The 72,089-nt window shown below is 35.7% G+C and overlaps 3 protein-coding genes across 12 annotated transcripts; 2 read left to right on the forward strand and 1 right to left on the reverse strand.

The window, feature by feature from the left end:
• The first annotated feature begins 539 nt into the window (after window positions 1-539).
• On the forward strand, window positions 540-13,049 carry PDCD2 (programmed cell death 2). The gene is made up of 6 exons (XM_074309261.1): window positions 540-924; window positions 5,614-5,856; window positions 6,675-6,827; window positions 10,951-11,054; window positions 12,132-12,245; window positions 12,667-13,049. The coding sequence occupies exons 1-6, from the start codon at window positions 618-620 to the stop codon at window positions 12,823-12,825; spliced, it is 1,080 nt and encodes a 359-aa protein (XP_074165362.1). The 5' UTR covers window positions 540-617; the 3' UTR covers window positions 12,826-13,049.
• A 9,117-nt stretch (window positions 13,050-22,166) lies between these two features.
• On the reverse strand, window positions 22,167-40,682 carry TBP (TATA-box binding protein). 10 transcript variants are annotated; one of them, XM_074309265.1, is made up of 10 exons: window positions 40,567-40,675; window positions 38,465-38,655; window positions 36,087-36,190; window positions 33,960-34,171; window positions 32,377-32,723; window positions 31,558-31,645; window positions 30,051-30,142; window positions 25,566-25,733; window positions 24,286-24,380; window positions 22,167-22,862 (listed from the first exon to the last, which is right to left on the reverse strand). In XM_074309265.1, the coding sequence occupies exons 4-10, from the start codon at window positions 34,011-34,013 to the stop codon at window positions 22,783-22,785; spliced, it is 924 nt and encodes a 307-aa protein (XP_074165366.1). In that variant the 5' UTR covers window positions 34,014-34,171; window positions 36,087-36,190; window positions 38,465-38,655; window positions 40,567-40,675; the 3' UTR covers window positions 22,167-22,782. The 10 variants fall into 10 exon arrangements, with proteins under 10 accessions (XP_074165366.1, XP_074165373.1, XP_074165367.1 ...); XM_074309272.1 differs by having other exon boundaries at window positions 33,960-34,154; window positions 40,567-40,658; XM_074309266.1 differs by lacking the exon at window positions 40,567-40,675 and adding an exon at window positions 39,113-39,216.
• A 6,784-nt stretch (window positions 40,683-47,466) lies between these two features.
• On the forward strand, window positions 47,467-59,977 carry PSMB1 (proteasome 20S subunit beta 1). Its single transcript, XM_074309273.1, has 6 exons — window positions 47,467-48,586; window positions 52,632-52,739; window positions 54,073-54,154; window positions 57,474-57,603; window positions 59,178-59,284; window positions 59,672-59,977. Exons 1-6 carry the CDS (start codon window positions 48,465-48,467, stop codon window positions 59,855-59,857), a joined length of 735 nt encoding a protein of 244 aa, XP_074165374.1. The 5' UTR covers window positions 47,467-48,464; the 3' UTR covers window positions 59,858-59,977.
• Window positions 59,978-72,089: the final 12,112 nt, after the last annotated feature.

Genomic DNA, 72,089 nt, shown 5'->3' on the forward strand with positions numbered 1-72,089 from the left:
TGACACTTACTAGCTGTGTGACCCTGGACGAGTCACTTAACCCTGTTTGCCTCAGTTTCCTCATCTGTAAAATGGCCTTTGCCAAGAAAGTCACAAATGACAAGAAAGTCATGACTCAAACGACTAAATAACGAGTGGTGAAATGGACAGAGGAGTGGACCTGGAGTCCGGAAGGCCTTAGTTTAAATATGGCCTAGACACTTACTATGATTCTGAACAATAAGTATTAGATAAACCTCTTCCTCAGTCGTAGTGAAGACAAAATAAGAAAAAACTAAAGCATGTTGTAAACTTTGAAGCAGCATATTACTAACTAGCTACTATTATTTGCAAACTTTAAAATGTTACATAAATACCAATTATTATTTCTCAATTACCTCATTCTCCAATTCCCACCCCCAACAGAACACGCCCTAAAGAAGCCCAAAAGAGCAGAGCCGACTGATTGTACCCGGGAACCTCTGGTCCAGCAGGCTGAGCGTTCGGCGTGCGACGGCCTCGGTTCCCCAAAGCACGCTTCCGGTCCAGGCCGGGCTATTTCCGTTACTCTGTAGCTAAAAGAACGTGTTAACTTGTCTCTCGGGTCTTCTGCTGCTGTCGCTGCAGGAGGAGTTATCATGGCCTTGGCCGTACCCCCGGCCCCGGCCCCCGCCCCGGCCCCGACAGTGGAGCTGGGCTTCGCCGTGGAAGCGCCGGGCTGGCGCCTGCGGAGCGAGCAGTTCCCCAGCAAGGTGGGCGGGCGCCCGGCGTGGCTGTCCGAGTGCGACCTTCCGGGCCCCGCCGAGCTTGCCTGCCCGCTGTGCAGCCGGCCGCTCGTCTTCCTGCTGCAGCTGTACGCGCCGCTTCCGGACCGTGCGGACGCCTTTCATCGCAGCCTCTTCGTCTTCTGCTGCCGGGAGCCTCCGTGCTGCGCCGCGCTCCGAGGTCAGGGCCCGCTCCGCCTTCCCGCTCCGCCTCCGTCGGCCTCTCCTTTCTGGCGGGCTGACCCGCACTAGGCTAGTCCAGGCCGCCTTCGTTAACTGCGCCTGCTGAGAGCCGAGGCCTCCGTAGCCGTGGTCGGGAATCCAATTAGGATTGGAAACAACTCTAGGAGGTGGGTGCCGTTATTATTCCAGTTTTTCGGGTGAGAAAACGGAGGCAAACAGGATTAAGTGACTTGCCCAGGGTCACACAGCTAAGTAAGGGTCTGAAGCCAGACTTGAACTCGGTCTTCTTGACTCCAGGAGTGAGCCACCTTCCAGAGAAGGAGGAGTGGGAAAAGAGGGGAGCAGGGAATTGTCCAGAAGTCTCTCTCAGTCTCTGTCTCTCTCTCTCTCTCTGTTCACTCTCTGTCTCTCGGTCTTTCTCTTTTTAAAGGGAGATACTGAGGAGCACAAATTTTCAGCTTTTTCAGTCTTTATCCGTTAATTATTATTTGTTTATATTTATTAACTAGTTTTTAATTAATTATTCTTTTGCTCCTTTAAAAATTTCCCTCTTCCTCCCTTTTGGATTTTGATTCGTTTAAAAAATTTACTCCCCATATATGTTCAGAGTTTAGAAGTAGATTATTAGCCCCACTAATATTGAGTGAACTCTCCCGTGGTCACACGGTAAGTGGCTGAGGCAGGATTGGAGTAAAGATGGGGGCAGCTACGGAGAATAGAGCCCGCTGAGTCTGGAGACCGGAGTTCAAATGTGACCTCACACACTTGCAGCCCTGTGACCTGGGGACTTAAACTCTGTTTGGCTGGTTCATCATCTGCAAAATGGGGATAGTAATAGCACTCACCTTCCGGGGATGTTGTGAGGATCAAATGAATTAATAATTGTAAAGCCTCTTGCGTGTAGTGAATGTCATATGCTGATTTTTATTATTAGATCTCTTCTTGGTTAATAGTGTGCTGTCTTTATGTTACGGGACATATGATCTCATTGTAAGTATTTGAAAAGCTGACATAAGGAATTACGATTATTCTGTTTGGCCTCGGATAACACACGATGACACTAACAAATCACATTTGTGTGGTGCTTTTTAAGGTTTACAAAATACTTTAGAAATATTACATTTAACCCTCACAACAAGCCTTTGGGGTAGGTACTATTAATATTCCAATTTTACAGATGAGAAGCTAAGCTGAGAGAGACCAAGTGACTTGTCCATGGTGAAAGGGTTATTAAATGTTTTGAGGAAGAATTTAGTTGTTCCAGTTCCAAGTCCATGGCTTTTATTCACCAGCTTAAATTAACTCCTCAATATGTAGACCTCCAAACAATGTAATAAACATCAGAGAAGCCAATTTAGGATTATATAGAAAATATCTATAGAAGTAAGTATATGGTAATGGTAGGAGCACCAACAACTGGGATAAGGGAGCAGGAGGTGCAAAAAATCTGAAGAAAGGGTACTTAACTTGACTCATTGTGGAGTCAGGCTTTTCAGGAGCTGGAAGTCAAGGGAGGGAAGATTGTTCCAGGGTTAGTCCTGTGCAATATTAGGGAGATGGTGGATGAGATGTTATATTTGAGGAACACCAAATAAATCCGTTTGTTTGGAATGTAAACATCCCATGGAGTGATGTGTGATCAGCTCGGGAAGAGGCTGCTTCGGAAGTTGTGATGGTTTAAATCTGAAACAGAGGAGTTTATATATTGGTCTACAGGCAGTGGACAATCTGCTGAAGCTTTTAGAACAAAGGAGTAACATAGTCAGATTTGTGCTTTAGGAGTATTAATTTGGCAGCTATGTTTGAGATGGTTTGCAGAGAAGAAAGACTGGAGGCAAGGAGACCAATTAGAATTCTGTTGCAGTAGTCCAGGTAGGAGATGATGAGGGCTCGGAATAGGGTGGTTGTGATAGGAATGGAGAGAATGAGACAGATGAGGAGGTAAAATTCACAAGACTTATGGGGGTGAATACAAAGAATGCTGTATTGGAAGGATGTCATTGACATAAATCAGGAAATTAGAAGGATTTATTTAGGGTGAAAATTGTATTTTAAACTTGAAAAGTTTGGGGTATCTATGGAACATGCAGGTGGAAATGTCCAATAGGTAGTTGATGATGGGCCCAGGACAGAACCCTAGAGTACACCCACATGAGGATTGGGACATGGATAATGATGTTTCAAAAGAGATTGAAAAGAATTAGTGAGGTAGTTGGGAAGAAAACCTAGGGAGGAGAGAGCCAGAAGATGGAGTGGTTGGCAACTTCAAATACTATAGAAAGTCAGGGAGGATGAGGACAAAGAAAAGGATTTTTAAAAAATTATTTCTTATTTACAAAACATATGCATGGATAATTTTTCAACATTGACCCTTGCAAAACCTCCTGTTCCAAATTTTCCTCTTCTTCCCCCACCTCTAGATAGCAGGTTGTACAATACATGTTAAATATATTAAGTTATATGTTAAATCTAATATATGTATACATATTTATATAGTTATTTTGCTGCACAAGAAAAATAGGATCTAGAAAGAAAAAAAAAACAACAAAAATGTAAGTCAACAATAACGGAAAGAGTGAGAATACTATGTTGTGGTCCACACTCAGTTCCCACAGTCCTCTTTTTGGGTGTAAATGGCTCTCTTCATCACAAGATCATTGGAAATAGTCTGAATCATCTCATTGTTGAAAAGACACATGTCCATCAGAATTGATCATCGTATAGTCTTCTTTTTGCCGTGTATAATGATCTCCTGGTTCTTTTCATTTCACATGGCATCGGTGTAATGTTCTGACTAGCTTTCTGGAGGACTTTGGAACCAGCCTTTGTCTCAGCAGAATAATCACCACAAGAATAGTCTGGGATAAAGTCCAAAGTCTTTTATTATCTCCTAGTCTCCCAATCTGTGTCAGCAGTCTGCACATCTCAGTGCTCTAACTTCAGTTTGACTCTGACCTTTTAAATACTCTATTACAATTAAATCAATTCATCATACTGACTATAAGCCAATCATATCACTAGGGAACCAATTATCTCATCAATTCCACTGAGTTAATATCTTGTTGTAGGATTAAATTAATCATTAAGTATACCTTTTCAGAGTTCCTGCCCTCTACACATCAGTTCATGTAAGTCTCTCCAGGCCTCTCTGAAATCATCCTGTTGGTCATTTCTTATAGAACAATAATATTCCATAACATTCATATACCACAATTCATTCAGCCATTCCCCAGCTGATGGGCATCCATTCAGTTTTCAGTTTCTTGCCACTACAAAAAGGGCTGCCACAAACATTTTGGCACTTACAGGTCCCTTGCCCTTCTTTAATATTTCCTTGGGATATAAGCTAAGTAGTAGCACTGCTGGATCAAAGGATATGCACAGTTTGATAAATTTTTGGGCATGGTTCCAAATTGCTCTCCAGAATGGTTGGATTCTTTCACAACTTCACCAGCAATGTATTAGTGTCCCAGTTTTCCCATATCCCCTCCAACATATTTGTTCCTGTTATCTTAGCCAATCTGACAGGTGTGTAGTGGTATCTGAGTTGTCTTAATTTTTTTTTTTCCCCTTTTTCTGAGGCTGGGGTTAAGTGACTTGCCTAGGGTCACACAGCTAGGAAATGTTAAGTGTCTGAGACCAGATTTGAACTGGGGTCTTCCTGAATTCAAGGCTGGTGCTCTATCCACTGCGCCACCTAGCTGCCTGTGAGTTGTCTTAATTTGCATTTCTCTGATCAAAAGTGATTTGGAGCACCTGAAGAAAAGGATTTTTGTAAGTCTTGTCTAACTCTTAGTTTATGATTTTTGTGCCATTTTCTTGTTCACAAAGGTAGAAAGTATAAAAGGTAGGATTCTGATTCAGATACCTTCTGAGACTCAAGACTAATGCTGTTTCATCATGCTTCTGCTAGACAATAAAAGATATTTTCTTCTTTTTATTAATTGATCAAACTGATAGCTTATTCTTTATATTGAGCTGGAATTTGCTTCCACTAAAAAAAAAATGCCACTTGTTCCTTTGCATGACATATCATGGAATCATAGAATCTAGGAGTTGGAAAGGGACCTCAAAGATTATCTTGTCCAGTCTGTGTTTAAGAGGAATTCTTCACCAACATATTTCTAAAATGTTGCCTAGAAAATGTCATTTCCATGAAAAAAAAAATTTCAGATTAAATGGGGAGAATCAAATTATACTTGATAAAGAAATAATGAAATGAAAAACTTACTTTAAAAGGAATGTGCAATGTTTAATCTATATCAGATTGCTTGCTGTCTTGGGGAGAGAGAAAGATGGGGCATGGAGGTAGAAAAATTTGGAACACAAAGTTTTGCAAAGTTGAATGTTAAAAACTCTTTTTGCATGGATTCCGGGTGGGGAAAAAAGAATGCATACTACAGGGTAACATTTGCTGTTATCTTTTGGCTAAACTGGAAGCCACAGCCTATATTTTATGACCAATACTGTTCAGGCCAACTCTGCTTTTGATCACTCAGTAAAAGTAACATCCTTTGGCATTATGACTAACTCTAGAAGCACTGAAGGAACATCAGTGTTTTTACCATAACATCAGTTTCCTATGAATACCATAATTTTTCCTTTGACATAATTTAGAGAAACCCCTTTTTTAGTGACATAGTATTTTTAATGGAGATTTTTAGTTATTTTCATTCTACTTTTCTAGTTTTCAGGAATCAACTACCTAGGAAAAATGACCATTACTCTTATGAACCACCATCTGAAGAGCCACCGGATGAAGAGGATGATTCTCCAAGTGTACAGCTTCGATCTGGTGTTCATCTCTGTAGGGTTTGCGGCTGTTTGGGTCCCAAAGTTTGTTCCAAGTGTCATAAGGCCCATTATTGTAGTAAGGATCATCAGACTCTTGATTGGAAATTGGCACATAAGCAGTCTTGCACAACATCAGGTAAATTAAATAGTTTTAAAAAATCATTTCCCAAGTAATATTCCTTCAGTTCCTTATCCTTCTATTTGTGGTTCTGAGTTCTTAAATGGTGATGTCAAAAAATGACATTATTTAAAAAAAAAAAAAATGATGAGCCTTCTAGTGTGCTTAAGTTTTCAGATAAAAATTTTATTGATATATCACCTTCCTTTCCCACTATACTTTTACTCCCCATCTCCTTTCCAGTGAGTCAAATCTCTTATGATTTTAAGAGGAAAAAAAAAGTATACAAACTAAGCAAAATATTGAAAAGTCTGACATACACAGTATTCCACACCAATGGTCCCTTTTGCAGAAAGAGGAAGGAAAGTATACTCTGTTAAATGATACGTTGACCATTAAAGATAGGAGAGATGACTACTTTCTATGAAGTTTATTATATTACATCATATGATTTGGTATCTTCCTGGAAATTAAGTATTTTATGGATGGATATCATGTAAGTGAAATATTAAAATATAATTGGAGTTATCAGAAATTTTGTTAAGTTTTCTAATAATATTCCTTAAAAATCTCAATATTTAAAAATAGGTAGGTCTCTTCAGAATCTTCACTATCTGGTATAGGTCAGAAAATTAAAGATTGGGTTAGGTACAATTCTACCACTTCCCTTCCCTCTAAGCCTTTCCTTAGCATCCATCATTCCTGAATCCAACAAATAATTTTGAGAGCCTGTAGTATATAAATTGTGAATTAAGAGGCTCACAGTGACTTTTCTGTTATCTTTGAGTTGATTACCTATAATTTACATTATAACTAATGCAGATATATTCTTTTAGATAATTTGAATAATGCAGTTCCAGACCACAAGTTCCTTTTTCCTGAATATGAAATTGTAATAGAAACAGAAGAGCTGGAGCCTGATGATGTTTCTGACTGCATTCCTCAAGACCTGGAAAAATGTGAAGGCTCAGAGCTCATTGGCACTATGGGTAAGAAATCAGTTCATGCCCATAAATCATTATTGCAAAGATAATTTCATTATTACCAGCTAGACAGAAATGCAAACTCTAGTGAAGGAAAAAGGTTAGCCTGTGCTTTTCCATTTTGATTCTGTTATGTAATAGGATGAAAGTAGACGTAGTATGGAATAATGGATGGAGAACTGGCATTGGATTCAAGTTCTCCTTCTGGCATATACTGGCTATATGGTCCTGAGGATGTTATTTGACTTCTCAGTGACTTATCCAGCATACATTTTTAGAGGGAAGTTTTTCACCTAGAATTCTTTACTCAGAACAATAGTGTAATCATAGAACCAGTCAAAATGAAAACAAAAAAAAGATTAAAAACATACACAAAATGCCAGAAATGATTCTCTGTTTTGTTGACATTAATAATTTACAATAGATTATTCAGATTCCTTGCTCTCAGTAATCCTTTTCACCATAGTGAAAAGTCTTTTTCATTAAACATGCAGAATTCCATCTCTCCCTTACAGTAGAAAGTGCTAGACTTCCAGATACCATTATTTGGTTCGCTCAGGTCCAGTCCAAATATCACTAACCTAGCCAACTCATTAGTTGCAGCCTATAAATAATAATCTTGCCAATGGAAAATATTTATCTTCTCCCTCTTCCTTAAAGCTTCCTTAGCTGTATTTCAGTTTAGCAGTTTTTTATAATTTCATAGCAGCAAAAAAGTAATCCATGATATTCTACATACACATCTTACATACACATAGGAGTGGCAGGGAAAAAAAAATTTAAATTCATAAAGAAAATTTTAATCCTTTTGTCATGGGAGGCATTTTCTTTTTTTGGAGGCAATTGGGGTTAAGTGACTTGCCCAGGGTCACACAGTGAAGAAGTATCTAATTTTCTGAGACCAGATTTGAATTCAGGTCCTCCTGACTTCAAGGCTGGTGCTCTATCCACCATACGACCTTGCTGCCCCATTGGAGACGTTTTCTAATTAATGGTGACCACTGAAATGGTTGGAGAATTATATTCACGTATGGAAATGAAATGTTTTGGCTTAAGTAGATTACCTTAATTCAGGCCATTCATACATCCCAAGTTAATACCTTGTATATCTTCCAGTGATTTAAAAGAATAACAGATGTCAAGGCAATTTGAATAACATCAAATTTGTATTGAGAATCCAGGTTTAAATTCAATTTTGGGGGTTATATGCAAATGAGAAAAAATTGAGTTTCCAGCTTTATAATGTAATTACACATTTAACAAAATTATGTATAAAGCTGTATAGTGAATTACATTTTTATTTTATTTTATTTTTTTCTGAGGCTGGGGTTAAGTGACTTGCCCAGGGTCACACAGCTAGGAAGTGTTAAGTGTCTGAGACCAGATTTGAACTCGGGTCCTCCTGAATTCAAGGCTGGTGCTCTATCCACTGCGCCATCTAGCTGCCCCTGAATTACATTTTTATAAATATTTGAGCTACTGTGACATTAAAAGATTATTGTTGACTACATATAATTTGAATTTTAAATACTCAAATCTGAAGGCTGATTAGGTTTTGATTTTTTTCCTTTTAGAAGATCAGGTTGCATTTAAATTCTGTTGAACTTGGAAATTTTTGATTCTTAAAAGCTTTCCCTCCTATTCCTTTACTGAGAAAATAAAAGTTATTGGGCTTGAGTTTACTCACTTTCCATTTCCTTTAGCTTGCTATTCTTCCCCTGATCAATCCTTTAAATCCCTTATTTCTGCTATCACAAAAAGTTTGCCTATAAATATTTTTGTCTAAGTCCTTCCATTTATCTTTGGCCTCTTGGGGTATGTGTCCACTAATATTATTGCTGGGTCATAGGATATAAACAGTATATTAAGCATACTTCTGAATTGTTTTTCAAAATAGTTGTGTTAATTTGCAGCTTTAATAATAGGATTAGTGTGCTTGTCTTCCTAAAGGCCTTCCAGCATTAATCATTTTAATTTTTTGTCCAAAAAAAAAAAAAAAGTCATCTTTGCCATGAAGAGATATTTGCTTTAGTTGTATTTCTTATTTGTGTTTTGGAGTATTTTTTCATGTGACTGTTAATTTTCATTTTAAAACTAATTCATGTGTCTAACAACTCTGTCTATTGGGAAATTATTGACTTTTTGCCTTGAGTATACAGATATGTCCAAATCTTTTTCATTTCATTTCACCTTGCTCTCAATCTGTAGTTCTTCCTTTTATACTCAAGAGTTTTTGACCAAATAGTCTGTATCTGCTGACTTTGCTTTCTCACCTCATTGCAGTAGCTCATTGTTGGGCTATCATTGTAGCTTTGGCACTCTGTAACAGCTAGATGATTCAGTGGATAAAGTGGGAGTCAAGAAAACCTGAATTCTGATCCAGTTTCATTTCCTCACTGTGTGACCCTGAGCAAGTTACTTAATTTCTGTCTTGTTTACTTGTAAAATGGTAGTAATAATGATAAAAGCACCTATCTTAAAAAGTTGTTTTGAGGACCAAATGAGACTATCATTATTATTAAGGAAAGCTCTGATCTTGTAATACTCCTTCTGAAAACCTCTGCTGGTATCCCATTGCCTGCCAAATAGCTTTGATTTCTTTGCTTTGTCATTCAAGTCTTCTCATAAACTGACCCTTCTTTCAAGATTCTTGTGGTATTACTTCTACCTGAAAGGCCTATTAGTCTCCATATTGCTTTCTCTGCTTTCATCATTTATCTGTCTCAAGTCCCAGATCACATGTTATTTCCATTTGGCTTTCTCTGATCCCTCCACAGTGAAGGCCATCTCCTTTGTAAGGTCTGGACTCTGGTTTGTGTCTCCTGTTATGATCATTTTATCTGAGAAAACCATTTAACCTCTCATTTTCTCCCCTGTAAAATGGAAATAATAGTAGCCACTGTCTTATAGGGTCTTGAAGGAGGTGAGGTCAGTACAGTGCTTTTCAAACTTAAGTACTGTTGTAAAAGTTAAGTTGTATTATAATTTTCCCCATGAGATTGTAAATTCTTTTCTTTTTTTATTTTGCTGAGGCAATTGGGGTTAAGTGACTTGCCGAGAGTCACACAACTAGGAAATGTTAAGTGTCTGAGACCAGATTTGAATTCAAGTTCTCCTGACTGGTATAAGCTATGCTCTATCCACTGTGCCCCAGACTGTAAATTCTTTGAGGCTAGAGACTAATACATAGTACAAAGAAGCAGAAAACAACTAACTTATATTGAACTGCTGCTATATGTACAACCTAGCTAATATCATACAAAGGAAGGATTGGGGATAGTTTAATAGAAGAGCATGAATTTGAAGCATGGATAGGATTCAAATCCCGAGAAAGCATAGAACATTTAATTTTAGCATACGTAAATAAAAATACTTAAAAGGCATGAGATCTCTACTTTCTGCAGAAGTGGGAGATTATGGGTATAGAACATTATATATCTTATTAGAGTCAGTTGATATAAATTGGTTTATTTTGCAGAGATTTTTTTCTGTTTTATTCTTTGTTTATTAAGGATGACTTGCTGGGTAAAGAGAGAGGTAGGAATATTTGGATCAGTGATGGAATGAAAAAGCATTTATGATGGAAGTAGGGAAAACATTAAGTGCTTACTGTGTGTCTGTCTCTGTTAAGAGCTTTACAGAGATGACATTTAATCCTCACAACAACCCTGAGAAGGAAGTATTGTTATATTCCTCATTCTGCAGATGAAGTGACTGAGGCAGACAGAGGTTAAGTGCTTTGTCCAGGGAAACACAGTATCATCTAATTTGAACTCAGATCTTCCCAACTCTAGGGGAAGAACTGTTGAGCGCACTATCTACATGTGTCACTTAAATGTTTAGAAATGGAGATATAAAACCAGAAGATAATACCATTTAAAAAAAGAAAGATGTAAGTGCATGAAAGCTACTTTGAGTGGACTTAGCATAATATGGTGTAAAGAATTCCCTCGACAAGTTACTAACATCTCGGATCCTCAGATGTCCTAATCTGTAAAATTGGGATAATATCATGAATAGTTACTACTAGTTAAGAAAGCTCTCTGTAAACTATGAAGTGTTAAATAAGTGGGTTATTTTTGTATATTTGCTGTCTTAGAATTTGTTTATAGCATTTGTTTGCTTTCAGATGAAGCACTTGAGGCAGAATTGGATTCCATAGCAAAGCATGAATCTAGAGAAGATGAAATCTTCCAGAAATTTAAAACTCAAATAGCCCTTGAGCCAGACCAGGTAAGTAAACAAAGCATAGTTGTTATATCATTTGTCTTAGAAAATATTTTTTTACTAATCACCATAGAAGGTAAAATCTGTTACAACAAATATATTTACTATGTCTTGATGGGCAATGAATAAAAAGTGCTCTGATAATATGATTATGTTAATCCTTTAAGATTCATAAAATTTTTTTTTTGTGATGTCTGTGCATCCTTTTATGATGGGGCCTATGCAGATTGCTTTTTTGGAAAGATCATTTATTCCCCTTTCTTGCTTTATTACTCATGGGATACTGTATACTGCAGTTTGCCTCACTTCTTTTCACCTTAATCATGCCAGCTACCTGAAAAAAAAAGCCTAAGTCTGTGTAAATCCTGTCCTTAAAATCTAATGAAATCCAAGAAAGAAGCTCAGAAGGAGCAAGTGGGAGGAAGTTTAGAGCATTCCTTAATATGAAAGATTCACTACAGTCATCTCCAGTGTTTGGATCCTTAATGTTCACAATGTTAGAGCAGAATTGGTATTTGGTAGAGTTGATTTTATTAATGGATTTTTACCTTTAAACAGAGTATTTCTTCTGGCATTTGTTCAGTTTTTCTAATTTTGTTTCTTAATTCATTTGGTCAACCTCAAACACAAACCTTAAATATAAAGACCAGAGAGCTGTACTGAAGATGTATTTTGCTGGACTATATATATTTAGACTGGATACTGTTTCCATACTTACTCCTCTACTGCCAGCTGTACTTAGTGGAATACAAGGATTGTGATAAATGAAATAAATGTGGAATAATATTGAGGTCTTTCCCTTGAGCCTTCATTACTGATAAACTGAGTTGATTAATCAGCTTTAGTATTACAGCATATGTTTTGAGAAAGCATTATTAATGCATAGTAACACAGGTGTTTTCTGGGAAATGTTAATAGAATATTATCAAACTATTTCAGATAAATATTTGCCATAGTTAGAGGAACGTTCCAAAGCTATTTGTAAAGGCATATTTTTGTTGAAAAATCTTTTCCTCATAACCTTTTTGGTAAGATTTTTGAGTAATAGTGTTAGTATTTTAGAACTTTCACGTTTGATTTTAGATTCTTAGATACGGCAGAGGAATTGACCCTATCTGGATTTCTGGTGAAAATATTCCTCAAGAACAAGATATTCCAAATTGTCCATGTGGTGCCAAGAGGATATTTGAATTCCAGGTATGAGTTCTGAAATAAGGGATGATCATGGTTAAAAAATTGGTCTGTTTTCTGAATTAGTTTTTCTGTGTATCTGTCCTTGCCACATAAAAGGAATGGATCATCTTTGGAACATTTATGAAAAGTTCACTGTAATTGTTAGAGCTATTTTAGTAAAAAAAAAAATATATATATATATCAAACAAAAACATCTGGGTCAATGATTTCTTGGGATCTGCAGATTATGAAGTAAGACTTGCACCTATCCATACATTAAACCAAAGGCCACATGGAGGTAGAGCCATAGAATGGATTAGGGAATTTGCTGAAAATGTAAACTACATAGTAAGTCTGATTTACATGATAAAAAGCAGTTTATTATAATTTGCCTTAATCCAAACAGAGGTGTGTTGGCCTCCAATTTTGTGTTATCTTTTTTCAGATTATGCCACAGCTTCTGAATTACCTGAAAGCTGACAGACTGGGCAGAAGTATTGACTGGGGGACTCTGGCTGTATTTACCTGTGTGGAGAACTGCAACTTGGGCACCAAGTACACAGAGGAGTTCATTTGGAAACAAGACTTTACAGATACAACTTAAATCATCAAAGACAAATTGTAGTCTGGTTATTTTGTACTCTCTCCACTTTTTAGAACATCTAAGTATTCTTCACACCTTGTACATATTGATGGTAATAAGGAGAAAAGCTAATGTTAATAGTACTTTAGATAAAACTCATCACAACAGCCCCAGTGCCTAATGATAGGCTGACTGTGATGGGAAGTTAGGCTAATAAAAGCACATACTGTGTGTCTGCTAAATGATGGGAAGAAGTATTTTATTTATGACCTGCAAAGTTGGATATCAAAGAACTTATGCTTAGCTCATAATCAATTGATGATGGTTTCTTATTTTCATAATTAACAATCTTTTGCCCAAACTCTTTCAAAACTGATTTTTACGCACTCATATGCTGACACAATATAGAACTGTACCTTTCTTTTTCTGTCACTTTGTATTTGTTTCCCTTTCGTTTGTATGTACTTCTTATGCCTCCTTACATTAACCCTTTTTGCCTTAACTGCCAGGAAGGTCAGAGCTAAATAGAGTGCTCATCTAGAGTAATGAGCTTATAATATCTGGAGTTTTTTTTTTTTTTTTTTTGCTTAAAAAAAAACAACCAACTTTCTGGATAGAGCACCAGCCCTGAAATTAGGAGGACCTGAGTTCCAAACTGACCTCAGATACTCAATACTTCCTAGCTGTATGACCCTAGGCAAGTCACTTAACCCCAAATGTCTCAAAAAAAAAAAAAGTAGCAAGACTATAAATCATCAATTTAATAGTATCTTAATTTGGCTTTCTTCCTCTCCAACTTCAGTTGGGAACATTGTACAGGGGAGAAAGTGCTGGATAGTCAGGAAGAGTTGGATTTAAGCCCTTGGCTTACAAGGTAAGCTCTGACTGGGCAAGTTGCTTAGCCCTTTTTTTCTCATCTGTAAAATGAATTGATCAAATTTTTAAGGGTTCATTAATCTATGAGAAAGGCCATTGCACAAAATTGAAAATTATCTAGGTCTAGATTTCTTCTCCCTTGAGTAATAAATTATTCAAATTGAAATTATGACCCATATTTTGCATACCGGCAATAGTATTAGTTATATCTTGCTACTTAAGAATACTTTTTTAACTCTGATGTGGATCAAATCCTGTCTCCACTCTTATACCTACTTATCCTGGTTAAGTATAATTTTGTTCTCTGAGGAGCTTACTATTATTAACTTAAGGCAATAGGAGCAAACCTATTAGGCTGAATAATAAAAGGAGGTTTTTGCTATCAGGATTAATGTGAACAGAATTTCCCTTCTGATCAAATAGATCAAAATTGTATTTTGATATATCCCGTTCTACTTGATCATAAATTGTCATTGGTAATATGCCACATGATTTTGTCACCACACTTCTATTGCCTTTTAGGTTATTTGTAACTTTTATTCTTCCAGCATTATGGTGCTACAAAATTCACCGGCATCATTGGGTAGCTGAATGGTTCTGTGGATAAAACACTGGGCAGTCAGGAAGACCTGAGTAGACAACCTCTGTTTGCATTAGTCCATAGGAGAAGGAAATGGCAAACCACTCCAGGTCCATGGGAGTCAGGAAGAGCAGGATATAACTGAACAGTAACAACAGCATCATCAGAATATTGTTTTAAAGAAATGAGCTTTGTACTAGCAGAGATTTTCAAAACCTTGAAAGTATGGTAGATTTTCCCAAATCTATTCCATCTTGATCCCTTTCTAGGTCTCAGTTCATTGTTCATCAGTATGTTGAAGGGTTTTGTACTTGGCATAAAGAGACGGGTATTGGGGGGAAGACAGGATATACTCTAAGAGATCACACATCTTCCATTGATGGACAGAAAATGCCATCTGCATCCAGAAAAAGAACAAAGGAGACTGAATTGTAAATAAACATATGCTATGTTCTTAAAAAAAAATTCGTAATTGTTGTGGCCAAAATCTCTGCCTGGGAATGAAGCTTACTTAGTTGGTTCAATAATGGATGCATTCGCCTTGCCAAAACCTGCAGTAGTTACATTGTGTGGCTTTGGGATTTCACCAGAACTTCACTCCTTTGATTGATAGTGTACCTTCCCCTCCCTTTTAAAAAAGTTATTGATTCTTTTATTAAATAGTTACCCCATCAATTACCCCCAATTCTCTGGAAAAACATTCCCTTAAAACAAAAAGTTTAAGTCTAAAGACTGTAACATTCTGTATCATAATCCTCTTCACATAGGAAGGCATGTTTCAGTTTTTTTCTAAGAAAGCCTTACCTGATCTAGCCTTCAAAAACCCAGGATGAATGGACAGAATCAACTACACCCAGAAAAGGAACACTGGGAAATGAGTGTAAACTGTGAGCATTTTTTTTTTCTTCCCAGATTATTTTTACCTTCCGAATACAATTCTTCCTTTGCAACAACAACAACAAAAAAATTCGGTTCTGCACATATATATTATACCTAGGATATACTATAAGATATTTAATATGTATGGGAATGCCTGCCATCTAGGGGAGGGGGTGGAGGGAAAGAGGGCAAAATTCGGAACAGAAGGAAGTACAAGGAATGTTAAAAAAAAAAAATTACCTATGCATATGTACTGTCAAAAAAAAGTTAGAATTCTAAGATTGTTCTTGATGACTAATTGAAGGAATGTAGAAAATCCTCAAATTCCATCTTTAAAAGAATATCTTTATCACAATATTAAGAGATTTAAAAGTCACCCTAATGGAAAGCTACATAGTAACCATTGAAGTTGAATTTTCATTTAAACTGCTCAAAGCTATAGTTTCATGACCATTATAAATTGTACTGGTTTACAAATTTTTTTATTAATATATCTTATATTTATATAGATTAAAATTTCTATATTTCTTTTCTCCTCTCATCCCTAAGCCATTCCACATTAAAAAAAAAATTTGAGAGAAAAAGGAAGAGGAACATCACTAATATATTGAAAATCTAATTTGCAGTGCTCTAAATCAGTGGAACATTCCCCCACTTTTGCAAAGATGGTAGAAAGGCGTACTTCTTTGGAGCCAAGCTAATTAGCTTGCAATACTTTTTTTCTAGTTCTTTCCATTTATATTTCCATTTATATTGTTAAAACTACTTGGTATTTTTTTTCTCATCTCTGCATATAAATTGTCATTTCTTAAGAGGATAGAAATACTGAGTTGTATTCATGGACCATATGGCTTGGGTCATTCCTCATTTGATGAGGTCTTATATTGTTTATATAGTATTTGCTATAAATATTTTACTGTATCTGAAACCCTTTTTATCAATGACCTCCTTGGAGTATTTTTCCAAAATGATCTTAGTTTCCACAACACAGATTTTTATCATCTTTGCCAATTTCCTTCATGAGTTGAAACCCTAATGTTTTGATTTGCAATTTTCATTAGTGATTTGGAACATACCTGTAGTTACTAGTTTGAAGTTCATTACCCATAGAGCACTCTTTTGAAGGAAGGATGCAACCTTCCTCCCCATCAAGAGTGCTCTAAGGATAATGAAAGAACTTTAAACTAGTAACCACAGGAAAGTGTGTCCCTGTATCAGGGAAGAGAAGGGATATAAGATAGAGAAGAGATGTTGCAAAGGTGAAATTAAAAGATCTAGGAGACAGACTATATATGGTGGGTGAATGATACAGGTACGTTAGAATGTAAGGAATTTGGGGGACTGGGAGGATGATGGTTACCTTCAGTAGTAATAGGGAAATTAGAAATAGGGGAGAGTTTTGAGGAAAGCTGAATTGAGTTTTGCCCATTTTGACTTGAAGATGTCTATTGAAAGTCCAGTTTGAAATGTCTGAAAGGCAGTCAGAGATTAGAAGCCAGCAAAGACCCCATTACTGGGCTTACTATATATGCCAAAATATTTGTAACAGCTTTTGTGATAGGAGAGGATTAGAAAAAAAGTAGATGCTCATCAATTGGGGAATGTCACTGGTTTGTAATATATAATGGAACATTAATCACTGGGCTGTTAAGAATGATCTGTGTGACCTAGAAAAAAATAACAAAATTAATCTGGAAGAACAAAAGATCAAGAATCTCAAGGGAACTAATGAAGAAAAAAAAAAAAAAAAGAGGTGGCCTAGCTGTACCAGATCTAAAACTATAGTATAAAGCAACAGTCATCAAAACCATTTGATATTGGCTAAGAAAGACTAGTTGATCAGTGGAATAGGTTAGTTAGGTTCACAGGACAAAACAGTCATTAACTATTAGCAGTCTAGTGTTTGACAAACCCAAAGATCCCAGCTTTTGGGATAAGAATTCACTGACAAAAACTGCTGGGAAAATTGGAAACTAGTATGGGCGAAACTAGGTAGGCACTGACCCACACTTAAGATACACTTAAGACAAGGTCAAAATGGGTTCATGATCTAGGCATAAAGATTTAAGAACATAGGATAGTTTACCTCTCAGATCTGTGGAAGAGGAAGGAATTTGTGACTAAAGAAGAACTAGAGATCATTATTGATCACAAAATAGAAAATTTTGATTATATCAAGTAAAAAAGTTTTTGTACAAACAAAACTAATGCAGACAAGATTAGAAGGGAAGCAGTAAACTGGGAAAACATTTTTACAGTCAAAGGTTTTGATAAAGGCCTCATTTCCAAAATATATAGAGAATTAACTCTGTAAGAAATCAAGCCATTCTCCAATTGATAAATAGCCAAAAGATATGAATAATTTTCAGATGAAGAAATTTAAATTTTCTAGTGATATGAAAAGGTGCTCCAAATCATTATTGATCAGAGCAAATTAAGACAACTCTGAGATACTACTACACATCTCTCAGATTGGCTAAGATGACAAGAAAAGATAATGACAACTGTTGGAGGGTATATGGGAAAATTGGGATACGGATACATTGTTGGTGGAATTGTGAACAGATCCAACCATTCTGGAAAGCAATTTGGAACTATGCTCAAAAATTATCAAACAATGGAAACTTTGATCCAGAAGGGGTTATTTACCAAAGAGATCTTAAAGAAGAGAAAGGGACCCTCATGTGCAGAAATGTTTGTAGCAGTTCTTTTTGTAGTGGCTAGAAACTGGAAATTGAATAGATGCCCATCAATTGGAGAATGGCTGAATTATGGTATATGAATATTATGGAATATTATTATTGTTCTGTAAAAAATGACCAACAGTATGATTTCAGAAAGGCCTGGAGAGACTTATATTGACTGATGCTGAGTGAAATGAGTAGGACCAGGAGATCATTGTATACTTTAACAACAATACTATATGATGATCAATGTGGCCATTTTCAATAATGAGATGAACCAACTCAGTTCCAATAGAGCAGTAAAGAACTGAACCAGTTACACCCAGCAAAAGAATTCTGGGAGATGACAAACCACTACATAGAATTCCCAATCCCTCTAATTTTATCTGCCTGCATTTTGGATTTCCTTCACAGGCTAATTGTACACTATTTCAAAGTCCAATTCTTTTTGTGCAGCAAAACAACTGTTTGGACATGTATATATATATTGTATTTAATTTATACTTTAACATATTTAACATGTATTGGTCAACCTGCCATCTGGGAAAAGGGGTGGGAGGGAAGGAGAGGAAAAACTGGAACAAAAAGTTTGGCAATTGTCAATACTATAAAATTACCCATGCATATGTTTTGTAAATAAAAAGCTATTTAAAAAAAATTATTTGTGTGAACACAGAAGCATGGATAAAGCTATATAAACTGATGAAGGAAGCAAGCAGAACCAAGAAAAAACACACAATGACTATGACAATGGAAATGGAAACAATGACACCAAAAAATTAAAAATATAAAGATCAAGCAGACACAAAGAAGTGTGAGAACATACTCCAAACTCACTCTTTCTGGAGGTGGAAAAGCTACAAGGGTTATACATACATTGCATGCTTTTGGATTTTTTCCTCTTCCTAAGAAAACTTATAAGGAATGGCTCTCTGAGAGAAGGAAAAATTGGGATAACTGATATATAAGAAACAGTTCATCAATAAGATTAAAAAAAAATGATAATTGGTACTTTTGGGGAAGAGTTTTGGTGGAACAATAAACTCAGTAGTTGGACCATGTAAGGAGCTAAGTGAGTGAGAGAAAGTGGAGGCCTTTTGAAGAATGCCTTCTCAAAGAGGTTGGCCATGGAAGGACAAAAAAGAAAGGGGATGATATTGGGTACGGTTAAGATCAAATGAGCATTCTTTGAGGTTGGGGGAAGACACGGACTGGCTTATAGCCAAAAGGGAAGGAATTAGTAGACAGAGAGGTTAAAAATAACCAAGAGGATTTGACAGGGTAATCTATTGGAGACAGATGGAATGAACTTGCTTTTGCAGACCCGATTGAGGGTGGGCCTTAGTAATGCTACTTTTGTGAAGAGGGAGCTCACAGCAAATGGACTCTTTAAAATATCTCAGCTGAGAGGGTTGGTGGGGGTAGGGGCAGCCATCCTTCTGGAATGGGAAATTGAGAAAGGGGAACCACTATGAAGAGTGGAAGTGAATTTATAAGTGCCTAAGGAACGCATGGTGGCAGTGAGAGAGCCTAGTTTAAGCTGTATAATATACAGTGAATATTAAATTACCTCGATTGCTAGCATTCTTTAAGGTAGCAAATAATACAGTATAGTGAATCCAGAATGGTTGCATTTCTTCATTTACTATTAGCAGCATGTACCTGGGATGAAGGCAGCAGATAGGATCCAAGGCTGAAGTTGGCAGAGCACAATTGGTGATATGCTAAAGGGGTCCTACTGAAGACTGTATAGTTTAACTGGTTCAAGATGGAGGGGAAATGAGTATGTGATTAGTGCAGAGGAGAAAGCTTGGGAAAAAACAGCTTGAGGGATTGGAAGTTGCAATATAGATGAAAAATAAGGTTTCATGAAGGAAGGAAGAAGAGCCAATAGATTACGGTTGGACGAGGGAATCTCTGAACTCTTGAATGTGGAGGTAGATTGCCTTTGTGGATGATAACAAGCATAGATAACTATTTTTAAATGAATCTGAGGTAAAGTGGAGGAGTAGGTTATAGAGAAATGAGTAGATTGAGAAATTGTTTGGTTAAGGTGTTGAATCCAATCAGTAGGGCACTGTTAGAGTAATTGAGGAAAAAACTGTGATCCAGGTACGGAATTCAATGAGGAAAGAAAGGGAATGACATAAGTCTATTAATAACAGCTTATATGTATACTAAATCTAAGGAAAAGGGATTCCACCTAATCCTAACTTGTGAAGACCAAGTTAGCACCCTGGATACCTTAGAATCAGCCAGACTCAGGATAGGCAAAAGTCCTTGATCTTTATTCTTGGTCTTTTGGGGTAGCAGTCAGGGGAAATGGACACAGGAATCTCCACACCTTCTCTCTCCTCACTGCCAAAAAGTAACTCTGGCTTCTCTTATTCCACCCTCCACATGCCTCTTACAATTCTCTGTATATACCAACAGATCAAGCCAGCACAGTATACTGGGCAGAGCCATTCTCGAAGCATATGTCAACAGAGTATTGTCCAACTGGTAATTAGCCTTAAGTGCTTGGTTGTCTGAGTGCATCTGCTCAGAGTTTCAGCCCTTTAAGCTAACTGCTTGAGCAAAAATTTCTTTTGCAATGTATTTGACAAATGATTAATCAATTTCAACTGAATGACTGCTAAGAAAATAATTTAGGGTACTTCCACTAATCCAACCACAATAAGTACTCCCAAAGAATAATTTGTGAACCTTCCATTGTTGAATGAGTTTTTTTTTTTTGGGGGGGGTGGTGTATATCCCAAGGAGAGGTTACTGAATAATGGAGCAAAGGGGGGAACTTGGGAGTGGTGGTGGGAAGCCGAGTATTCTAACTCCACTTTAACCACAGAGCCAAAAAAATTGGCCAAAAAGGTTGTTACTGGGTTGGGAACTAGATTTCACTGTTGATTTAGAATGAAACAAGTTTACAGGGAACACAAAGGAAGGTATAGGAGATGCTTGGTTACTGACTAGGTACTGATCTTTGCTTGCTCACTAATAAAATCACCTGTCGGGCAAAAACAAAAAACCAAACCAAAACAAAACAAAACAAAAAACCAGCAAAGGTGGTTGGGGCTGAAGACAACTTTCCTATACTTGCTAATTACTTTGACTCCTAGCATTCTTTATTCTTTAAGGTAGCAAATAAACTAAAACCAAAAAGAAACAACTGAACAGATGAATGAATACAATTGGCTATAATAAAATATCATGTAAGAAATCACAAATAAATTCAGTGAAACTTAGGGTAGATTTGTGTGAATTAATGAAGACTGAAATATAATTAAAAGAACATTCACTTACTATAATGTTAAGCAATAATAAATAATACTAGATGGTCCCTTACTGAACTAGGCTCATTATAGATTATAGACTCTGGGTCCATCCAACACCTTTCCCAGCTTCAGCCTAACTTTCAGAATACTATGGTAAATAAACAAAGGCATTTTTATTGCCTCAAGCCAACTGTCAACCATTTGTACTTAAATCTGGGAGATAAGCATGTTTCAGGCAGAAGGGAGTCCTCAGGCAGCTTATACAATCTCGTTAGTGGGCATCTAAAGAAAAACCTTGGCGTTAGGCCTGTTTTCAGGGAGGCCCTTGATTATCCTAAGAGTTCCTCTTCCTGCTCTGTCTTACAAGCAGGCTTTTAGGCATATCTACCAATACAGAACAAATCTATTTGTTTTGGTGATAAATGTCCTTTTGCCCTAGCTGTAACCACAGAAAGATACTCATTTCCTACTGTTCTCTGAACTTCCACTTATTACTTCCTATTATCATAAAAGAATTCTTATTATTTAATAAGTAGTATTAACAACCATAAATTTCATTATTCATTCAGTCTATGTGAGGGCTCCACTTTAGAGTAACTTCATTAGTTCATTCAGCAAGTAGTTTTTAAAAGTTTTAAAAACCTATGTTCATAATGTACAAATAAAACTGGACAATGTAAAATGCTTGTCAAACTGAACATCTTCCATGTGTAGCTGTGACCTTGGGGAAAATCCCTTTGTTTCTCAGGGCTTCATTTCTTCCTCTGTGACTTTAACAGGCTTTCTGGCCCAGACTTACTTATTCAACAATAAAAGGTTCACAAATTATTAATTGGGGATACTTATTGTGGCTATATTAGTGGAAATATCCTAAATTATTTTCTTAGTGTAGTCATGCTATTGAAGTTGATAAACTATTTGTTAAATACATTGCAAAAAACATTTTTGCTCAATTAGGATTAGGTGGAACCCCCTTTTCCTTAGATTTAGTACATATGAAGAGATATCAGATGCTGAATCAGTCTTTTTGTAATATGAACACCTAAGCCTTATGAGATAACATTAAAACAATTTCTCACACTTGTATAAACAGCATTTATTGTACAGAGCGCTCTGAGGAAATATGACAGTTCTGGTCTCAAAAGAAGAATATGTACAGCCAAGCTTTCTCTCTATTAATACATCTATTTTGTCCTGCAACACTGGAAAGAGGGAATGTGTGGCACAAAACAAAAACAAAACCCTTTTAAGTTATAAATCAGAAATAAACACTTTTAAAAAGGTTTCATTTTATGGTAGAAATATAAAAATTATGATTTATGGGTGAAAGTTTAAAACAAAACCCCCCAACAGTGGAAGTAGTTTTTAACACTTAGTAACATAGTTTTTTCTTTTAAACTGACTTGTGAATTACAATTGAGGATAAAAGTGTTTTAAATCTAAACATAAATAAAATGGACAGTGCTGCTCCAAAACAGCCCCATAAAAGCAACTCACAGTAACGCCGCATAGATGTTCTTTGTAGGAAATAATACAGTTTCTTCAGCAGTGCCGGGAAACAGGCACTAGAAAAGTATCTTAGTGTTGCACTTTGCAACTGAAAGTTCATCTCACTTCTGTGCCGTATACAATAACACCATGTAATGTACCAAGACAACTTGTAAAAAAAATACAAATGTGAGAAAAGTTACGTTGTTTTCCTGAATCCTTTTAGAATAGGATAGATGTTTTCAAATGCTTCATAGATTTCTGCTCTGACCTTAGCACCTAAGGGATTGTGATAAAAGAGAGTTGTTTAAAATACATCCTGTAAACATTCTATCCATTCATTCATTCATTATTTTGCTCAGGCAATTGGGGTTAAGTGACTTGCCCAGGGACACACAGCTAGGCAGTGTTAGGTGTCTGAGGCCATTTTTGAACTCAGGTCCTCCTGACTTCAGGGCTGGTGCTTTATCCACCACACCATGTAACTGCCCCCTGGACAATGTATTAGGGGTGATTAGGTACTGTCCTCACAGAACCCACAGTCTAACCTGGGGACAACCCTCTCCCCCATAATTCTAAAAGTCTCAGTCTCACATAGACATAGACACAGATGCTTATGCACATGCCCTACACTTATTTTGGACTTTCTTATTTCACTATCCATTGGGTACCTTCCCATCATTTTTCAGCTTCCTTTTTTGTACTGTATCCCACCATTAGACTGTGAGTTCCTTGAGAGCAGGGATTATCTTTGTCCTATTTGTATCCCTACTGCTCAGTACAATGCCTGTCACATGGTAGGCACCTAATAAACGTTTATGAACACACAATCTGTGATAAATGCAACAGAGACAGAAATAAAAAACTATGCAGGGAGGGAAGAACACCAGGGAAAAGCTTCATGGACAAGGTGGCATGTGAGTTGGGCTTTGGAGCAGGAATACTACACTTAGGATCCATAAACTTTTTTATTTTAATTGTGATAACTATAGTTCAATATAATAGCTTTTCTTTCTAACACTATGTATTTTACTTTAAGCATTTAAAAACATTATTCTGAGAAAGGTTCCACTGGCTTTACTAGATTGCTAAAGGGGCTGTGTTATGAAAAGGTTAAGGACCTGTGCTGTAGAGAATGCAAAAGACAGAAAGGAAAAATTCCATGAGCCAAGGTGAGGAAGACCAACATGTCTAAGGAATGACTGAAGCAGGAAGACAACACAGAGGAGTAAATATGAACTAATGCTAGAAAGCAGGGTGGTAATTTATGAAAAGTTTTGCTTATCGGATTATGACAAAAATACTGTCAATAATTTTGGCCTTAGAGAAGAAATGAGGAAATGTTCCTCATTCTCTTCTTTGTAGGAGTGAAAGATTATAACTATGGGGACGATGCTATCACTCAGATCAACAAATCGAATGGTTTTGCTTAAGGCTTCTCTCACCTTTGTTAAAGAGAAACTGCTGAGGATAAGAGGAGGAAAAGGACATAGCTGTAAATGACTAATGATTTTTAAAAGAAAGGGCATCAAAACTTCAAAATAACATCTGCCAAAACAAAATACTTAAAACTTTTTTATGCTCAAGTAGATTTTTAAGATACAAAGTTATTTTAACACATCAATAACTATTTTTAATATTAATCATTGAGCAATTTGGCTAACCATTAAAACTCTAACATGCCAAATACCTTATAACTTACCAGTTAATACAACTTTTCCCGAAACAAAAATAAGGAGGACAATTCTGGGCTTGATCATTCTGTAGATTAGTCCAGGAAATAACTCTGGCTCATAACTGAAGGAAAATGGAAAAAAAAAAAAAAAAAAAAAAAAAGTTTAATAATTATATGTAATTCCCCTAATTAGCCAGTATTTTTAAGGCCTAATTCTAACATTTACACTTAAATTTTTTGAGTATTATTGTTAAATTCACTTATTTGCAAATGCCTTTATAATTTTCCCAGATCTGTGAAATTTCTATTTTTCAAAAATCTGTGAGCATAAAAAATATATGTAGCAGCTATTTTGTTGTGATAGAGAACTAGAAATTGAGTATATACTCATCAGATGGAGAATAGCTGAATAAGTTATTATACAAATGTAATGGAATATTATTGTTCTATAAGAAATGAGCAGGCTGATTTCAGAAAAGGCTGATAAGAGTTCCATGAACTGAAACTAAGTGAAGTGAGTAGAATCAAGAGTACACAGCAACAAGAGTATGCTGAGGATTAACTGTGATGAATTTGGCTCTTTCAACAATGAGGTGATTCAAGGTAATTCTAACAGATTTTCGATGGAAAGAGCCATCCACATCCAGAGAGAGAACTATGGGGACTGATTGTGGATCAAAGCAAAGTATTTTCACTTTTTTTTTGGTTGGTTGTTTTCTCCTTTTTTTCTTTCACCTTCTGATCAGATTTTTCTTCTGCAGCATGACAAATATTAGAAGAATTGCACATGTTTAACTTATTGCTTACTTTCTATGGGAGAAGGTGGGGGTAAGTGTATAAATTGCTTTATAGAAGTCTGCTTTTAATAATAGGAAGGTTTCTCATTTCAGTGCAAATGTTGGTACACTGAATATCACCTACTTATCTGATATACTGATCAGATACAACTTTCCTAAAAACTGTTTCTGCTATAGGCAACAAATATTATCAAACATACAAATGGCAAAGACTTGGTCCCCTTTAGGGCTCCCCTCCCCATTCCTAATCTACAAATTTTTTTTTTTTTAAATATTAGAAAAAATGATATGGCAAAAACTATAATGGTGAAATCAAATAGATTCCAATAAAAGGGAATTCTGATTTGAGGAAGCAGACTAAAAGTTGGAAAATTACCTGGTGAGGATGGAAGATTTATAAATAGCCCAGGCAGCAAATAAGCAACTTAAAATTTTGAATACAATTACAGGTATTAAATTTATTTTGGAAGCACAGATTTCAACACAAATCCTTTATATTTTTCTCCTTACCTGCTAAATTGTTGATGTGTCAGTACCAGCCCTTCTAATCTTATGGGAAACTTGACATCGCAGCTGCCCACCATATTTTGAATCTTAAAATCTAAGAACTTGGCTGGAAAGCCCAATTTTTGTACAACTCTGGCATATTTTCTGGCTGCTAACCTGGACTGTTCTTCACTGAGGAGGGAAAAAAAACCACACAAAATTATTTCTAGCCCCAAATAATCAAAAGATGATATCAGGCAAAAATGTACTATAAAAGAGATAAAAATGTCTTATTTGGCAACATACCATCAACAGGAAAAGACAAACTATTTAAATTTATGATAAAAGCAAATTTTAACTGTTTTTTAATATTATCATGTTAGAAAATTTGCCTTAAACTTTGGCCCTTAACAAAAGTATGAAAATGAGGTCAGTTTCTGTGTATACCCTTTGATCCAGTAGGGTCTATATTTCAAGGAAGTCATTAAAAAAAGGGAATATTCAAAAAAATGTTTATAGAAGCCCTTTTTGTAGTGGTAATGAACTGTTAACTGAGTCGATTCCCCATCAGTTGGGGAATGGTTGAATAAATTACAGCATATGAATATAATGGAATATTATTGTTCTACAAGAAACAATCAGCAGGATGATTTTAGAAAAGCCTAGAGAGAATAATATGAACTGATACTAAGTGAAGTAAGCAGAACCAAGAAAACATTGTACATAGCAACAATAAGATTATGTCATGATCACTGTGATGAATTTGGCTTTTTTCCACAATGAAGTGACTCAAGATAATTTTAATGGACTTGGGAGAGAGAGATCTGCATCCAGAGAGAAGACTATGGGGATGGAATATGGATCACAACATATTTTCACCTTTTTTGTTATTGTTTTTTTATTTCTCATTCCTCCCCTCTCCCTTTTGATCTGATTTCTCTTGTACAGCATGATAAATATGGAAATGTTTAGAAAAATTGCAACTTATGTTTAACATATCGGATTACTTGCTATTTAGGGAAGGGGGGAAATGGGAAAGGGAAGGAGAAAAATTTGGAACACAAGGTTTTGCAAGAGTGTATGTTGATGGAAGATGAATGGATGTCCATCAATTGGAGAATGGCTTGGTAAATTATGGTATATGAAGGTTATGGAATATTATTGCTCTGTAGGAAATGACCAGCAAGATGAATTCAGAAAGGCTTGGAGAGACTTGCATGAACTGATGCTGAGTGAAATGAGCAGGACCAGAAGATCACTATACACTTCAAAAACAATACTGTATGAAGATGTATTCTGATGGAAGTGGATATCTTTAACATAAAGAAGATCCAACTCACTTCCAGCTGATCAATGATGGAAGAAACAACTACACCCAGAGAAGGAAGGGTGGGAATTGAATGTAAAATATTAGCACTACTGTCTATCTCCCCAGGTTACTTATACCTTCGGAATCCAATACTTAACATGCAACAATAAAATTGGATTTACACACATATAGTGTATCTAGGTTATACTGTAACACATGTAAAATGTATGGGATTGCCTGTCATCTAGGGGAGGGAGTAAAGGGAGGGAGGGGAAAATTTGGAAAAATGAATACAAGGGATAATGTTATTAAAAAATTACTCATGCATATATACTGTCAAAAAAAATTTATAATTATAAAATTAATTTTAAAAAAAGAGTGTATGTTGAAAACTATATTTACATGTTTTGAAAAATAAAACTATTTAAAAAAAAAGAAAATGAGGTCAGTTCTGCTCTTTTAGGATATTATTTGTTAACTGTACCTAAACATTTCTAGGAAGAAAGGAAGGTAGGAAAAGGAAAGGAGGAAGAATAAGTTCACCTATACCAATTACCTATCCTATTCTAATTTAGTAATTCTGTGAGATAAAATACCATTGGTGGTATTATCTCCACTTTCCAGATAAAGTGCTACAGAAAAATGAAAAGATCTGCTTGTGGCATATAGCTGGGTTAAGTGTTGGAGAGAAATTTCAAATCTGCTTCTAACACACTTCAACTCTAATGCTCTTTTTTTGATACCAAGCAGCCTTTCCAGACCTATATAAATTTCCTATATGCACCTCTATTTAAATGTCTCATCAACAATGCAAATAACACTAGGGAGGAAGGAAAGGGGGGAAAATAAAGAGAAATTATAACTTGAGGAAAATAAGATGGTGGGAAATAATTTTTTTTTTTTTTTTTTTTTTGGCTATGGCAATTGAGATTAATTGACTTGCCCAGGGTCACATAGCTAGGAAGTGTTAAGTGTCTGAAACCAGATTTGAACTCAGCTCCTCCAGACTTCAGGGCTGATGCTTTAGCCCCTGCCCCACCTACCAGTCCATGAATTAGTCATTTTAACTGTGAATGTGAATGGGATGAACTCTACCATAAAATGGACTAAAATAAAAGAATATCACAATATGTCTTTGGTTTTGTTTTTTTCCATAAGAAACGCTCAGGTAATTACTTTTGCTTAGAAAACTATATGTATTCTTTAGAGCCCAACTCAAATCCTACCTTTCTTGATTTGCATAGTTGATGACTATTCACTTTCTATATCTCAGACAGCATAATGCACTTCTTTTATGAACTTTTATGCACTTTGTTGGAGTGCAATTTATTTATTAATCATACCCTCTACTAAACTGTAACTTACATTAAGGTAATAAGGGTTTGTTATTTAAATTTTATATCATTCCTCTTCTATGTACTATATATAATAAGAGGCTTAAATATTTATTTTTGCTTAGTTTAGTCATGTCCGACTCCTCATTACCCTAGAAGGGATTTTCTTGACAGAGATACTGGAATGGTTTACCATTTCTTTCTCTAGCTCATTTTACAGATGAGGAAAATAACGCAAACAGAGTTGTGACTTGGCCCAAGTCACACGATTAGCAAGTATCAGAGGGCAGATTTAAACTTGTGAAAATGAATCTTTCTGACTCCATGTCTGGCACTCCATAAACTATACCATTACAAGGTTAAAAAAAAAAAAAAAAAAGACAGTGGAGCAATGAAAAAAATATCTATGGAACTGAAATATCGAACATCATAAACATCATAATGCATATTTACGTGGTTTCCTATTCTAAAATAAGATCAATATTAATAAATAATCACAACTTCAGAAGACAGTTGGTAACGCGTCTTTCTGTCTCTCAGCACAAAGGTAAGAGACAAAGCATTACTAAGGGGCCATACATTTTCAAACATGACCAAAGTGTTTTTTCTGTCTTCCTTATCTATACTTAACTATTATATGGGAGGCAATCAATGGAAAGTTATGATGATATTAGTTAGATATTATTAAAAAATTAATTTAAAAAGTCACCAACAAAGAAGTCCTACTATTTAGGTTGTTATTTCATGCCTCAGAGGATTATTGTTTAAAAAAAAAAAAAAGAAAAATTGGGGGCAGGTAGGTGGCGCAGTTGATAGAGCACCAGCCTTGAATTCAGGAGGACCCAGAGTTCAAATCTGATCTCAGACACTTAACACTTCCTAGCTGTGTGACCCTGGAAAAGTTACTTAACCCCAGCCTCAGGGGAAAAAAAAAATTACTTTGGAAACAAAGACTACAGAAAGTAAAAAATAGTATAGTTTTTTTTCCACCTTATTTTCTGTAAGAGCAAAAATCAAAATGTCATAATAATAGTTTCCTTTTTGTTTTTTCTTACATACTACCATGCAAAGGAAAACATTTTGTTATGGCCAGATCTTGTTAGGAAAAAGAATGGCCAACACAAGTACTCACATTGTAACTATTGCCAAATATAAATGAAGGAGAAAAGGACTGTTTACAGTTATCTATTAATGATCATAGATTTGTGACAATGATGATCAGAAAAAAGTAGCTATTGCCTAAAGCAGTTCTGAAAGTGTAGTTTGTGCCCCAAGACCTATTCAGGTCAAAAATTTTCATAATAAAACTAAGAGTTTTTTCTTTTAAAATAATCTTCCTTTTTTTAGCTAGATTTCTTTCTGAGCCCAGATTTTCTTAATATACTTTAACCAAAATAAAAAATATCAAGAGAATGAATCTAGCAGCAAATAGCAGAATCCAAGTATCTTCTATTAAATGAGATATTAAAGCAATGTCATTCTTTGTACTAAAAAAGTTTTTGGACAAATTAGCTTTCATAAAAATATCATTTATGTTAATATGCAATTGGTTTATTATTATTTTAAAATGAATATTTGTAAGCATTTATCAACTTTAATTCTAAATATGATAAATATTGGTAGATATAAACCATATAAGGCACAAAACCCTTTGGGATTCTCAATAATTTTTAAGAGTACAAAAGAGTCCTGAGACTGAAAAATTTGAGAACCACTGACCTAGAGTTTAGAAGTTAATTTGACTGATAGAATGATATTTAAAACATCAAAGAAAACATTTAATTCATCCTAAAAAGCTTTGAAACCCCAGGGTTTATGATCTTTTTCTCAAGTGTTCACCATGAGGAAAGTGATAGTAGCTCTTACCTTTTAGCCCCTGTGCATACCATCTTCCCAGAGCTGAAAATAAGGGCAGTAGTTCTTGGCTCTCTTATTCTCATGATGACTGCAGCAAAACGCTAAAAATGTTACCATAGAAAATTCTTAATAATGTTACTGAACAGCAATTCTAAACAATGTAGAGCTTGACTTAAAAAGCACTCTACCAAAATGCCAATGATTCTTAAGTTTTACTTTAAATTAAATGACCTTCCTGCAGCTAAACAACAATTAGCTGGAGTGTTTTAGTGATATGAATATTATCATTTTTATTTTTTCACATTTGTGCAGTGTATATTTTGTTTAGGTCTCATTTAATTTTTAAAAATGTCTTTTAACATTGCCTAAATCTCTCCCTGTCCCTCCCAAATACCCATCTTTTATAACAAAGAATTATTTAAAAGAAAAAAGAGAAAAATAAAAAAAAACCAATACATTGAAAAAAAAAAAATCTTATGGTAAACACAATGTTCTATACCCATGGTACACTGCCCCCCCCAATCTTTACAAATAGTAGGGGGAGGTTTCTTCTCACAACTTTTCTTTGGGGCCAAGTTTATTCTCTGCAATTCTGCAACTTTTTGATTGTTTAGTACTGTTCCCCACCATTTACAATGTTGTAGTCATTATGTATAGTTTTCTTATTTTATTCTGCAATATTTCATGTGAGTCTTTCCATACCTCTCTGTGTTCACCTTATTCATCATTACATTCATGTGGCAGCACAATTTGTTTAGGAATTCTCCAACTAAAATTCTGCTTTTAGATCTTTGCTACAAGAAAAAGTCCTGCTACAGATATTTTGGTATATATGGAGCCTTTCTTTTTATATCTGGGAGCCTAGCAGAGTCTCTATTAAATTTTTTCAAAATATTTGTTTTCAAGACATTAATAAATGTATGCAATGAATGGCAGTCTCCACTTTGGTAATCTATATATGTGCAATTTCACTTTAAAATATATCAATGCAAGACAGAAAGAAGAAAGTTTCATGTTTACCACTGATTTAGTATCAATCTTCATTTACGGTAAGGAAATTTTAATTATGCCTCTAGAAGAGTTTTTTTGGATAGGCAAGTAAGTTAAGAAAAAGAAAATAATTTTGAGTTTTCAAAATATTACTTATGATCTATAAGAGTTTTATCTGTAAATTATATTTTACAATATCTACTATTAAGTATATAGCAATCCTCTTACCCATTTTAAGCAAAGGCACGGCAGATACTCCTAAAGCTACAGTGAATCTGTGATTTAAGTTAATAACAAAATTCTGAAGTTGTTGACTTTTGCTATTAAACAGAAAAATATTTTTGTTCAAAGCCTCAATCACTTTATATATAAAAAGGAGTATTCTGGGCTTTATTTTGGAGATTTAAAGAAAACTTGAAAATATGACATAAGCTCAATTCTGGATTTACTGCATTTGAATTCTTTTATTTTGAAGATGTGTTCTGATATAATTTTAACTTTTGAGAGTATTAAAGCAGCTTTTTACCTTAGGATTGTATTCAGCATTTCGGGCACGAAGTGCAATGGTTTTTAGATCAAGTTTACAACCAAGGTTCACTGTGGATACAATGTTCCTATAAGCAATTTAAAGAGAAAATATGAATAATTTAATAATCAATCACAAGAATGTACTAACATACAGAATGGACTTGGATTAACAGTTGCATAAGAACACCAAACTCCTGAGCCCTGCTAAAATATCCCCAATGAGTTTAGTCTGAATGAAGAAAACAAAAGAGAACAAAACAGACTACTTGTTCAAAAAGTGGAACAATACAAGTAAATAAGGAAGACCAAATTTATTTTCTAAAATAAACATCTCTTGGTGAAAGGTGATAGATTAGGGCTCTATGTTTCTGTCTTCTATTTAGAACTGCTTTTTACTGGGCTACCTCAGACCAAAGAGAAAAACTGTGAAAGGAGTATTGGAGGAGGTAAGAATATTTAAAGCAATCTCTAATAAGTAGGCTAATTTTAATTACTGACTATTCAGGGGAGTAAACAAAGGGCCCTCTTGATTCTCATTAGTTCAAGTTCAAACATTCAATTTAATTTAACAAATATTATTTAGTGCCTTCTATGCCGTGCAAAATTAAAGGAAGTGAGAGGGAAAAAAGCCTTGCAGTAGCACTTAAAATATGAAAAATGATAATCTGTTTTCTAAAGATCATTTACAAAGGTTTCTTTTAGATTTGTAAAAATAAGCCAAGTTTAAGATATTACTATGGTTACCTCTAAAATGAAAGAAATACTTTCGCTATAAATTCAGAGGAAGGAAATAGACATACTAGAAAAACACACTTACTGTAGCTGTGGTACAATTCCAGAGCTTTCAGATGCAGGTGTGGCTGGTGTAATGGGAGTCATAGGGGTCATTGGGGAAGGATACAAGGGTGTAGTGCCCGGCAGAGGTGCCGTGGTAAGAGTCTGTGAATGGAAGAGCTGTGGGGTTTGGCCAGAAGTTCCCTGGGTTGCTTGCTGAGATGCAGACTGTTGGGCAGCTTGTTGTTGCTGCTGCTGCTGTTGCTGCTGTTGCCTTTGCTGCTCTTCTAGAATAGAAAGACTGCTTGTGCTTTGGACAGGCTGCGGAGTCAGTCCTGTACCATAGGGCATCATTGGGCTAAAGATAGGAATTCCAGGAGTCATGGCACCCTGAAGAGAACAAAAGTAAAATTAGTTATGCAGGCATTTGGCTGAGGATATATGGTTTGACTGGCATTCAATATTAGTAAAATATAGGGGGAAAAATGTCCTCATTTTAATAGCCTGCATTTTCAGTTGTAGTTATAAAGAATTTATGCTCTGAAATTCCTTCTAATTCTGAGACACCAAGAACAAATAAGAGAATGCTCTTTAAAATTACCATAATTGCTCTCTATTCAAAAATGCCTAAAAAAATTACTCTAACCCCTTACAAAAAAAAGTAAATCAATAATTTTCCATCATTGATATGAATATCCTGCAATTCTAAAATACTTTCTAACTTTTCAAGTCATACTCATGTGGATTATTTCACCCTAATAATAACAAGGCTAGTCATGAACAGCATTTTAATCCCCAATTTTACAGTTAAATAAGTCTCAATTTCCTCAAGATTAAACACTAGTTAATGGCTGCTCAAAGTTTAGAGCATCTAATTATCTGTGTTCTACTAGACCACAAATACTAATAACTGGCAGACGTCAGAAATTTGTAGCTCTTCCCTACCTGCAATTTATGTCAGAAAGTACGAAATATTCCTATTTTATAGGACAGAATATTTCTGTTAAAATAGTTTCTGCCATCCAAAATACTGGTAGAAACAAGACAAACTAGAAACAGAGGGGGGAAAAAAGGAGCCACATACTAAAGCTCTAACAGGGTACATGCATTTCTGTATGTTATTAACTTTCTACTTAAGGTTTTATAAACATGTACAGCATGCAGAACAACCTGATTAACACACCATTTGGAGTTGATGCACAGTAATTTTTACTACTAGATTAAAAAAAAAAAAAAAAACAAACCTGAGTTTAGAATCTTTAAACATATAGTTTTAAGGCCAAATTAGAAAAGTATATTTATCACTAGCTTTTAAAAATCTGACTATGATCATTTGGTAAACTTCTAGGATTTATCCAGAAATTAGATATTCCTTTTACAAACAAAAAAAAAAAAAAAAAAAAAAAAAACAACCTTTTACTATTTTGAAATAAAATCCTGATTATGACAAAAGTTTTCACAATTTCTATTCAAAATCTGGTGGAGTTGTCTGAACGAACAGTTTACAACACAAGGTTCAAACAAGAAATGCAAATCCATGCCAATATTTCAACAATCCACCTCCCTTCCCTCCCTCTTACCTGTCCCTTACAATGCAGCTTTCTACCCATGGTCCAGCTGTATTACCTGAGGAGAGGCCAAGCCCTGGGCATAAGGCGGCAAGCTGTTGTTTTGATCCATGATGTTCACTTCCTTCTTAGACAAACCAAAGAGTTCCGCTCCTTTTGCTTCAGTTTGTCCTTCAAAGCATCACAAGTATTTATGTCTTAGCTCCTTTCAAAACTCTTTAGGTTATATCCACTTCAAGGAAATGTGATGTCTCTTGGGGGGGAAAAAATCTGGAGTTTAAATGGAGAAACAATTCGAAGTAAACAATAACTTAAAGTTATGCCTCAGAAATACCAACAATTAACGATATATTCCTCTGCACCCAACAGTGTTAGATGTCACTTTTCACATCTTCAAGTTTGCCATATCTATGACAATGTTAATATTGCATAGCAATAGTTCATTTGAATCTACTGTGTGAAAGTCACTCATATAACCAAATTCAAACTCTGTGACTTATGTGCCTTAGGCATGACAAATAAGGCACATGCAGGTTGTGACCACTATAATTTTTTAAATAGCATTCTAAGGCAGGTTACAGGCAATGTGTATTACCAATCCTCCAATACTGAGCATCCATTATGAACTTGTTGCTCTGTTAGATACCAACAACAAAACATGGCTCCTGCTTGCTAATTTATAATTTAAAGCAAGGGATTAAGCCTTTTCTGGAACCTTATGGCAATTTAATGAAGTTTATGAATCCTTTTTCAGAATGTTTTTCAATTAATAGAATAAAATCCACAGGATTATAAGAAAATACTTAAAAAAATTTTTTTTATTAGACCCAAATTGAGGACCCTTATTTCAGAGGTATATGATTTTGATGAAACAAACACATATAGATGAGATATGTATTTTTTGGTCCCAAACTATGAATTCATCCTGACAACAAACTCCTATTCTGACCAAGAGATAAACAACTCGTTGCCTGAGATACAAAAAAGTTAAGTAACTGGCCCGTGATCATCTAGCAAAGCCTTGAACCTAGGACTTCATGACTATGATTGTTTCCATTTAAAAATTATACATTTAACTATGTTTCTTTTTAACCTTTTAGAAAAAAGGCTACAACTTGTTTTAGGATTATAATATACACTGTGAAGGGGAACAAGGGATATACTAAAGAAAGCTAGGAAATAAGCTATCTAGAAAGTCAGGTGAAAATCAGAAAAAGAGTAGCCTAGTCATTTCTAGTCTAGAGTTGGGCATGGGCTTAGAAAGAAAAGATTCTAAGAAGCATGCCAAGATCTTTTTGCTTTCATAATGGCCCATAAACTCTTCAATTGTCCCCTTAGCATGGTGAAAGATTTGCTAAATTTGTTACTATAGAACTCTTTAGGTCCATAAATATCTCCTGCTTGAGAGGAAAAAAACATCCATTTTAGGGCAGCCCTTGGACCAACTGGAAGTCCCTTCAATTAAAAGAATGCACTCCAGAGATAACTAGATGGCTCAGTAGATAAAAGCACTAAACCTGGAGTAAGGAGGACTTAAGTTCAAAAAAATTTGACCACAGACACTTAACACTTCCTAGCTGTGTGACTTTAAACAAGTCACTTAACCAGAATTACCTTAAAAACAAACAAACAAAAAAAAAAAAAACAAAAAAAAACTCTTCTTTCAAGAATATCAATCAGGAACTATTTCCAAGTTCCTAGTATCACAGAATAACACAACAATTTATCGTAGCAAGTACTGTTCTTGGATCCCAGCTTTGCTCCTGACTATCTCATACAAGTTACTGACACTTTCTGGGAATCAGTGTTTTCATCTGAAAAATATAGGCGACTCCCCCTCTCTAAAACTTAACCTATTATAACCTGGACGTTTACACTATATTTCGAAGTTTCCAAAAAAGGGCAACCTATCAAGATTTCAAAAATATTACTTTATGTTATTTATAAAACCTTTGGAGCAATTTAAAAGATTAAAAAAAAAATGCTTTCACTAGTGCTTCAACTTATTTTGCTTACTACTGCACACAGGCTGACATTGTTACTTCTTGGTATACTACTAATCCTAACTTTAAGCTTATACTACAATACTGGATAGTTAATAACTATTAATAATGTTAGCAGTATGACTGATGAGGAAAGAAGGGATATTGGAATGGTAAAAACTCAACAGGACTTGATAACTTACTGAATTCGTGGGATGAGAAATAGTTTAGCTGCTAGGTTCAGTGAGGTTCCATGCCGAGGTTTAAGAATATGGTATTACCCATCAAAATAAGAAAGTTGGGAGGCCTGGTAAGGTTAGGGGAAGAGAAGACAGATTAGTTTAGTTTCAGGCAGATCAAACTTTAGGTATTGTGAGGACATCCTGGTATACAATGTCTGATGTTTAAGAGTCACTTTATGATGCAGAACTGGAACTCAAGAGAGCTATTTGGGGTTGGATATGGTGTTCAATCAAAAGATTCTGGAGACCTTGGCTGTACCACTTTTTGTTGTTCAGTCCTGTTTGACCCTTTGTGATCTCATGGATCACACTTTTCTTGGCAAAGATACTGGAGTGATTTGCCCATTTCCTTCTCCAGTAGATAAAGGCAAACAGAGGTTAAGTGACTTGTCCAGGATCATAAAGCTAGTGTCTGTTACATGCTCCCCCCAAAAAACATGATAAAAAACAAAAAATGGTAGGAACTTAACAAGCAGAAAAGATTTAAGAAGTGTTAAGAATATGCAAATACATCCAAGTAACTATACAAGAAAGTCTTAGTATCTCTAATAATCACAATGGTGTAGTTACTTATCTAGTCACACATCCAAAAGAAAGAAGTCAAAATGGGCCTTAAGAAGCATTCTTAACAATAAGGCTAGTGGAGTTGATGGATTACAGCTGAGCTACTTAGAATACTGAAAAAAAAAAAAAATGCTGTTAAGCAAAATTAATAGGCAAGGAAATTTGGAAACTCAACAGTGGCCACTATATTGGGGAAAAAAAAAAAAAAAAAAAACCAGTTCATGTTTCAATCCTAAAGAAGGAAAATTCCAATGAATATACAAATCACTCAACAACTGCACTCAGTTCACATGCCAGTGAAGAAGTAATGCTTAAGAGTCTGCAAGCTAGACAGCAGCAATATGTGAGCTGAGAATTAACTGAAGAGCAAGCAATTTGGCTTTAGAAGAGGAAGAAAAAAAAAAATCAAACTGCCAACATTTGCTGGATTATGGAGAGAAAGCAAGGGAGTTCCAAAAAACCACCTACTTCTCCTTCACTCATTACATTAAACCTTTGACTATGCGGATCACAACAAAATGTTGCAAGTCCTCAAAAAGATGGGCTTATCAGATCATATTACTTGTCTCCTGAGGACCTGTATGTAGACCTAGAAGCAATGTTAGAACTGAATATAAAACAAATTGGTTTAAGATTGGAAAAGGACTATCTCAGGGCTGTATATAGTCACTTTATTTAACTTACATGCAAAGTAGATCATGCAAAATGCCAATATGAATGAATCAAAAGTTGCAATTAAGGGTGCTGGGAAAATCTCAGCTATGCAAGATGAAAATGAAGAGGAATTAAGAAATCTTGATGAAAATGAGAGAGGAGAGTATTAAAATGGGTTTTAAGCTTAAAAAAAAACAAAAAACAAAAAACACCTTAAGATCTTGGCAACTGTTCCTATCATTTTCTGGCAAACAGAGAGAGAAGAAATGGTGGTAGATTTTATATGCTTGGGCTTCAAGATCACTGTCAATGCCATGAAGTTAAAAGTCATTTGTGCCTTAGTAGGAAAGCTACACCATATCTGGATAGCATATTAAAAAAGCAAGGGCATTGCCTTGCCAACAAAGGTCTGTATAGTTTTACTAGAAGCAATGTATAATTACAATTGGATTAGAAGGAAAGCTGAGTAACACAAAATCAATGCTTTCCACTGTGATGCTGGATTAGACTTTTGAGAGTATCCTTGGACAGCAAAAAGATAAAATTAGTCAATACCAAGAAACTAATTCAGATTATTTATTGGAATGTCAAATTTTGAAGCTAAAGCTTAAATACTTTGGTCACATAAGATGGGACTTATTGGAAAAGATGGCAATATTGGAAAATATTGGATGAAAAAGAAAATGGGAACAACAGAGGGAAACAACGAACACAAACTTGAACAGACTTCAATAGATAGTGGAGGACAAGAGGGCTTGTAGAGTTCATGTAGGGCCATGGGGTCATGAAGTACTAAATGACTGAAGAAGAACTGATTTCTGATTCCAGCCCCAGTACTCTATTCTACTGAATCACCTAACTGCCTACTGTATCCCTAGCATAGTATTTTTCATATAGTAGATATCTGATATAATAGAATTGAATATGTGAAAAATAAACAAACATTTTAAATTAATTTTTCTTATTAGCAGTTCTTGATGACCAAAGATTTCTTAATGGGAAAGCAGCTCAATTTAAGAAATAGTTAACATTTAGCATCAGCTTTATACTCTTCTCGGAAGTGAGAATGATTCAACTCAAGCAAGCTTAGTCCATCAGTCAATATTAAATTAAGTACTTACCATGTGCTAAAGAACAATCACTCAACCACAGAGAAATTTAAGTAGTGTTTCAACTTGGACTATCACAGTGGCATAGAGATTTTGGAAGTGGCAATCCCGTCCTAAATTTACAGTATTTCAAAGAAATCTCTCCATCAGGATGCTAATGTTGAGAATTTCCACAACAGGGAACCTCAGATTTCTGCTCCAGTCTGAAAATCAATGTTGATATATGTACACTTTGGCATTCTAGAGAGTTAGTTTGGACAAGCAGAAAAGGTTGGATAGGATCTAGGATAATCCCAAGCTCCTCTGAGGTAGGCCAATTTTTTAGAGGGAATAAAGACAAAGGCTAGAGGAACACCTTTTACTTTGTTCAATCACTTGCTAATCTCCTCAGTTTCCACAATTATCTTTATTGTAGAAGATTCTCAGATCTAAACTTGCTCAACCCTAGTCTTTGTCTTAGCTCCTCTAGCTTCAAGAAATATTTACTGGACATTTCAAATTGGCTATCTCACAGCATCTCAAACTCAGAAACTCCAAATCGGAACTTTTCTTTACCCCCACTAACTAATCTCTCCTCTGAGCTTTCCTGTTACTATGAAGGACACCAGTCACACCAACCTCTTTCAGTTTTTAGTCACCCAACCCCACATATGTAATTACCTCCCAAATCTTGTCTTTTTTATCTTCATATTATCTCTTCTACATGTCCTCTTCTCTCAACTAACAAAGTTACCACCCTCTTGGATGGATTACACTAGGCTTCTAATTGGAATGTCTCAATTATCTCCCCATTCTCCACACAACTGCCAAAGTGATCATCCTAAAAGCCCAGGTGTCACCATGTTGTTAAATCATGTCTGCCAAGATCCCATGGACCATAATACACCAGTACTCTCCATGGGGTTTTCTTGGGTAAAGCTACCGAAGTGAAGTTATTTCGGAGATTAACTGACAGAACTAGTGCCCGTAGGCCATGTTTGAATTTAGGTCTTTCAGATTCCAGGTTTACTCCTATATCCGAGGAGCCACAGGAATCAAGTCAGTTTCCAAACCAGTGACTATTACCACTAGGATGAAATATAAAGCTCTTCACAACCTATTCCCAATTATCTTTCCAGTCTACTTAAACATTTTGCTCCTGCATAGACCAGCTACAAAAGCCTCCTTGCTGTTCCTTATACAGGATGCTCTATCTCCTTCTGTGCAATTGCACTAGCAATCCTCTATAATAGAAATGCTCTTCCTCACCTTGGGGGGGGAGAGGGGGAACAGTCAGCTCAAGCACCGCCTTTCACACGCCGCCCTTCTCAGTCTTCCCAGCTGCTACTAAGTAATCTCGAACCTACTTTCTCTCATAACGGTGTGGTCTTCCCCATTGGGTTGTTTTTGGAAGGCGGGGCTGTTTTCCATCTTTCTTTCTCCTCCCCAAGTTTATCACAGTTCCAAACATCGAGGAAATCACTTAAGTGCTTTGTGGATTGATCCAGTGATTTCATTGGTTTAAGAAAATACTCGCTCCATCAATTCAAAACAATCTCCTCCAGATAACCAGCAAGTTTAGGAGAGCTGCCGGGGGCACTGAGACTGATCCAAGGTTACGAAGCGCCCTTAGTCAGAGGCAGCACTGGGATCCAAGTTAAGCCTCGCACTTTATAGAGATTACCCCCCAAGCAAGCCAGCAGTGGCGGCGGCGGCGCCTCTTCCACCCGTCACCTGCACGTGTGCAATCTTTCCTCGGGATTTTTCTCCAGCTTTGGAGAGAATTACCGGGGAACAGCACAAACCCCGACAAAGCACCGGGCTGGGGAACTGGGGAGTGGATCGAACCGCTAGCGGCTGCTGCATCAAGGGCCTACTGCGCTGCGGCCGCGAGACCTGCCGAGTACCTCGCGCCCCACGCCGGTCGTTCCAGCAGCGTCCCCCTCCCACCCCCCAGCCCGCGCCCCCAGCCGCCTCCCGCGCGCCCGCCAACCCTCCTCCCATCCCCCCTTTCCTAAAAGCAGTCAGCGCGCTACACGGCAGCCGTCGCCTTGGCCGCCCCCACTCATGCCAATCTACTAGCTTTTTCCCAACCCCTGACTCTCCAGGAAAGGGAAAATCAAAAGGAAGAATACCTTGAGTCGCTGTGGCCACCGTCGCGGCCGGTGGAACCGGAGGTCGGCCAGAGACAGTCTTTGCGCCCGCCACGGCGACCCGAACCTACCCGGCCCTCCTAACCTCTCGGCGCGCCGATTGACGTCACTTCCGCCATCTTTTTATTTAGCCTCACTCTCGTCTGTAGCCATTAATTTGTAAAGCCATGTTTAGTGTGGGCAATAATATAACTTCCGGAAATTCTTTCTCGTGACTGGTAGTGGGCGGTGCTAGGACTTGTAAGGGCAGAATTGATGGGTAAGTTCACTATTCTAGTGTTGACCTTTGGTGGGTTTTTTTTTTCTCCTTTAAGTATCCGGAACGCGGCTGATATAATCACCACTTTTCTCGCTCAGCTTTTTCTAGAGAGGCACGTGTTCACGACAATCAAACCCATCAGTGGAGCTGGATTCTTCCTACTCTGGGTGCAAATTACATCTTTCCTGGAATAGTGGTTTTCAAACTTTTTGTTAGCCACGCCCCTCCTAAAATTTATTCACCAATCCACCTCTTCTTTTCATTAAATAATCAAGCAAACAATTGCCTTTGTAAAGCTTTTATACAAATAAAATTATAAAAATTGCTACACCCTCTTTTTCAAAAAATTAATCAAGCACAAAATTGCTTTAATTCAGGTTTTATACAAATAAAATTAAGCAAATTACTCCTGTACCTACTCTTTTCATAAAATAAACAAAGGGCCTTAGATGAGATTTTATACAAATCGAATTAAGAAATTATTACACTATTACAATTTTTATAACAACCCTAATCTTAATCGTACAAAATCTTTTAACATCTAACTTTCAACCCCAATAGGCCCAAGAAAGCTGTGCTACTGTATCATTCCCTTCTCCAATAAGGGGCCTTCTCTGATTTGGACCCAACTATATTGTTTCCGAAGGCTTCAGTCCCTGTAGGAGCCTAGCTTTTAATGAGACTCTTCCTTTTCCCTCCTCCAACAAAAATATCTATGGTTTCCCCTATTTTATGGAATTAAAAGGCTAATTAATAATGATTTATATAGCACCTGAAGGTTTCAAAGTGATTTACAAAGATCTAATTTTATTATCTTTTTTTTTTTTTTTTTTTAATTAAAGCCTTTTATTTTCAAAATGTATGCATGGATAAATTTTCAACATTGACCCTTACAAAACCTTGTGTTCCAAATTTTCCCCTCCTTCCCTCCTAGATGGCAAGTAATACAAAATATGTTGAACATGTTAAAAAAAAATGTTAAATCCAATATGTGAATAAATAAATAAATAAACCTTTAGTTTATTTGATTAAAAAAAGGAAAGAAGAAAATTGTTAGTGTCAAAATGAAAAAGGCTTGATCCAGTTATGTTTCTTCTGGGATAATATGCCAAAGAGAACTTAAAAGAATGAAAGGGACCCGCATGTACAAAAATGTTTGTGGCAGCCCTTTTTATAGTGGCAAGAAACTGGAAACTGAGTGGATGCCCATCAATTGGAGAATGGCTGAATAAATTATGATATATGAATGCTATGGAATAATATTGTTCTGTAAGAAATGACCAGCAGGATGACTTTGGAGAGGCTTGGAGATGCCCACGTGAATTAATACTAAGTGAAATGGACAACAACAAGACTATACAACGATCAATTCTGATTGATATGGTTCTCTTCAACAAAGAGAGGATTCAAACCAGTTCCATTTGTTCAGTGATGAAGAGAGTCATACATTCAGAGAGAGAACTGTGGAACAGAATGTGGAACCCAACGTAGCATTTTCACTCTCTCTGTTGTTATTTGCTTGCATTTTGTTTTCTTTCTCAGTTTTTCTTTTCCTTCCTTCTTGATATGATTTTTTTTTTTGGCAGCAAGATAACTGCATAAATATGTATACATATATTGGATTTAACATGTATTTCAATGTATTTAACATGTATTGAACTACCTGCCAAGAAAAATCAGATCAAAAAGGAAAAAAAAAAACAGATCTCATTTTATTATCGCAAAAATAATAATAGCTAACAGTAGTGAATATTTATGTCAGACACTATGCTGAGCACTTTACAATTATCTTATTTTATCCTAACAACAACCTAGAGTTACATAGCTACTAAGTATTTTAGGTCATATATGAACTCAGGTCTATCTTAATTCCAGATTGAGTAGTCTGTCTACTACGACACCTCCTCATTTATCTAATATAGCACAAAGACATCATTTCTACACATAAGGTTTTTCTATTAAAAAAACCAACAACAACCAAACATTTAAAATAGGACTCAAAATTTTGACATAACTACCATTACAGTTTATTTGGGGAATAAAACATAGTTTGTGAGATTGCTGATTAGACATTTTGCATTTTACTTTGTTTCTGCATCATCCAAACAATTCACTATGGATATCTGTGGGCAACACAGACAGGCTTGACCCAGTGCTTTTGGTGGTTAACTTATTCAAGAGCACTAGCCCATCAGTCAGTTCCAATTCTATGGACAAAAAACCTAAAGACTTCCTAAACTCACTTCAGTGTAGCCAAGCTTGGACACATTTATCTCAAGATTGATATTTGGTTGCCTTTTAAAAAGGCTGTCAGATTCCAGTCAAAAGCTCATTTGCTTATATCTGTATTCTACATGGCAGTGCTGATAGAGTAGGCAGAAAGATCACAACTTATTCCTTCACCATCTTCATGAAAAATTTGGACAGCTTACCACCTCTCAAATGGAAGATCTGAAGCAAAGAGACAGCCTAAAGCTATTTCTTCTTTTAACTGATATAACATCTCATCCCCTGCTTCTGTCATGGTTGCTAGAGAAAATAAAGAAACCATCCCAAGATTTACCAAAAGCCAAGTTCAAACTAGGCTTAAAAGCTCCTCATTATGGTCAGTCAGATGACAGCTAGATGGTCCAGTGGACAGAATGATGGTCTTGAAGTCACGAAAATCTTATTTCAAATCCAGCTTCAGATTATACTTATATGACCCTGTTACTTAATCCTGTTTTCCTCAGTTTCCTCATCTGGAATATCTTTACCAAAAAAATCCAATCAGATCATAGGCACAACTGAAATCAGTGAACAACAACAACATGATCCATCAGAAAAAAGGGCAAATGCTCAGGCATTGTTCATGGGATATTTCTAATTCAAATTCCATTACATCCAGGTATTTATTGATTGATAAATTCCTTTATATTTTATGTTCTTTAGCTTAGAGGGCCCCCCAATAAGGAAGTCTGGGCTTAAATTGATTTGAGTTATCAAGGTAGGAGGGTTGATGATCCCAGATTGTCAGGATTCTCTATTGGTCTGTTCATACTCAGAAATCTCTAAGAAAGCTAAGAATTGGGCATGTTAAGAGTTCTCTGAAAAGATCTTTATCAGGTGTGGTCCTTAATAAAAACTGAATATACACAAAGGATTCAGAACTATATATAAATATATAAAACAGTTAAATATTCCAGGAAAAATGATGATGTTTAAACCTTTGGGAAATAGTGAGATTACCAAATTTCTATGCAGATGACTTGCAGATCTATAGTATCTATTCCCTATATATCATTATGTTGATTTCAGTATTGCATTACCACTAATTACCTATTGATCATTTCTTTTTAGAAAAATATTTCATTTTTTCAATAAGTAAAACTCCATTTTTTCCCCTTTCTTCCCAAAGTTGAGAATGAAAAAAAAAAAAAAACTTTTACAAACATGTAAAATCAAGCAAAATAAATTTCCACATGGGCCTTTTATACTTTCATGAAAGTAAGAAGTGCTCATTGTTTGAGTCCAGGTGCGAGATAGCAGTCCAGACTTTTGGATGGCAAACCAGATATCCTTGAAGGATAGCTTAATGGAATAAAGATATCAGGCCCAACTCCCTTTCTTTCACACACATTCTCCAAAGTTGTGCAACATCATTCCCAATAGCTGCATTCCTAAGGCAAGGTAGTCTGAGGCCTGGAAAAGTATTGGGGTCTCTCCTACTATTGGAGTTTCTACCAAATTAGAATTCCTAATTATTTCAAAGTTGTGTCTTTACCATATTGTTGTGATGTATAAATTGTTCTCCTAATAATATTCACTTCAATCACATCAATGCAAATAACTTTTCTGAGATTTCCTTGAAATCATCCCCTTCATCATTTGTTATAGCACAATAGTATTTTTTCACATTTATATACCATAATTTCTTCAGCCATTCCCCAATTTATGAGAATTCATATTTTCATTCTTTGCCACCTCAAAAAGAGTTAAAATTTTTGTTACTTAGAGATTTGCTTGTTTGTTTTTTTTGTCTTAGGACTAATCTCTTCGTTAATTTACTTCCATTTTCATCTTCCCTTTCCCCCTATTTCCAATTGAGTGAAATGCCTTTCTATACCTAACTCCATGTCTCTCTCTCTCTCTCTGTATATTCCCTCTTTTTGACCAGTTTAGATTGAGAGGTTCAAGTATCAATTTTTCCTGCTTCACTCCTTTTTTTTTTTTTGAGGCAATTGGGGTTAAGTGACTTGTCTAGGGTCACACAGCTAGGAAATGCTGTCTAAGAATAGATTTGAAGGTCCTCCTGACTTCAGTGCTGATACTCTATCCCCCTAGCTGCCCCTGTTTCACTCCCTTCTTATGGTTTGTATAGATATCTAGTTTTATACTCTGATTAGGTTGACAATTTTCTAATTTTCCTTTCTTTCCCCTCTTTCCATTTTTCTTTTGAGCACTTACAGACATTAACAGAATCACTCACACCCTAATTCATTAGGCTCCGTTTATGACCCTTGCTTATGATAGGGTTCAGGGAAGACAGCATTTTGTCTCCCCATATTTGAAAGCAAGCATTTATTCTTGTTTGGTTCTTTTCATTGCTCATTTGCTTTTACTTTTCTATGGTTTTTCTTAATTCTTGTATGTAAACTTCAAAGTTTCCACACAGCTTTGGTCTTTTCATTAGGAGTAATTGTAAATCCTTTGTTTTTTTTTAAAGGTTCCTTCCCTCACCCCCCACCTCACCCCAGTAAATATATAAATACATATATAAATAAACTGAATATAAATTCAGTTTTTTCTGCTTGATAGTATTGTTTCTTTGATTTGAAAGCTGGATTTTCACTTTGTTGTTCATGGGAATTTTCATTTCTTTCAAGAGATGACTGGTAAATTCTTTAAATGTCTACTTTGCCCTCTAATTCTAGGAGATCTAGGCAGTTATCTTTTGAGAAATCTTGAAAATAAGGCCACAAGAGAGTTCAGTAGATAGAACATTGGCCTTGAAGTCAAGAGGATCTGAATTTAAATTTGATCTCAGAAACTTATTAGCTGTGTGACTCTAATCAAGTCACTTAATCCTGACTGCTTTCAAAAACCAAATAAAGAATTAAAATTGGATGTCTAGGATCTTCTTTTTTTGTTATAGCATTCACTCATTCTTAATTTTTTTCTTTTATTTGTTTTCCAGGTCAGTTTTTTCTCTGAGATATCTTCCATTTTATTCTGTATTTTCAATCCTTTGACTTATTGTCTTCTGGAAATCTTTTATTTAGCTTGTAATTTTCAGGAAGTTTGTTGTTTGGGTGGGGTTTTGCACTTGTGCTAAGCTATTAATTCCTTTCTAATTCTTTGTTTCATAGCACTCATTTCTTTTCCAATTCCCTCCCCGCCAGCATACAGTTAGTTTACTTATTTAAAAACATTTTTAACTTAAAAACAAAAAATCCTTTGCTTCATCTATTCTGGTTGAGTTTTTTGGTCCAAAATTTTTTGTGTGTGTGTGTTTTTCTTTGAAACTTTGCTTGTAGTTTTTTTTTTTTTTGATAGTCATTGTCTTCTGGGTTTGTCTTCGGTATCCCTATCACTGTAATAGCTCTTTATGAAGGGATTCTTTATTTGTCTGTTTGTTTTTCAAATTTACTTTCTGACTTCACACTTAATGTTAGGGCCAGCATCTATATGCTTCTGGAGGGACTGTCTGGACACGTTCTGTCCCTGCTTTCTTGATGTATTGAATATTGTATTTCTCCAGCATCTCAGGGACTGCTCAGGTTTGGAAATGCAAGTTTCCAATATTCTTAAAAATTGTCTGATTCGGTACAAAGCCTGATTGCTGCCTGTTCCTGCAAATTCCTGGTCAATAGTAAGCTATTTCTGGACTCAGCTATTATCAGCCATCTGAAATTCTGTTGGTTCAGAGTAACAGAATTGTAAGTTAGGCTTAGGTCTGAGATTGCAGTCCTGGTTATTCTTCTGTAGGTTTCAGAGCAGGCTAGAAGCTGTATGAGACCCTTTCTTTTCCTGGGATCTGAGCCATATTGCTACTGTTTGTTTCTCATTACTCTGTACATAGGCCCAGTTTCGTGCCTTCCCCATAGAATTGTCTCTTATAGCCATTTTTAAAAGGAGGATGAGAAAAAAATATCAGCAAAAATGATTGACAAAAAAAATTAGATTTTGTATGTGATCTTTACTCATCAATTACCCCTAATACAGAGGGGGCAGGGAGGAGATACCTTCTATTTTCTCTTTGAAGTCAAGTTTGGTCCTTATGATTTTGCACCAATGGAGTAATTTCAAAAACTTTTTAGAACTGGAAGGGAACCCAGAGATCATCTGTTCCCACTCTCCCCTAGTTCTATAAAGGAGAAAGCTGAGGTTCAGAAGAATTAACCAAACCACCCAAGGGAAAATATGATACTTTGTATTTCTTTAAGCTTTTACAAAAGGATAATTTTTTACTAAAAAGATACAGGAAAAACAAAAGCCTTCCTCCCACAAAGCCAAAAGTACACTATCTCCCACCACTTCTGGCCCTGAAGAAAGTTAACATTTTTATCACCCAGTTCACTTCTGGATGTAACATAGCCATCCCACTACTTGTTCTAGAACACAATGTCTTGGCTGCGAGGTTAGTCCATTGCTATGTAATCCTGCACTGATGAAAGCTGATCATTTAACAGGAGTCCTAGATAGATCTGGAGTCAGAGGGCCTGGGCCTAAATTCTGCGTCCTTCCCGGGGAGACCCTGGGCAAGCCGCTCTGGCCCTCATGTCTTCATCCAAAGATGAGGGGTAGGAGGGAGCCTCTCAGTTCCTTAGACAACTTTCCCAAACTGGAAGTTGCCAAGAAGGGGTGGTCTATAGAGTGAGCTTCTCCGTGGGGAAGTTGCCCCTGCAGCAAACTCACCAGATCAAAGGGTCAAGGGATGTCACCCGCAAAGGTCAAGAGAAGGTGGTAGGCCGCAGAGATGGAATCTGAGTCCTGGGCTGCCGTTGTCCAACATCACTTCTCTGCTTGGGCCTCGGGAGGCTTAACGCTTGTGCTTGTTAAGGGTGGGACTGGACCCACCACGTGGAGATCAGTTGTGTTTAATGGATGCTTACTCTATTAATGACTTTTTTTAAACAGCATTTTATTTTTCCAAATACATGTAAAGATATTTTTCAACATTCATTTTGGCCAGGTTTTTTGTTTCAGATTTTTGTGTTCCTTACCTCCCCCCTGCCCACCACGATAGCAAACAATCTGATACAGGTTAATCAGTGATTCTTAAATAAGTTTCACAGAACATGGAGCCGCCAAAACCTTAGGACCACATTTGTTTTTGTTTTGGTGTTGAGTCCAGGGCAAAAGCAGCAACAGGAAGAAGAGCCTTCCTCCACAGCTTCCTCTCTTCTTCCTCCCCAGGGGCTATGCCCCGACTGAGAGGAAGGCGCCCCAGAGAGCCTCTGAACGATAGGGGGCGACCTGAGCGTAGGAGCAGACGATAGAGTGTGGCCCAGATAGAGCGGCTCTGCTGAAAGTGGAGCTGGGCGGGGCGGGATCCGGAAGTGACTTAACTTCCGTCGGAGCGGCCATCTCTCCGTGAGACAGCAACTGCAGGAACAGTTCTTGCGGCCGCTACCTCGCTATGTTGTCCGCTTCCCCTTTCACCGCCATGTACCCGGGGCCCGGGACGGAGCGGGAGCTGGAGCCTCACAGCAGCGCGGGCCCCGTGCAGCGCCGCTTCTCACCATACGTCTTCAACGGAGGGTAAGGGCTCGCCGGGCCTCCCGGGACCGCTTCATTTTCCAGGGGAGGCCGGGCGCGGGACCGGGCATCTCTTCCACTTTCGTTTAGCTCCCAGAGCCCGTATTCCGAGACTCCCGTCTCCGGCCCCTCCCCCCGGGACTTCAGGCCAGCCTGAAAGTGGCTTTTGAATTCAAAAATTTGTGTTCTCCATTTTTGTGTGGAGAAGCTCGTGCCGAGCTTTGTTCGAGAAGAAGTCCTCTGCACCTTCTGTCCCTGCCCCCGCTAAAGAAGTGTCCGGTTGTTCTCTGCCGTGACTGGCAGTGCGGACTTGGAGGTCAGAGACACCTAGATTCAAGCTCCCCCATTCCCAGTCTGCGACTGCAGCGGTGGGAGTTTCCCCGCAGTGGTGCGCGCGGGCTTGGGTCCTCAGCAAAAGTGTGCATCGTTGGTCGAATTTGGTTTCACGAGTTAGCCTGTTTTAAAGAACATGGTATTTTAACAGGAAAAGAATATAGTCAAATTGTAGCGCAGGTTTGGTGTCAGTGCTTTTAAAAGAATTTAAAATAGAATTTTAGAATTGTACTGCAGGATGCGCCAGGCTGACTTTAAAGGAAAGAGTCCTGCTATGTTGGAAGAACCAGTCTTCAAGCCAGAGGGACTTTCGCTGACAAATAGCCGTGTGGCGCCGGGCGAGTTCCTCAGCCAGTGCGCCAGGAGAATTGTAAGGCCAGAAGTTTCGTTGTTAGAGGGAATTCTTCATCTTTGAGCTATACCAATACTAGCTCAGTCAGTCTTTCTTTAAAGTGACTACTATTCCCCTTGCATACAATTTTGTGAATCACATCTGAAGTCTCATAAATAAATGTTTTATGTCTCTATATACACAGACATATTTACAATTTACATCGGGTTAACATAAGTTTGTAAAATCTTTATTCAAACATTTCTGTGAATTCTTACAAGTATCTATTCCCATGTTACAGATGCAGAAAGCCTAAGAAACTGCCATGACCACATGTCTGACAAGAAGGAAACTCATATCTAGGGAGGTTCTCTGACTCAAGTACAGTCCTATTGTACTATAACTCTGTTATATTTAGGGTACATGCATTTAATATGACATAAATCAAAGTGGTGGCTAAGGTTTTCCATCCAAACAAGTTTTTGTGTGTACATTTTTTCATTTTGAATGCCATCAGATAAATACTTTTTCCATCAGAAAAAATAAGTGTATTTAGGTCATTGTGATTTTGGAAATGTTGTAAAGTTTTCCCTTATTTATTTTCTGGTTTATTTATTATTATTCTTTGTATAATTACAATTTTTTGGTACCAACATGATACAATAGAATCCAATACCAAAGGTGACTACATAGACTTTTATTATGAATAATTGTGTGTTTGAAATGAGATATAGAAGGGTCATAGGATTATAGATGTCAAGTTAGAAGGGATGTTAGATGCCATCTAGTTCAACTTTTTCAGCCTTCTCATTTTACAGATGCAGAAAACTAAGGCTGAGCTAATAGTGTCTTAAGTGAAATTTGAACTCGGTGTCTTTGAGATTCTAAATCTTACACACGGTGTGCAGTAGGCTGACAGTTCTCAAACTTTGTAATTTCAGAACTCTCTTATGTTCTTAATTGTGGAAACTTAGCACCTTTTCTCCCTTCCTTCTCCTTAGCTTTTATTCATGTTGTAGGAGAGGTGTTAGTGACACACACACACACACACACACACACACACACGAGTGATATATACTGTATTAGAAATGAAAGCATCTTAGACTAAAGAAAGTAGTTTTGAGCTGGCAGATTCCTTGAAAGGGTTTTGAATTTGTTGGATCATATGCTGCACTGAATTCCATTGCTGATTGCTTCACATAGAACAATAATATTCTATTAAATTTATATACTATATTTTTAAAAATAGCTTTTTATTTTCAAAATATATGCAAAGATAGTTTTCAGCATTCACCTTGGCAAAACCTTGTATGCCAAAATTTTTTTCCCCTACTTTCCCCTCCCTTAGATAGCAAATAATTCAATATATTTTAAACATGTGCAATTCTTTTATGTGGTATTTCCACATTTGTCTTGCACACAAGAAAAATCAGATCAAAAAGGGGGAAAAAAGCAAGCAAACAGTGAAAATACTATGTTGTGATCCATATTCAATCTCCACAGTCCTCTTTTTGAAAGCACATCACTCTCTCCATCACAAGTCTGTTGGAATTGTCCTGAATCACTTCATTGTTAAAAAGAGCAATGTCCATTACATAATCTTGTTGCTGTGTACAGTGTTCTCTTGGTTCTACTCATTTCACTCAGCATCAGTTCATGTAAGTCTCTCCAGGCCTTTCTGTAATCATCCTGATGATTATTTCTTATAGAACAATAATATTCTGTTACATTTATATTCCATAACTTATTCAGCCATTCTCCAACTGATGGACATCCATTCAGTTTCTAGTTCCTTGCCACTACAAAAAAGGACTGCTGCAAACAGGAGTGGGTCCTTTTCCTTTTTGTGTGTGCAGTAGAGGTACTGCAGGATCAATGAGTATTCACAGGTTGATATGCCTTTGGGCATAGTTTCAAATTTCTTTCCAAAATGGTGGGAATCAGTTCACAACTCCACCAACAATGTATTAATATCCCAGTTTTCCCACATCCTCTCCAAGATTTATTATTATTTTTTCCGGTCATCTTAGTCAATCTAAGAAGTGTAGTGGTACCTCAAAGTTGTCTTAATTTTCAGTAGAATACTACTTCTTCTATTTCTTAGCCAGTACTTAACGGTTTTGATGGACTGGTGCTTTACAATATAGTTCTAGATCTGGTACAGGTAGGCCACCTTTGTTTGCATTTTTTTTTTCATTAATTCTTTTTAAATTCTTGATCTTTTTGTTTTAAATATACATTTATGATCAAGATTTTCTAGTTGAACCCTGCTTACATATTGCAAACTTTTTATATACTAAAGTGATTCATTATAAGATATGTCTTTTTTGTTATAAATAAATCAACAGACAACTGGTAGCTTTTTTTGACATAGCCTATCAAGTTTTTCCTTTCTCTTGTCACTAAAGATAAATTTTATTTCTAGGGATGTATTATTTTCCTTAAATATTGATGTATATTCTCCTTAAATATTGCCTTTGCTTTTATTGGCACTTGTGCAAAGGAATCTTGGAAACTGATCAGTCTTTCACCTGAAGTTTACACAGATTAAGTACAGTATTATAATTTATTTTTCAACTACACATACTTCAAACAGAAATCTCTCTGCCTTTCTAAATCATTCATCGTGAATTTTTCCCTGCTCTCACAAGCTCCTAGCTCAGTTGCCATCTTTCCAGTTTTATCTGTCTTCTTCCTTTTAAAACTCATCTTTCATGGTTTCTTTTTAGTACCTTTACACAGTCAGTTTTTACTTTACAATTTCAAGTCCATATCTTCAGCCCTGATCTCTTTTTCAAACATTTTATCTCTCATTGATTTTTGGACATTGTTTGGATGTCCTGGATTCACTTAAGCATTTCAAAGTCAACATATTTAAAACTAATTTTTTCTTTAGAATTCTTCCCCAACTTACCTCCCTTTTCCTCCCATCATTCTTCTTCAACCTGGAGACATTCATGAAGTCCTTTTCTTCCTTTTTACTTGGCCATTCCTTTTTTCCTCTCTTGATCACTCTCATAGTACAAGTCCATACATCTGAACCATTGCAGTCATCTCCTAATGGGTATACAAGTGGTATGGAAGGAAGACTGACAAAAATGACTTCAAGATTTAAGGCTAGACTGAGAAATAGTGGTCTTTGAAGGAGAGGCAGATTTATGTGCATCCTAAGTCTGCAATAAATTTTACTTTTTTAAATTCTAGATGCTGTCAATGTATTCATGTAAAGGAGTTGGCAATTTGGGCTGAGACTTTAAAGAATCCCATAGTTTTTAGAGTCATCTTTCTAGAGCTAATTGAAAACCAGGGAGGGAGAGAGGTTACTTTATAAAGGACAGAGCCTTGGAAATCTAACTGATTTATCTTCTCTCTCTTTTTTTCTAGAACTGTTTTGGCAATTGCTGGAGAAGATTTTTCCATTGTTGCCTCTGACACCCGACTAAGTGAAGGTTTTTCAATTCATACTCGGGATAGCCCCAAATGTTATAAACTGTAAGTAAGTTTCTTGGGACACACAGCATGGATTTATATAACATGTAGGTGATTTTAAGTTTGTGTATTAAGTATTGTGTAATTAAGTATTGTGTCTTTTTAAAACTCTATTAATAAAAATTACTCACATTTATTAGTTTATAAAATACTTTTCTCCCAACCACTTATATATGAAGTAGGTGCAACCTATCTTCCCATAGAAACTTAAATTTTGGTTAATTCCTAAAGTACTGCACAGAAGCCCATTTATTATGTTACTAAACTAACATAAGTTTGAATTTTTAGTTCTTAAAGAAGGGAACATTCAGTGCAGGAAGACAGAGGTAGAATAAGAAGATACAGAATAATTCTTTAGCTACCCTTCCCACATCCTCGTTGTATACCTTTGTTACTTCTTGGTGTCCTCTTCCATTCCCAGTGATCTAGTTCTCTCATGTTGACCTCAGATCCCAATTTAGCACTTTATTTTGACCCATGTTTTTTCTAAAGCACCTGTCTTAAATTTCCTTTCATTTAATGAATTAGAGAAAAACTTCCATTACTTCTTCAGCTGTTAGTAGATCTTAGGAAGTACAAATCTAACATGTCATTACCCAGCAGCTTCCCATTACTTCTGGGATAGTATACCAAATCTCCTTTTTGCCATTTAAAGCACTTTATAATTTGGTTCTAATTCATCCTTCTAGGATAATTATATATTACTTTCTTCAGGCATACTACGATTTAATCAGGTGGTTTGCTTGATATTTTTCAAACAGAACATTCTGTGCATTGGTACAGGCTGTTTACCATGTCTGGGATATTCTCTTTTTAAAATTCTGTGTTTTGGAATCTATAGCTCCTTTCAAGGATTACTTCAAATGCCAACTCTTACAAGAAGTTCTTACTGATTTCCTCATTGGTTACCTTCCTTGTTCCTTAATTTGTATTTAATTGTATTATATCATTTGCATTTTTGTATGTATTTTTTTTCTCCCAGGAGAATGTAAGTTCCTTGATGACTGAGATTTTAATTTTTTTTGTCTTGCATCCCCATAGTCTGTTAAGAGTTCCTGACTTAATAAGTGTTTTTTGAATTGAAGAAAATAATCTGATTAACTTGTTACTAGGATATGAGTGAGAGTCCCTAATCTTCCTGGAGATATTTACATTTTAAAAAGAGCATTTCTATGCAGGCTACCTCTCCTTGCCTCCTTTTTGCTTTTCATACATTCTCTTCCTTCTCTGAATCTTTTCTTTCTCCTTCCCCCTAATTGCTTTCTTTCCCTTTCCTTTCCTTCATTTGTCCTCCCTACAGTGCAAATAATATTATTTTTGAATTTGTATTTTACAGAACAGAGAAAACAGTCATTGGATGCAGTGGTTTTCATGGAGACTGCCTTACACTTACTAAAATTATTGAAGCAAGATTAAAGGTAGATGTCATTGGTAGTCTCACTGATTCAATATGTCCTGTTAGTCTGACAGTTTGACAGACTGTTGTTCTTTGAACACTAGATCCAGTGTTCAAAGATCTCACATCCCTTCCCCTACTAAATGTCATGCAATGATAAATGCGTCAGATATAGTGCACTAAAACACCACCAGTATTGTACAAGAAATACGATTAACAAACGTCTTTGTACCAAATAAGTAGAGTCAGTAATCTTTAATGGGGAGCATACTTAAAGGCAGTTAGGGCAGTGGATAGATTACTGGCCTTGAAGTCAGGGGGACCTGAGTTCAAATTTGACCTCAAATCCTTAATGCTTACTAGCTGTGTGAAACTGGGCAAGTCACTTAAACCCAATTATCTTGAAAAAAACAAAACAACACAAAAAACTTAAACCGACAACAAAAAAGAAGTAGCCTACTGAGGGTACAGAAAGCATGGTAGATATTGGTTTTTTGTTTTTGGTTTCTCTAGAAAATAGTCAAAAATATTTTGCTATGTGAGGCAGCTAAAACACAGGAAATTAGTTTGGTATCCTGGAGAAGAATTCTTGCCCAAATCTTGAGTTTTTGGAATAGAGTAGACTAGGAATCTAAAAGACAGTCACACCTCAATCCTAATGTCACCTAACAGTTTAGTTAGAAGGTAGAATCTTGGCAAGAATTAGATAAAAACCAGTTGAGAATAAGAATAATTTTCAGGATTTTGGTTTTATGAGAAAGAAGGAAAAAAATTTTATTTGCAATAATGTCCAGGATTGATTTTGACCATTGTTATCTAGAATTATCTGCAGTCTAGGTTGCTGCTGTATTAGCTTTATTTCAAGTTGAGGCAACAAAATTCATTTGAGAGAAAAAAATCTGATACAGTCCTTTGGTATTTATTACACAGATTGTATTTTTTTACTTTGTTTTTTGCTTTGTGATACAAATACTTAAAACAATATTAAAGTGCCATTTTTTGACGACTTAGGACAACATATAGATACATAGACTCGAATTGTGGTAATTTATTGTTTTTTAGAAAGCTACAAATTTAGCCTAATGTAAAAAAAAAAAGTACTGATAGCATAGATGATTATTACTATTTAAAATCTTCTGTTTGTTTTGCTTGAGGGTAGAGGCAGAATGGTTACTTTACAGTTTTCTTCTTTTAAGTTTTATAGCTATTTTAAATTTATTTTCCATTATATAACAATTGCCTTCCCCTACTCAGAGATTGAACTTTGTTATGAAACAAAAAATAAGGGTTCAAAAAAAGTAGGCAGTCCTAAAATATCTAGTGTAAGTACTTTTAGATATTAGAGCATGTGGTTTTATATAACACTTGGCATTTGATATCACAATTATAACTAATGGCTATTAGTTTTTCTTTAATTTTTGCATTTTTGAGGTTAAGATCTGCCATTCTCAGGGCAGCGAGGTGGCTCAGTGGATAGAGCACCATCCCTGAATTCAGGAGGACCAGAGTTCAAATCTAGTTTCAGACACCTAACCCTTCCTAGCTGTATAACCCTGGACAAGTCACTTAACCTCAGCATGGGGGGGGGGGGCGGGGGGAAGTATCTGCCATTCTCTTTTTCAGAGACTTAATATTTTAAAAATGATTTGCTGTCGTTATTAGCTTTGATTTTTTGATATTATTGGTAATTTTAATTTGGTAACTTTCTGTCCTTTAGTTATTTAATTTTTGCTGCTTCTCTGAAACATTATGTATGTGTGGGTTGCTGATTTTATTCATAATTTACCACAGTGCTTACATTGCTTTGCACATAGTACAGAACTTAACAAATATTCATTTTTTTTTTTTTTTTCATTTTCATAGTTATTGGTGCAGGATTTTTCTTTCTAGATGGAATTTTTAAATTGTATTCTTTTTCTGCATTGTATTTATTAATTTTTAGTGCCTCTTTGTGATTGTATTATCTCTTAAAAAACACTTGTGTGTGTTTATGAGATTTATCTTGTGATCCATTGTTTCCTATACCTTCTTTGTTCGTTATTTTGTGCCCAATTTTCATTCATTTATTGCCATTTTGTAATTCTGGAGGGAAGCTGTTGCCAAAGCATTTCATTCGTAGTTGTGAGAGTACTTACTGTCTTTGTAAATTATGACATGTTTTTGAAATGAAAAGTTGTGAAGAACATTTTCATCTGTATATACTTTCCCTTCCTTCCTTATTTATTTAATATTTTATTTTTCCCCACTAACATGTAAAACAATTTTTTTTAACATTTGTTTTTGAAACTTTGAATTTCAGTTTCTCTTCCCTTCCATTGAGAAGATACATATGAAGTGTTATCCAAAACATTTCCATATAAGTCTTTTTGTGAAAGTTAAAGTTCTTCCCTCTTTCCTCCAACCTCCCCCCCCAAAAAAAAACACCACTAAAAACAAAAACAAAAACAAAAACATCTCAAGAAAAATAAAGTTAAAAAAACTGGACTTCAATCTGTATTCAAACCCAATCACTAATTTTGAGCTAATCACTAATTTTTCTCTTGGTATGGATAGCATTTTTAATCATAAGTCCTTCACCTATATTTTGAAAAAGTATTTTGATTAATATGTATTTTATTAGTGATTCACAAATTTTTGATGACTGTGAGACTATAATTGTTTGATTTTTGCATCATTTTACATCTCCTAAAATTAGCGATCAGGCATATTTTAAAAACAGGTTATGCTGAACTAAAATCAGTTTTGGAATATTCTGGAGAATTTTGATACTTCAGGTAATAAACGGTAACTATCTAGGGTATTAAAAAGCTAGAACTGGGAATTTATTTAATGATTATATTTTGTCTAGTTCTGTTTTCCAAGGAAACAGCTTAAATGCCAAGGCTGCTACCATGAACTATTCTAGATCTATCTAGAATAAAAGAATGCCTTGTGAACTTCCATTCCCCTGATCCTCCAAATGGTTGACATGTGGCTATGACCTAGTGAGGGTTATGTATTCAGAGCACCGTGATTCTAGAATGTGGTATTCTAGGCCATTTTATGTTGTATGAGTCTTCTCTGCATGCTCATGTGCTAACTTTGAGCCTAGAAAATATGGAAAAATATAATTGCCTTAGAAAATAGAGGCATGCAGAAATTAATTGTTCTCCTATAAGACGCTGGAAATTCAGCACTTTAAAAATGTCTTTATGAAAGAAGTCTGGTAACCTTAATTATAGCATATGATAATTCTCTTTATTATGTTGTTTTATTTAATAATGACAAAATTGTATTGTGTTTGCCTGTCAAAGTTATCCTATATAATAATGTTTCTTTCTGTTTTCATAACTTAATTGCAGATGTATAAACATTCCAATAATAAGGCCATGACCACGGGAGCAATTGCAGCAATGTTGTCTACAATCCTCTATTCTAGACGCTTTTTTCCTTACTATGTTTATAACATCATTGGTGGACTTGATGAAGAAGGTTAGAATTTCTTTCTAGAGAAGAAGGGAGAGTGAATGGTGTTTTTCATTTCTTCAGCAATATGTTGCTAAAAATGAATAGCAGTATTATTAGTCTCAATTTCCTATTATACAGGGAATTAGAAAATATTTTGATATCAGAATACAGGTTCTGAGAAGATTAACATGGCTAGAATTACATAGAGAAGAGTAGAAATAGCTACTTTATATAAAGAATACAAAACTGTAAAGTAATGAATATTTTAAATAATCATCAAAATTTTCCTAACTGAATATTGTCTTTCCAAATAGTCCTCTTGGCATTCTATATTTTTATTCCAGTATTGATCTCAGAACATTTGAAATTTTTTAAGAGTCACTGTTGGTATAAGGGATCTTAGAGTCCAACTCTGTAGTTGGGAGAATTTTGAATATCACACTGAAGGCTTAAGATCACTTCACATGGTTGAGCTTTGATTTCCTCATCCATAAAGTGGACATTATATTTGCTTTATTTAGGAGAAACAGGAAAGAAAGTGTCTTGCAAACCTTTTGATCTTTTTCTCTTTGCCCAGTCCAAATATAAATTGTTTGATTTTACCCTTTGTTTTTCTCCTTTTAATTTCCCTTTGATAATCAATGGTAATAGAAACATTTTGGTAGTAAAGCAAGTAATTTGAAGGAAACAATAAACCAATTAGTTATTACAATAATACTTTTAGTAGTACATAATTTCTTGCTTCCAACATAGTTATAATCATGTTTTATGATTGTGTTGTAGAGTCTGGAATAAAGACTTTGGAATTTGAGGTATAAAAACATTGAACTTTAATTCCTCTAGGATACTCAGTAGAAATTTGATTGAACCTGGTGTGATATTTTGCAAGCAGGGACATTTCTGATTGGTGATAATCAAAATAAGCTTTTTGTGGATTGAGAAGGATAGATAAGAGAGCTAGCTAGCTTGATTGATTAGCACTATTCAGTTTCAAGAATTAATAAAAAGAGGGGTTCTATTTGGAATTTGGAAATGTGGGAAGTACTATGTATTTTTGCAGTATAAAAATTAACTTACATGTAGTCTTATTTCAATTCCTGGTTCATATGCAGTTTTCTGAGAAAAAGCATGTGTGTGTGTGTGTGTGTGTGTGTGTGTGTGTGTGTGTGTGTGTGTGTGTGTCTAGAGGTGTTAACTATTCATTAAAAAGAGTCCATTAAAATTTGGAAATCATGAATATAGAATTCTACGTGGATGCACTAGTTTTCTTATCTAAATTGGCTTTGACTTGGAAAGAATAGGTAATGTGGAGGACACTGAAGAAAAATAGCCTAGGAACTCTTATCTTTATTGTTTTATACTTTCACTTGAAAGAATCTTTGGGATTTTCTCAAAAGATGGTATTATGCAGTAATGACTAGAATTTTTGTAAAAAGTTTTATATATTCTAAGTATAAGCTTTATTAATGGGATATCCCAAGTATTCAAGTCAGATGATAATCTACATTTGAATCTAAGAGTAAATTGTCTTTCATTTTTTTAATGCTTTTCTAGTGTGGAATCAGTGAAAACTTTTTCCTTTTTTTTTTCTTTTTAAGGCAAAGGAGCTGTGTACAGTTTTGATCCTGTAGGATCTTATCAGAGAGACTCCTTCAAGGCTGGAGGATCAGCAAGTGCTATGCTTCAGCCTCTGCTTGATAATCAGGTAACAAATCTGTATGCAGTTTTTTGTCTTGTCCAAAAATACTTTTCTTTTGTTTTCAAGCACATAATATGGATTTCTCAGTTCATTTGAAAGACTTGAGAAATCAAAATCTCTTGCTACTCTGTGAATTTGGTTTAGTTTTATATTTTTTTTTTATTCTGTAAACACCTATTGAACACACACTGTATCTTATAGCATTTTGGGGAGATTTGAAAGGTAGGGGAGGTTTTAAAAGTGTATTAAAATTATTCACTTTTCTTCAGGTGATAAAAATTATGCTTTTAAAACTATCAGGGTTTTTTAAAAACCTTTTTATTTATTTATTTTTAAAATCATTAATAGTACAGCATTCATTAATTACCTATTTGCTTTCTTTCCCCCCCTTAGGTTGGTTTTAAGAATATGCAAAACGTGGAGCATATTCCTCTGTCCTTGGAAAGGGCCATGCAGCTTGTGAAGGATGTGTTTATTTCTGCAGCTGAGAGAGATGTATACACTGGAGACTCACTTAAGATTTGCATTGTTACTAAAGATGGCATTAAAGAAGAGACTGTTCCATTAAGGAAGGATTGATTTGTATACTATTACATTTAATCATTTGGAAAAATTATCTCAATTTTTGCAAGATTTAGTCTGCTTGTAACGTATGACTGATTTGTTCTTAATAAAACATTTTCGAAAAGTTGGAAAGTATCTGGTCTTATGGTTTGCAATTTGGTGATACAAATGATTTATGTAAGAGATTTACTAGACTAAATAGACATTATTGAAAAACATACAGGATGAGTTAGAAAAAAAACAGTTTTGTAGTCCATTTCCTTTACTCCTAAACTGGCAGTCCCCATTCTACATGACTGAACCTAAATCTCATTTTCTTTTATTCTGAGGTCTTTTTCAGGTCCTGTGAACCCAAGTATTGAACAACATCATAGATACCTTTGGTGATAGTGGGGTACCTTTTTTTGCTATGGAGGATTTTGTATGAAAAAATACTTACTGTAGTATCTTTGTTCTATCTCTTGGAAAAGTCTGGGGTAAGACACCTCATGGAGAAAAATGGAGCTAGAAGAAATTTTGAGATATCTTAGAATTGGGAGGGACTATATACATAATCCTGGCTTTCCCAGCTTTCTTGGGACAAGATTGACTTGGAAATAGGGCTTTCATCTTTCTTTTCATAGTCATTTTTGCAATTGGAGATTGATTTTGGTAGCTTTTTAAAAGGTCGTTTACTCTTTCTGCCTTTTATGGAAGACTCTTTTTTAAGTTATCCTAGATGGATGATTCACATAATTTCAGAGTAGGAAAAGATTTAAGAGCGAATCACTTCAATCTATATTTGAACCAGAATTCCCTTTACATTATTCCTGAGGTTTCCTTCCCTTTTCTACTTGATGAAGATTTCCAGATAGGGAATATAGATTAGTCACCCATAATGCTGTCTTAGTGAAGGATAAGTTTAATACTTCACTTTGCATTCATATGCCTAGTTGGCAACTGCAGAGTTATCATACTCTCATATTGATCATAGAATGTTAGCGTTGGAAAGATCTCAGTGGCCATCTAGTTTAACCCATACCCAAAAAAGAATTCCCACTAAATATACCTCATACTGTTTTTGGGCTCTGCTCTTACTTGCTTTGATAAGAAATTGCCAGTTGTTCATAGAAATTGCTAGCCAATCAGCTTTTCTGATCCCAAACCCCTTGGTGTTAAGAGTAAGGAACAATTTCAGCTAATTGAGATAAGAGTCCGGTGGTTGGAAGCAATTGTGGATTTTACCTTGTTTTTCCTATATGTTGTTTTCTTTCCATTTACATGGAAACCCTAATTAAGATTCTTAAAAGCAAAGGAGCATAGTAAAGCAAAATGAATCAGCACAGTTATCATGTCCAAAATACATATCTCTGCCCCTATGTTCACTTCTTTGTCAGGAGGTGGATAATATTATTGGTCTTTTGGAGATACGGTTATTGCTGGATCATTTTTTTTTTTTAAAGTGCTATTTTGCTCACTTTGTTCTGATTCTGTTCTTGTTATCTGATTCTTTGAAGTCATGTCTTTTGTCATTTCTCATGGTACAATAATTTTTATATGCTTCAATTTGTTCAGCCATTTTCAAGTTGTAAAGGGACAGTATAACACCTTAAATTGTAGTTCTTCCTCTTCCTTTCCCTCTATTCCTTCTTTGGATCCTCCCTTGAAGATCAGGAAGTTTGTTTTGCTTATAACTATTCATTTCTTGGTATTCCAACACTCACTGGAGTGTTGGTACTGATTGGAATTAATTCTAACCATATGAAAACTCTCAGGATGCTGCAAGCCAAAAATTGAGACCCAATACCTGTATGCCCTGCCAATCCATTAGAATTGGGCAAAGGATTACAAGAGACTAGAGACAAAAGATTCCAGTGAACATCACTGTTTATCCTTTTAGCTGGACCCTGGTTTGGGTGCTCTCCAGTATTCCAAGAATGGAAGAAATAGATTGAAGCTGGAACTCAGCAAGATGTCAAAAGTGTTCTCATTGTGTGAATAGGATGTGCTAGAGGTGCAACCTTAGAATCCACATCAATTCCACCCAATTCTGTACCATTCAGAGGAAGTTCAAGGAGGATTCCTCTATGATGGAAGAACTTAAACCATCATTAAGAAATGTTTGTTAATGATATCATTACAGAATCCAGAAAGCCTTATGTATCTCCAATAGCTTTGGTGATTAAGAAAAATGGAAGGATTTGAATGCTGTAGCTGAGTTGAGCTTTGAAGTTCCATAAGGTGAAATGAAAAGGAAGTGCATCCCAAGTATGAGGGATGGAGTATATTGAGAGCAAAAGAAGACCAGAGTGTGATTGGAGAGGAATGTGCAAAAATCCTAGAAAGGCATGTTGGGGTTGGGTTATGAAGAGTTTTAAATGTCAAAAAAAAAAAAAAAAGGAATTTGTATTTTATCCCAGAAATAAGTGGAAAATGGTAGAGATTTGTAAGTTGGGAAATGATGTGTTAAAACACACACATAAACACACATATAAAAGTCATGGATACTATCTTAGCAATCACATCTAATAGTTCTTCCATTCTTCAAATGAGGTTTGTGCTTATGTATTGAGGGGCAAAATTATAGCCCAAATGGGCAATTTTTGTATATTAAATAGAATATTGTGAATATAGTTTTATTTCTATATTCTTGAACCTTGTTTTTCTTTAAAAAAAAGATTTTATGTTAAAAATGTTAACCCATTTTTGAGCATAAAGTTTATATAGACATAAACCTTTTTATTTAATTTATATATATTTCTATATTATAAGCCACTTGTATAATGAGGATGCCCTAATCCAAAGCATTAAAAATTAGATCTGAAGCCATTTGAGAAGTGAGCTATAGAAGGTACAGAGAAATTGATAAGAAAAGCTGTTTATGGAAGGCCCTATGTCAAAGGACAGAAACCACAGGAACTGAGAAGCCATTGGATCTGGGAAGCTGACAAAAAACGAGAGCAAAGAATTGCAAACAGGCTTTGCATTTGATGCTGGAAGATAACTTGATTGGGGAAAAGCTTTGATGATGGGGAGCTATTTAGAGAAAAAGCATTCTGTGTTGGATGGAGAGCTGGTTAGGGAAAGACAGTATTATTTTCTATTGATGATTAAAGCTTGAAACAGGGGAGTCTTCCCCACCTCACCCCATTCCCTAAACCTGTTTTGCTATAATTGTTTTTTTCTGCCCTAAATTTCTGTGGGGAGGCAATTCCTCAAAACCTGTGGAAAGCAGATCTGAATGACTTTTTATATCCCAGGCTTAAAAGGTACTGGTTTTCACTGAAAGAGTTTCATGTAACACCAGTGTATAGCCAAAGAAGTAGTCCTTGGAAGCTTTGTAGATTCTGGATTTGAGGTCATATTTATCTAAAAGAACTTAACATTGTTCAGTGTCCTGAGAGCAGCAGAGAAATAGTTTTGTTCAGTAGGACAGCAGAGAGGCTCAGAAGGAAAGCAAACCTTCCTCAATTGGCACCCATTGTTCCCTAAAGAGACCATAGACATTTAGGTCAACATGTAGTCCAGAGTTGGATATTGCTTTGAGCATTATATTTTTCCAAAATATTGGATATTAATTTATATTAAAAAGTGGCTTTTCCTTGTGAAATAAATTTGGTTATTACTGGTTACTTATGTGCTTCATTAGTAGCATTTTTCGTTGGCTCTCTCCCTCCCATTGACATTGTAGCCTATAATAATATGGTTAAGTACTAACTTTTGAAATTTATTTCATTAGTATTATAATTTATATTATATTGATGTGGCTCAGCTCTACTTAAAGAATATCTGTTCAATTATTTGTATTTCATTAAAATTTAAAATATTAGTTTTTGTTGTTACATCACTTTTATTTCTTGATATGTCCCACCTTTGCACATTGAGCTCTTCCTTGTAACAGAAAAAGTGTTAAGCAAAATTAGCCAACACGATGACCATGTTTGACAGGGAACGAAATATGTGACATCTTTAGTCACTTACCTCTTTACTGAAAAGAGGCAAATGTTTTCTGGGGCTAAGATTGTCTGTTACAGTTAATCAGATTAAGGCTTTGGTAATTTTTTACTAATATTATTATAGTTATTATTTATATCATCATCTGCATCAGTTAATAAGTTAATATATCATCTTTGAATTCTTCATATTAATGTTTCTTATTTCATTACATTCATAGGCTACAATATTCCACAATATAAATAAAATATATATTATATAGTATATATGCACTATACATATACATACATATATATTCACTTTACATTAGTTCATATAAATCTTTCTAGGTTTTTCTGAGAATATCCTCATCTTTTCTTACAGCATAATAGTATTTTATCATACTATTGATTTGTTTTTCAAAAGGCAGGAGACACTTAAAAGTATTTTTAGGAATTATGTGACAAATCCATAAACATTTATGAAACACTATGTGTCAGCTACTATTCTGAGCTCTTCTCAAAGTGTTCACACTTTAATAGAGGATACAAGATGCAAATGACTCTGTTCAAATAAACTATATATATGGGATAAATTGGAAATAATACACAGATGGAAGAATCTGTCACCTCTGCATTTGTTTTCAGTCTTTCTGCTGGAGTTGTTTTAAGAAGCAGTTTCTCTCTGATATGGAGTAATCTTAAACAAACCTGAGCAGAGACAAAAAAGCATTTGTGGGCCACCAGGTGCCACTGTTGTCCCTCAGAAGACAGGAGCTTTCATATCTCTTAAAAATGCTTGTTTTAATCAATTGCTGCTTGGAAAGTAGAATGCATGTAAAAAGCACCACAGGAAGAACACTGAAAGTCTGAGTTGAAAGGAATGACTTAATTTTTTTCCTCTCAGTGAAACACAAATCACTTAGTTCAAAGAGACTTCCATTTATGTAGTGTTTTAAGGTTTGTAAAACAAATTTTAAATATTATTTTATCCTTGCAACTTGGGAGCTAGGTGTATTATAATCCCTGTTTTACAGATGAGAGAACTGAGGGAGGCAGAAGTTAAACCACTGTGTGGGGCTGGATCTGAACTTAGATCTCTGATTACAGGTCCAAAATTCTAGCCTCTTATTAATGTCTAATAGCCTTTTAGATGTTCTTTCTGTTTAAAACTGTAAACATTGCCTTTGGTCTGAGAGTAAAATGTCTTTTTTATCCATTAAAAAAAAATTCCCGTTGCTACAACCTGAATTCCAGGCTTTCATTACCTATTATGTTCTGTAGTTGCTTCCTGGATGACACCTAAGTCCCCACACTCTAATCTTCCTGCATTACACAGCCAAATTACTTTTCTAAAACACTGTTCTCATCTTTTCTTGTCCAAAAAGCCCCAAAGAAAAAATTAGTAGAACCAAGAGAATAATCTACTCAAAAATTTAAATGAAAAGACCACTAAAAGGAAGTTGACCTTTGAGTCATAGAAAAATCAGCTTATCTCCAGGAGAAGAGTGAATAAAACCTCTTCCTCTTTTTTTTTTTTTTTTTTTTTTTTAAATTTTTTATTTTATTTTATAATTATAACATTTTTTGACAGTACATATGCATGGGTAATTTTTTACAACATTATCCCTTGCACTTACTTCTATTCAGATTTTTTCCCTTCCTCCCCCAACCCCCTCCCCCAGATGGCAAGCAGTCTTATATATGTTAAATATATTACAGTATAATTTAGATACAATATATGTGTGTAGAACCAAATTTTTTGTTGCACAGGAAGAATTGGATTCAGAAGGTAAAAATAACAGTTTACATTCATTTCCCAGTGTTCCTTTTCTGGATGTAGCTGGTTCTGTCCATCATTAATCAATTGGAATTGGATTAGTTCTTCTCTATGTTGAAGAAATCCACTTCCATCAGCATTCATCCTCGTACAGTATCATTGTTGAAGTGTATAATGATCTTCTGGTTCTGCTCGTTTCACTCAGCATCAGTTGATGTAAGTCTCTCCAAGCCTCTCTGTATTTCTCCTGTTGGTCATTTCTTATAGAACAATAATATTCCATAACATTCATATACCATAGTTTACCCAACCATTCTCCAATTGATGGACATCCATTCATCTTCCAGCTTCTAGCCACTATGAAAAGGGCTGCCACAAACATTTTGGCACATACAGGACCCTTTCCCTTCTCTAGTAGTTCCTTGGGGTATAAGCCCAGTAGTAGTATGGCTGGGTCAAAGGGTATGCACATTTTGATAACTTTTTGGGCATAATTCCAGATTGCTCTACAGAATGGTTGGATTCTTTCACAACTCCACCAACAATGCATCAGTGTCCCAGTTTTCCCACAGCCCCTCCAACATTCATCGTTATTTGTTCCTGTCATCTTAGCCAATCTGACAGGTGTGTAATGATACCTCAGAGTTGTCTTAATTTGCATTTCTCTGATCAATAGTGATTTGGAACACTCTTTCATATGAGTGGAAATAGTTTTAATTTCATCATCTGAAAATTGTCTGTTCATATCCTTTGACCTCTTCCTCTTTAAAGTAAAGAAGGGGCTGCTGGCATAAGCTATTGTAAACACAAATTACATACAGATGTTTTTACTTATTTTTATTTTTTTGGAAATAAGGTCAGGTTTTGTCTGGAGGTAGGGAGATAACAGATCTTTAAAAAAGCATTAAGAAACTGGAAACTGAATGGATACCCATCAGTTGAAGAATGGCTGACTAAATTATAATATATGATTATTATGGAATATTATTGTTCTGTAAGAAACGATCAGCAGGATGATTTCAGAGAGGTCTGGAGAGATTTATATGAACTGATGGTGAGTGAAATGAGCAGAACTAGGAGATCATTGTACACCTCAACAATGATACTGTATGAGGATGTATTCTGATGGATGGGGCTCTTTTCAACAATGAGATGATCAGGCCAATTCCAATGGCCTTATGATAATAGACAACCAATTGTACCTAGAGAGAGGACTGTGGGAATTGAGAGTGGATCACAACATAGCATTTTCACTGTTGTTCATATGCATTTTATTTTTTTCCCATTTTTTCTTTTTGATTTGATTTTTCTTGTGTAGCAATATAATTGTATAAATATGTATCATATATCGGATTTAACATATATTTTTACCATCTAGGGGAGAGAGTGGACGGGAAGGGGGAGATTTGAACACAAGGTTTTGGAAAGTTCAATGCTGAAAAATTACCCATGCATATATTTTGAAAATTAGAAAGCTTTAATAAAAAAGAAGCATTAATAAAACATGTTCTTTCCCCCTTTCCAACTCTTCAGTAGTTCCACCAAATCAAGATCAAACCACTTCCTGTCTTCCTGGTTCCCACAAAATATGTCTTCATCTACTTGACCAACATTATTTCCCACTCCTTCTCACCATCCACTTTCTACTGAAGATGGGCGTACAATTCTTCCTTTGATCATGTTGCTTTGCTTCTCTTCTTAGAATGTCATCTATTCTTTTATGCCTGCCCAAATCCAAAGACTATTGAATGCATCTTTCAAGGCTCATCTGTTCCAGTCAGTCAACAAGCATTTATTAAATGCTTACTATATGCTGAGCACTATGCTAAATGCTGAAGTTTTATACAAAGGAAGGCAAACACATCCCATTCTAATGGGAGAGATAACATGAAAACAAATAAGATATAGACTGGAGAATCAATAGAAGGAAGGCACTAAGATGAAAAAGGATCAAGAAAGGCTTCCTGTGAAAGGTAGGATTTTAAAAGAGACTTGAAGGAAGCCAGGAAAACCAGAGGGCAATGATGAGGAGGGAGAGCATTCCATCATGGAGCACTGCTAGGAAAAATAGCCAGTTGCAGAAAATTGAGTGTCTTGTTCAAGGAATAACAAGGAGGCCAGGGAGCACACTGGAAAGAAGGGAAGGGCCTAGGTAATAAAGGGCTTTAAAGGTCAGCTAGAGGATGCAGTAGATAGAGGCCAGTCCTAGAGTCTGGCCTCAGACACTAGCTATGTGACCCTGGGCAAGTCACTTAAACTTGTCTGCCTCAGTTTCCTCATCTGTAAAATGAGCTGAAGAAGGAAATAGCAAACTGTTTCAGCATCTTTGCCAAGAAAACTCCAAATGGGGTCATGAAGAATCTGGTATGATTGAAAAAAAAAACTGATCAACAAACAACACAAGCCTATTACTTCCATCCACCCTAGTACTCATTGGCTTACTGCTTCAAAGGAGCATTGGATTTAAAGTCAGGGACTCTGTTCAAATCTTGATTCTAATACTTATTATCTATTCAGTCTTAGAAAAGTCACATAACCTCTTAAGGCCTGTTTCCATTTATAAGATGAAGAGATGGAACCAGATTCTCTCTAATATTCCTTCTTGTTTCTAAATCTTATAATCTGACTGTATAATATTATAATTAATTCTATACTGTCCTATGTGCTTTATAATTTTTAGGTATTATTCTTATCTCCAACTACACTTAAGATCTTTGAAGACAAAAATAATTCAATTTAATAACCACTAATTAAGCCTTACTGTATGCAGAGCCTAGGAGTTTAGGGAAGACTCAGTTCCTATCTTCTCATAGAGCTTTTAGTCTAACAAGAATGTAAAGCCCTAGAATAGAGAAATATGAAATAAGTAATGCACAGGGCTGTGGGAAAAGGTTGTGAATGAGGTAAAAGACTTCAAGGAAAAAATAACTTGAGTGTATACTTAGGCTCTGCACACAGTAAGTATTTAATGTATGATTATTGATTAAATTATTTTTATCTTCGAGGAACTTTGTCTTGTTGGAGGAGAGGAGTAATGCTCATAAAGAATATAAGATAATATAGAATTGAGGACTATATTTGAAAGACTAATGGTTTCAGACCCCTTTTTACCCAAGAAATTTTTATGTAATGCTGCCTAGAATCTCAGCCGAGGTATTCCCAGCAGCCATTGTGATTGTGCAATGCAAAGTAGCATGTTGTATATTCAGAACCAAAGCTGCAGTGAAGTTGCGTGATGCAATATGGGTGAGCACTGCCAGAAACACCTTGGATTCATTACACGTTTGATCTTGAATTAATTTTTGATTGTTGTGTTAAAAAATCTTTTACTGCTGCCAAATTTTTCATGACTCCCACATTCAGTAATGGGATGCCATATGGGTTGTGACTTCCAGTTTAAGAAGCTTTGGGTTAGGAGATGAAAAGGAAAGAAAAAAAAACCCCAACAATTTTTTTTTCTCTTAAGGACTGAAATTTTTGGGAGATAGACAGGAACATACACATGATGACATATAGCCATATATTAAATAAATACAAATTAATGGGGACATTAGCAATTGGAAAGGAATGAGGAATGTCATCATGAGAAAGGTAGTGCTTGAGTAGAACTTTGAAAGAAACTTGGGATTTTAAGAATCAGAGGGGAGGAGGGAGGACATCCCAGGCTTGAGGCATTCAAATATGGTTGGAGATAAAGATGGAATGTCATATATAAGGAAGAGCAAAAAGGCAAACTTGATTGGACAAGAGGGAACATGAAGAGAAGAAATATATAAGAAGGCTAGAAAAGTGTGTTGAAGAAAGGTTCAGAATGATTTTATGTGCCAAACTAAAGGAGTTTGTTTTTAATCTTAGAAATAATAGGGAGTTACTGGAGTTAAGGTAATTGATATATATATATATATATATATATATATATATATATATATATATATATATATATATATATATATATATATATATATGTATTTGTAAATTAATATGATGGGTTATTGATAAATATATAATAACTTTTATATAGCATTTGTTATATGCTGGGCACTGTGCTAAGAACTGTATAATTATCATCTCATCTGTCCTCATAATAACACTGGTAAACAGCTGTTATTTATTACCCCATTTTACAGATGAGGAGATTAAGGCAAACAGATATGGAGTGACTTGGCTGAGACTAAATTTGAATTCAGGTCTTCCTGACTCTGAGCCCAGCCAGCATTATTATACCTAGTTGTCCAGTCAATACTTGGTTAATTTTTTTTTTTTTAAAGAAGACAAAACAAAAACAGAAACAATAAGAAAAAGAAGACAAAAATGTCATAAGGTTCTCAATATTTATATATCTACTTTTGGTAATAAAGTCCACCTTAGTACCAGAACTTGAATCAATCAATGCTTAAATTTCACCCAGATGCTAGATGTAAGTTTATTTATTTTTAATACATACTGCTTTATGAATCATGTTGGAGAAAAAATCAAAGCAAAAGGAAAACACCATGGGGGAGACCAGATGCTAGATGGATGTAAACTGGAATTAGAGGGAATCCAAGGGGGAATGGGCTGCCTTTGAGAAACCATGTGGCACTTTTCATGACCCCAAGCTTCTCTCTTGAAACAAAGGGTTATTTTTAAACGTCATTTTTCTTTTGGTGATGCTATGCTCCTGTAGAGTTGTGAGATACCAGTCTTTGAAGAACTAAAGTTTCAGGTCACCCAGGTAGCCATAATTAGGTGCCTGGAGGACACCAGAAGGTTACAAAATTTTACCAAGGAAGGATTATATTGAGAAGCAACATGAAAGATATCATCTGGGAGATAATGATAAACACTTTATAAAGCACTTTATGTAAGTATTTTTCAAACATTATCTCATTATATCTTGTATCTTTATTTTAGTTTCATGTCCAGAAGAAGTTGGTCAGTTAGAGGATGGCAATTTTATTGTATAATGTCAAGAGATTTAGAGGATGGCCTTCAGCAAGTTAATAATAACGATGATGATAATATTAAACACCTATTTATATAGCAGTTTCAAGTTTCAGAAATACTCTAAAATGTTTCAGTAGACTATTCTTTGTAGGATTCCCAGAGGATTCCCATCATGCAATAAGACATGATGAGAATGGGCAGTTAGCGGAATTGTTGGAGGAAGTACCAGCATCCCCGAGATTATAAGAGTTGTGGAAATATGAAAACAAGCATTAAACTGAGCAGAAATTTCTCAGTTCTCATTGGAGCTGCCCTTAGAAATGGAAGTATCGGTATTAGTATCTGAGAAGATACCTGGGAAAGACAAAGAACTCTTTGCCAATAAGCCATCTTTGTAGACAAAAGGGCAGTTGAGTGTCCATGGACTTCTGTGATTGCAAGCATCTGTACTATGTGCCCTGTGCGCCTTAAAATGTATGTGTATTTGAAATATAAATTCAATAGATTCTGTAGTACTTGAGACTGATGCAGTGGATGGAGTGTTAGACTTGCAGTGGGGAAGACAGTACAGATTCAGCCTCACATCTTGGTTGTGTAACCCTTGGCAATTCATTCAATTGCTGTCTGCCTCAGGTTCCTTATTTGTAAAATGGGGATAATAATAGCACCGATGTCTTGCAGTTCTTGTGAGGATAAATTGAGCTAATCTTTCCAAAGTGTTTTGCAAACCTTGAAGCGCTGTACAAATACTAGTTATAATAAGTATTAGTCACAACTTAATTCTACAATACCAACTAAGAATATTGATTTTAAAAAGAATGATCTTCAGGTCAAAAAGAAGCTTGGAATCATTCAAAACACTACAATTTCTGAAAGCTAGGTTAGTCTCTTCTCTCTATTCACTTTGGGGATCCAGCTCATTGTTTATCCTTTAGGGTAATGCTTGAGGTATGTGCCCTTTCTCTGTGGGAGTTCAAGGAACCTGAATTTTAGGATGGGATCCAGTCACTTGTATCTTACCCAGGGAACAAAGTAACACCGGAGGCTATGTGTTTAGGAGTTATGTGAACTTGTATTACCTCCAGAGTGACTACCAACTGTGTCTTAACCATTTCAGGTAAGGAGTTTTCCATTCTAGAAAGGGAAGAGAACATAGACTATCCCGTCTTGTGTTTTGTTTCTAGCTCCAAGGCAGAGCCCATGCTTTCAGTGGGCCATGTCACAGCTTTCCTTCTTTTTTGTCCCAAAGATAGCTTTGTGCTTTCACAGTTCTGGAATTCCTTTCCAAATTATGCACATTTTACGGGAACCACCCCCACCAGGCGAGTGGCTCTTAGTTTGTAGCCTGTGGACAACCTTTGTTTAGGGGTGGAAACAGTGGGTTTCTAAGGGAAGGCTTCTGCATATGCAAAAATATGGTAATGGTGCCTTATGGGGTGTTGTGGAGATTAAATAGGTCAGATTTGAAAGGTACTCTGAGCTCATTATTTAGAAAGGTGCTATGTAATTATGGTGGGGTGTCATAATGCTTTGACAAGCATACCGATAGCTAGTGGCCTTTTGCAGAAAGAGAGCTACTGTTTAGAAACACAAATGAAGAGTCCTCTATTAGGGACTGTTGGGAGCTGAA

This window comes from Sminthopsis crassicaudata, chromosome 4 (genome assembly GCF_048593235.1).
Source record: "Sminthopsis crassicaudata isolate SCR6 chromosome 4, ASM4859323v1, whole genome shotgun sequence".
NCBI lineage: Eukaryota > Metazoa > Chordata > Mammalia > Dasyuromorphia > Dasyuridae > Sminthopsis > Sminthopsis crassicaudata.

What these genes read in the sequence shown, in the direction of transcription:
- TBP (XM_074309262.1), bottom strand. Translation starts at nt 34,013, where the DNA reads ATGGATCAAAACAACAGCTTGCCGCCTTATGCCCAGGGCTTGGCCTCT. An exon ending in AGGGCTTGGCCTCTCCTCAG is followed by an intron (nt 32,724 to 33,959) that starts GTAATACAGCTG and finishes TGTTCTCTTCAG; the next exon opens with GGTGCCATGACTCCTGGAAT. An exon ending in ACACATCAACAATTTAGCAG is followed by an intron (nt 24,381 to 25,565) that starts GTAAGGAGAAAA and finishes ATTTTCCTTCAG; the next exon opens with TTATGAGCCAGAGTTATTTC.
- PSMB1 (XM_074309273.1), top strand. Translation starts at nt 48,465, where the DNA reads ATGTTGTCCGCTTCCCCTTTCACCGCCATGTACCCGGGGCCCGGGACG. An exon ending in AGCCCCAAATGTTATAAACT is followed by an intron (nt 52,740 to 54,072) that starts GTAAGTAAGTTT and finishes TGTATTTTACAG; the next exon opens with AACAGAGAAAACAGTCATTG. An exon ending in TTATTGAAGCAAGATTAAAG is followed by an intron (nt 54,155 to 57,473) that starts GTAGATGTCATT and finishes ACTTAATTGCAG; the next exon opens with ATGTATAAACATTCCAATAA.
- PDCD2 (XM_074309261.1), top strand. Translation starts at nt 618, where the DNA reads ATGGCCTTGGCCGTACCCCCGGCCCCGGCCCCCGCCCCGGCCCCGACA. An exon ending in GTGCTGCGCCGCGCTCCGAG is followed by an intron (nt 925 to 5,613) that starts GTCAGGGCCCGC and finishes CTACTTTTCTAG; the next exon opens with TTTTCAGGAATCAACTACCT. An exon ending in AGAGGATATTTGAATTCCAG is followed by an intron (nt 12,246 to 12,666) that starts GTATGAGTTCTG and finishes ATCTTTTTTCAG; the next exon opens with ATTATGCCACAGCTTCTGAA.